The sequence below is a fragment of the Rhipicephalus microplus genome, chromosome 6 (assembly GCF_043290135.1).
Source record: "Rhipicephalus microplus isolate Deutch F79 chromosome 6, USDA_Rmic, whole genome shotgun sequence".
NCBI classification, from domain to species: domain Eukaryota; kingdom Metazoa; phylum Arthropoda; class Arachnida; order Ixodida; family Ixodidae; genus Rhipicephalus; species Rhipicephalus microplus.
This window is the reverse complement of record NC_134705.1, coordinates 116,979,598-117,032,966: the sequence shown is the minus strand read 5'-3', so window position 1 is coordinate 117,032,966 and position 53,369 is coordinate 116,979,598. Positions and strand designations below refer to the sequence as shown.

Here is a 53,369-nt window from a genome sequence, read left to right as displayed (position 1 = left end):
CCGCGGATTATAGTTGAACGAAATGGCGGACTCTTTAGCAGCAGTATCCCTGGGTGGGCCCACCATCCCAGTTTTGCCAGATACGGCTTACGTAACCGCGCTAAGGTTCCGAAATGCTTGCCTGCAATGCGGAAAAGATAATTTGGATAAATTCAAAGATTTCGAGCATTTGAGCTATTGCTGGAATAAACAGTGGTGTGTATCTCGCCAGTTAGAGGTCACTTATACCTGATTGCGCTGTGCAGTTCCACAACTAAATTATTACCTTAATAAAGCTCAGCTTAAGGCGTCACCGCTATGCATTTGGTGCAACGAAATTGAAACAATTGAACATTTCTTTTTATTCTGTCATCGTTATTCTTATCAGAGAAAAAGAATTTTAGTAGCCCCATTACAAAAGCTAGGAATACAAGTAAATTTACCAGTAATTTTATCATTTGGCGGAACTTCATTTGGTTACTGCCACAGGGATGTATGCTCCGCTGTGTATGATTACATCAACGCAACTAAAAGATTACCATGCTAGTGAACCACTACCTTTTCAGATCTTTAGTTTATAATTCGTAGTTATGTCTTTCAAAAACAAAAGATGGTTTGACCGCTTGCTCAGCACACATTTTTGTTTTTTGGTAGTATTATTTTAAGCTTCTTTTTCAGATTGGCTTGATTTTCAGTTTAGTTTCATTTAAGTATCCTGCCGCCCGGTTCTTGGCCCATCCCCCTTTGTGGGTAAGCGCCATCCATCAGAGGTCATCAGCATCAGCATCAGCAAATCGGCACACGTTCGTTCGAAGCAGCCGGAAAGCAAGCTCTCCCGTTCCATCCTTTCTGGTTTTGAAGAGAATCGATAACAGTAAGTCAGAACCAGTACGCATTCCTTAAGGACGACTCGGAAAACTTAGTGCGCAGTCTGAATCTTTTTGCTATTCCCTTTTACGTGGATAAAGCACTGAAGCAGTGGCACGAAGGTAAAGGTACAGTTTTTTCCCCTGAAGATTACACGCCAATGAACCAGCTAAGGGATTCCTTAATACCAAATACTTTATAAATATGCTAGCATTTGAGCACCCACAACTCTCTCGACGAGTTGTCTTGGTTCCAAGCCGCTTAATTTTCTCTTCGATTCATTATCTCGTGCAGTGCTGACCTCATTAGTCTTTGTCTGGCAGGGTAGATTAAAAGGCTCAGGTAGATTTGCAGCTCAGGCTAGCGGCTGCAAAGCTGAAGGGCTTGGGTTCAATTCCCATTGACATGTCACTTTTAGAAGATAACTGTATAGTGGAGCTGACGAGCGCAGCCTCTTTTGCGGGTTGTCGGAGAGATGCCTTATCGAAGAGTTTTATTGCAAATAATTTTCGGAGTTGTCGAAGAATGCCTAATGGTAGAGTGTAGAAAACAGATTGAAGATGAGGAAGGCGAGGAAGAAGAAGTAGCCAGGGTCACGCTCTGCATATTTTTTTTCCTGTTATGTCATTAATAAACCGAAGACGTATCGGTCCTGTGGTCTCTCTGGTCCTTCTGAAACATGGTGCCGCGACCAGGATATTTTTCTTCGAATTTATCCAAATGACGATGAATTGTGGCCGCTAGAAGGAAGCTACTTGGTGTAGTTCCGAAAGTAACCCTTGTCATCCTCCATGTTTTTATCTTCGGGGTTGGCATATCTTCGCTGGGTATTCTTTCCCACCACATGAATCGCAGTGCGTCTCGGTCATTTTCATGTATCTTGATCTGCAAGAATGCTTTTTCAGCGTCGGCTGACATAGCGATCTTGTAATGTCGAAAGTTCATCAGCAAGCTTGTGATGTCGGGGTTTAGGTTTGGCCCCTTTTCCAAGTTGTCATTTAAGGATTCACCTGGGTTCTGGCTTGACGATGCGTCAAAGACGATCCGTATTTTTGTCGTTGTTCGGTCCTTCTTAATTACTGCTTGATGCGGCATGTAGTATACAAATTTGTTCTGTATATCGAATCCAGCATCTTCTTCGACGTTTTCTGCTATTTCTTGCTCAAAGTGCTCTCGAATAGCTTTGTCATAGGCTAGGAGTTCATCTTTATCCTTGCATAATTTTTTGGTCTTTGGATAAGCCTCTTCTCTGCAATGGTGGTGTTGTCGTCCAATGTCACGTTTTCCTTCCATGGTAGCCGCACTTGGTATCTTCCTGCCTTGAACTCCATTGTTTGCCGGACGTAGTCTAGCACATGTTCATTGCTCAACTTTGTTGCTAATTTCTCCTTGATGCCCATGTTTTCCAAGTCCCAGAATCTCTGCAGTTCGTCCGCAGTCGTGTCCGACTTGGCACTGACCTTGAGTACTATAACCGTCGATGATTTCATCGGCACACAATGAAGTCCAGGACCTTGGACCGTCCATCCCAATATTGTTTCTATTGCCATTACGTTTGGATGAATCTCGCAAATGCGACCAGTGACTACAGTCCAGTAATAATCTGCTCCAATTAATATAGAAGTTTCCATATTTTTTCTTTCTTTGTCCGTCTTCTCGTTGTCATCAGCCAAACGAATTCCCATCGATCTTGCTCTTTCGTGTATTGTCAACGCTGGCGAAGGTAGCACGTCACAGGATATAACTTCTATCTCCAGTGCCTCAATCGTGACTGGCTCCGAGATGGGATCCTGCCTCACGCTGACCTCGACGACTTTCATGGCTAGTTCCATCTCTCCTCCTCCAAATGATTCTACAGTAATCCTTTCGGATCTTTTTACCTTGCACGCTAGTTTTCTTGCCAATCTTTTGAGGATGAATGTCCTCTGGCTCCCGTTGTCCAGCAGAATCCGTGCGTAGCACCCGCTGTCTTCTCCCTCCGTCCACGAAAAGGCTGTCTGCAGTAATATGCACTTGTGTTCATCGGACTGCTGTGCGTGCATGTTGCAGGACTTGCTGGTGTCTCACCGGTCAGGTTGCGCGCTTTTACGCACTTGCTCAACATCACCGGTTTGCTGCTGTGCTGACTTTTTTGCAGGCATACGTGGTCGACACATGGATGTTGCGTGCCTTCCCTTGCATGTTTTGCAGCGTACGTTAGCGCGGCATATCTTCGCGGTGTGGTGAGGTCCGGTGCATCTGAAGCACCTTCGTTCCCGTTGCAAGGCTTCTTTCTTCTGTTGCATACTAATGCTTCTTCTGCAATCTTCCGTGTAGTGTCCAGTCATCTCACAGAAGATGCATTTTTTCATCGAGGTGCTTTGAAGCGCAGATGTTCTAGTCCGCCTCATACTGTGCGGTGACTGGGTAACGTCGTATTTTTCCTCTCGAGTTTCCTCTCTGCTGCGTATATATATATGTTTAAAAACTCCATAATTTCTTTCAAACTGCTCGTGCTGTCTCTTGACGCTGAGTCCGGTTCCGTAGTTGCTGGTTTGTTGTCACCTTTCTTTAACTCCTTCATCTTCATCTCAATCCTCATATCCACCGGTAGCGCAGATTTTACAACAGTAGCTATCACTGTGGCGTAACTACCCATTTCCACTCCTAATGACTGCAATGCTCGTGTGTTCACTTACAACTTTTGGAAGAGTTTCTTCAACCCATCTACATCTTTAGGACTCTTCACTGCTTCCAAATTTGCAAGCTCTTTTACGTAGGTCTCTTTTAAATTATCTTTTCGTCCGAAGGTTTCTTTCAAAAGAGTGACTGCATGCTCGTAATTTTGATCAGAAAACCACAAACCTTCTATGAGGGACGCAGCCTCCCCGCTCAGAGACGCCAGAAGGTAATTAAACATTTGATTCTTCGGCATGTTCACTCTGTTATGCACCGATGTCTCGCACTGATGCCAAAACCTTGGCCATGCTGTTTTTAGATGCGGAGCATCTAATACTCGAGGCTTGTAGTGCGGTGCCGTCCGCAAGCTTCCTCCTCCTTCTTCCACCATCTGTGCATTCCTTCCTCCTCTACACACCGCGCGCGCTTCACTCCTCCACCATCTGTGCAACCTTCCTCCTCTACACACCCAAGGAGGATTAAAAAAATTGCTGGAGTGGAAATGATTGCGCAGATGTGAAGCCGTCCCTCCGGCAAGATGGCGGCTTTGGCGGCCATCTTACTAGGGGCATGCTAAAGTGTCACCGTTCAGCGATCGAAAACGAAGCGTTTCCCTCACACGCCCAACGAGTTTAATGCAACCAACATTTTTGGGGCCTCATAGTGCTCCAAGTGCATCTTAAAGTCACTAGTTTTCCGTAGTGAGCCTCTAATTGGAGGCAAAGTTCTTTGAAGATTCAGTCATCCATATTTGTTTCTGAGTGTTATTTCGTCAGGAACAACCATTCTTTAATATAGAACTACCGTAGTATTTACATAACGTATCAAAGCCACTTGATCTTCAAGCGGGCACTATCAGAAAAGAGCATGTTTCCGAAATCTTGGCAGTGGCAATAGGTGGCTTCACTTCTGCTGGCAAGGCATCGCAGGAGCTTCCACTTCAGCAACTTTTCTTTAATTCTCCTTGTACACACCGCGTGCCCTTCTCCTCTTCACGAACATTCGCTAGCTGTATAATGTAGCGCGCATGCGCCGTCACGCTTCGAGAACATCGGCAGCTGACGCGCGCGCATGCGCCGTCGCGCTTCGAGAACATCGGCAGCTGACGCGCGCGCATGCGCCGTTGCGCTTCTCCCCCTTCTCGAACATTCGACAGCTGACAGTGCATGCGCCGTCGCGCTGTATATATACTCAAGGTCGGCGCTCGCTCGCTCAGTTGCCGCTCGTCGGTTGGTTTTTACGGCGCGTCGACGTCCAAGGTCGCGGTGAAATGAATTCCAACGAATCCACAAACACAATGATCGACGTCCCTTCGACCAGCGCCGCCCTTTCGCATACGTGTTTACGTGTTCACTCATTTAACACCCTCTCCTACAACCACGTTAACCAATTTAGCCATCGACGCAAGTAAGTTGCAGTTTAACACCCCATTTCACAACCACCTTAACCAATTTAGCCATCGTCCCAAGTAAGTCGCACTTTAACACCCCGTTAACCGATTATATGCTCTACATCCTCCTCAGTGTTCCCCCGAGGGAAGCTGCGGGCAAATTTTTTCCCCATCAAACTTGATCATCTCAAGACGTGGCAACTTAACAAGCTCTTGCGTCTCCGAGATTTGGTTAGTACCTTGCACTGAACTCGCCTGTTCTGTGACTATTCTCGTTGTCAGTTGCGTCGCTTGTTCTAACTCGCGTAATCGCTCCTCTATTTCTGTCGTTGCAGCGCCGATCTTGATCTCATAATGCAAAACTCTTTCAAATTCTGCCTCCGCGTCGTCTTCTTCAATGAACGGTTCTATCTGTTCGTTAACTTCTCTTAGCGTTTGTGACACGCTCTTAATCTGGTTCAGAAGCGTCATAAGTTGCGCTCGATCGGCGTCTTCTTCTATCTTCTTATAGATTTCGCTCGTAAGTGTCGTCACATTTGCTCGAAGCGTCTTCCGCTTCTTCGATAGGACCTCTTTATTCATGCCTAAAACGTGCTGAAAGAGCTCTTGCCTTTTTATGCGCGTCTCCAACGGTCGTCGGTCATGGTCCGTCTCTCGACGGTTCTTCCTTGAGCCAGACGCCGCTTCTTCGTTCTTCAACCCGTTGTTACGAATGGGGTTGAAGTCTGTGCGTCTGTCTTAAGATCATCCTGGTCATTAAATTTGTGTGGGGCCGTCTATGTCTTCGAGTGGCGACGTCATTTTAGCGTTCGTCAGCTTTCAGAGCAGCACTTTCAAAGGTGGCGAAACAAATTTATGAAACGAAACTTTTGGATAGCAGAAAGTTTCCGTATGTTGACTGGCATCCATACTAGCTTCACACAGTGTGGCTCCTTTATAGCCTACTCACTTCATTGGACTTTGGTGTTGTTTTGAAGTGTCTGATTTTATGTAATTCTACGGAAGAATATTTTGGAAGAACGACATTAGTGACCTGTCCGACTTCTTCAGGTGTAATGCAAAAAAACAAGATAAAATACGAAATAACAAAACTACAAGAAATATTATACTGGCAGAGATAGTGCGCACATGTAGGACATCAAAAACTCTTTTTAAATGAGGCGTGCCGAACGTGTAGGTAAAGGTCTGTAAAGGCTATGCAGGTTTGTAATTGGTTATCCGACAGCATACGCTGAAATAATCACCCGAAACGTCAAACTTTTTTGACTTTTACAGTATGCAGTTTTTTCATTGTTATGAATTTCGCAGAGTGTCACAGATCTCGCGATGCGTTATTTATTATTTTTACTGCATTTCACAACCACAACGAAGTTGTGATTATATTTTCAACTCTCCTGAATGTTTTTGTCCGTATCCCGCATAAAAAGTAGTAATTTTTAATGAAACTAGACCCCAGTGAAGGTGAATATAAAAGAATTACTCAATGAGGTAATCACAGCTAGATCGCTCATCGAGTCACTCAATCAACTAGAGAAATCGATATCAAGCGAAAAAAGGAGTAGGCAAGATACCCCTCCAAGTGTGTAAGCACAACAAATAGGTTCGGCTTGCTATCGAAGATAGTTGTCTCATTTCGCCTATAAACGCAGTTGTGGGTTAGTACTTGTGTGTGTTGCCGACTATTTGTCTGTTTGCGATGTAGCATGAAAGTATACCACTCGTGTTACGTCACAATAACACTCTTAAAGAAATCAGTATTACCTACGTCACCACGCGTTTGCCTTTGGACAGTGTCTCCGTCACATGTGAAAATTATCACCTCTTTCTAAACTCTGAGTCGCAGTAACGTGAATGTCCGTCAAACCGAACACAGTGTACGAAGAGCGATCGGTTGTCGTAGCAAAGCGCCGTCATAAACAAGTCCCGCATTCAACTATCACTCAAGAAATGTCTGTAATAGATGGCTTACAGACTTATTGCGAGGTATGCCCAAATAATATTAAAGCAATAGAGAAAAAAAGTGTTCTTCCGCCTTCACTGTTTCACTAACTTCTATACAATGGTGAGGAATGCATGGCCGAGGCAGCAAACCATATTGGCTGTGGAGATCATCCCGTGAGTCGCCATACCACTCACTTTTCAACGGTACCTTTGTTGCGCCTTTGGGTGAAGGTCCGAGACAAATCTCAGTCTAGTCTATGTAACCATGTCACGATATCTTGCTCTTTTTTCCAGGAATGGCTGACCAGTCGGAAATGTCCTCCATGTCTTCGGTAGAATCATCTGAGATGTCAGGCATGTCAGGTATGTCGGGCGCACATCGTCTTCTTCTTACAACACTACCACGTGCAGGAATCGAACATAAAATCTCACAATGTCACCGATATCATGGTTTTGGTTTAGGTGATGTTGCAGGAAAATAAAAAAATATCAGAATATGCTGTTTAAAAAAAAAGACATTGTTTGAACCACGGAGGCTGTGCCCATACTTCAGCCGTAGCTGCAGTAGCAACCTGAAGTGTTTATTGGGCCTACAAGGAAGAATTATTCATTGCACATTGGTAGGTTATGCAGATCACTCAGCTAAAAGTTCATGATCAAACGAAAGTGCTGTAAATGTGAAGTAGAAGGTTTACGCCGACTGCAGTACACCAGCTTAGGATACAGTACACCTGTGGTAAAAAAGGTCATCAGGCTAAAACTATTCTTTTAACAGTGGAGCTGCTCTAGCTAGGGCCTGACGACAGATGAGCGTCTGCGTCCGCGTCCCACTACAGCTCCCAGATGCACATACAGGGGGCGTAACTGACTGGGTTGCGTACTAAGCGGTAGACGAGCAGAGGAAAGTGGCAAAAACGGAACTCAAACTTCATCTCGATGCGAACTCAAGCGTGAACAGCCTTTAGTCACAGTGCCAGGTACAGCTTTAGTCACAGTGCCAGGGTGGGTGTGCCAGGTACAGCCGAAATTGCAAGTGAAATACATAAAAAACCACAGCGGCATTGTTTTTGCACATTTGACGCCGAGTCTTATGGGTTAAGTTGTTTATCAAAATGAAACTGTTTGAGGCTTTAACAATTTACTCTCACAGTCGCAAAATTGCGTATCGTTAAGTACGACAGCAAAATAGACATGTTTTTCAACTGGCAGACGTTTTTTTTTCATTGAATACACAATGTAGAAATGAATTCGAGCTATAAGGAAATACTTCCATTCCTATGGCAATCGTAAGCTGTAGGCTCATGGTTCACGTGTATTCACTGAAATGTTCTATCAATTCAGCTGAGCACTGGTGTGCCCCCCGCCGTGGTGGTCTAGTGGCTAAAGTACTCGAATGGTGACCCGAAGGTGGCGAGATCGAATTCCACCTGCGGCGGCTGCATTTTTAGATGCGGAATCATCTTATACTCGTGCCTTGTAGTGCGCCGTCCGCGCCGTCCGCACCGCTTCTCGAACATTCGACAGCTGACGCGCGCGCATGCGCCGTCGCGCCGTCGCCCACTCTTCCACCATCTGTGCATCCCTTCCTCCTCTACACACCGCGCGCGCTTCACTCCTCCACCATCTGTGCACCCTTCCTCCTCTACACACCGCGTTCGACATCTACAATTCTCCTGATTCTCCAGTGGACGTGCATGTGGCGTCGCGCTTCGAGAACATTCAACAGCTGACAGTGCATGCGCCGTCGCGCTGTATATATACTCAAGGTCGGCGCTCGCTCGCTCAGTTGCCGCTCGTCGGTTGGTTTGTACGGCGCGTCGGCGTCCAAGGTCGCGGTGAAATGAATTCCAACGAATCCACAATTACAATGATCGACGTCCCTTCGACCAGCGCCGCCCTTTCGCATACGTGTGTACGTGTTCACTCATTTAACTCCCCCTCCTACAACCACGTTAACCAATTTAGCCATCGACCCAAGTAAGTCGCAATTTAACACCCCATTTCACAACCACGTTAACCAATTTAGCCATCGACCCAAGCAAGTCGCACTTTAACACCCCGTTAACCAATTACATGCTCCGCATCCTCCTCAGTGTTCCCCCGAGGGCAGCGGCGGGCAATTTTTTTTATGGAGGCGAAAATGCTATAGGACCGTGTGCTCAGCTTTGGGTGCACTTCAAGGAACCCCAGGTGGTCGAAATTTCTGGAGTCCTCCTCTACGGCGTCTCTCATAGTCATATGGGAGTTCGGGGAGGATAAACCCCACTTACCAATCAATCAATCAATCAATCAACTGGGGCGCTTTGATTCGCGTCGCTAAATATGCCGCGCAGTTTGATCACCCTTCACAGATCACGGTTAAACTACGTTGTCGTAGTAATTGAAAACAGAAATCTTAACTTGGTAGCAAGTGTTTCAATATGGTTGATTGGGCGAGTTGAAGATTCATTTTTGTTTCACATGCGAGCGTGATACGTAGACAAGGACAAAAAATACACGGACTTATCATACTCATATTTTAAACTGAAATTAGTGGAATAGTATCTATTTGAATATTACAGTCAGCCACGTTTGTCAGATATGTGGACGCTTAAGATGCACATTGCATAAAACTAGCGCATCATACGGCTGAAGTCAGATTAAAATGGAGAAATATACATTCGATTAGCTGCAAACTGCGCCATTATATTTCAGTGTGTGGTACTGTTTATGTAATAACAGCGCTAATACACAGTATTCACAAACTGGACAAGAAGTGACCGTATCCTTGTGCGAGAGACATCATTGTATCCCAAGAATGTGCCGAATATACGAAATTCGACACTAAAGTTCTAGAGAAAAAGTTTTATGTGAGTGGGACTGTTCGAAAACATTGCCGGAAATTTTAAAGTTCATAATTAAAATAGAAAATGTACATAATTATCTCGTTAATTCAGACTCATTTGTGATGTATTTCTTCATTTAACCGAATTCAAGGACCCGCTCCAGTTACATGCGACAAATATCAGCTGAGAGTGAGCATTTCTGAAAAGGTTAAAAAGTGTTTGCAAATTTCTACCGAAGCACTCCACCTCGAACAACTCATTGGACGTGGTACGGCCTTAATTGAAGCCATTATTCACACATAACTTGAGTCACCCATAAGTCACCCATAATTGATATTGATATATCCCCCATAAGTCACCCGTAAGTGATATAAATGAAGTATGGGTGACCACAACGCTTTATTGACCATTAGCTCTGTTCGTGGTCTATCCCTTAGAAACAGCACACAGAAACGGCAAAATTAAGTCACACACCTAAAGAAAAGTGCTGTGTCGAAAAGGGTTATAGAGATTCGCTATTGTTATTCATTCGTTGTACTCATGGCATTAGGCGACAGTTGCACAATAATAGAAACTGTGCTCAACACACACGGTATTGTGCTTAAGCAGATATCTTCATTGGGAATAATTGACTGCCCATCTATGTAGTAGGGCACACCAAGTTGACACATTTGGTGAATGTGACATAAAGGTTTTCTGCACTATACACTGTCGAAGTCGAAATCTGGCGTCAAAAATATCTTGAGTTCTAACCATGCACGCACCGACTGAATATCACTTATTTATCATCACATGTGAGCCTCAATGTTAATTCAACTGGAACGGCTGTGCTGTGAAAGTCTAATGAAATGAATAGAAATCAAAGCCATGGAAGCGATCGGCACGTTATTAGTCTTTGAAGTGTATAATGGTAATCTTGAAATAAATGTGAAGAAATAGAAGCGGACGAAAATGCCACCGTCCACTGGTAGGGATCGATCCTGCAATCTTTTAGAGCTTGATGCTGAGCTCCCACTTTGTAGGAAAGACCGCATGCTACGTAACGCCAACTGACAAAAGATATTATTCCACACTAACCTTTACGGCGAAAAAAAACACTAGCTCGTGATTACATGTACATGATTACTTGTGCTACGTATAACTGCCGCAAGACAGTGGAATACAATAAACGACATTAGATCGACAATTGGTGAAGTAATTGACATGCTTGACACCACAACCTTTCTTCACAAGACCTGCCTTCATTCTGCTTTGTAATTCAATACTAGAGCACATTTGCTGCAGTTTTCCACGTGCGGAAAACACAACGTCGAGGTTGAATTTTTTCGCACAATTTTTATCTTATGCGAAAACTCGTGCACATATCGGACTACCGCAAACTTATGTCGTTTATCTGCCTCCTTTAAGGGGCATCCCTTCCCTTTCTTCATACGCAGTACCTTCTGAGCGGCGAAAATGAGGACATTGGACGGAAAGCCTGCCTGTCGCAACCTAGTTATTTGATTAGAAAATACACGGGCCATTTTGTAAAAACATTATTTCGTTACAGCGGAATTGAGAATTAAGGTTGTGGTGTCAAGCATGTCGATTCCTTCATCAATTATCGATCTAATGTCGTTTATTGTATTCCACTGTCTAGCGGCAGTTTATACATTGGGCAGACTATGCGCTGCTTGATTATTCGCTCGCGAGAACTCTACAAGGCGCTGAAATCAGCCCCGGGTTTACATTTGTCCGCCCATTGCAAAAAGTGTGGCTGCGTACCTGAATTTTCGCGCACATCTGTCTTATGCAGCCATCATGACATGCAAACTAGAAAGATTGCGGAAGCCTTTTTAATTAAAAAGATATTGATAGTTGTGTCAGTTCACCGTCTATATAACTGATAGATTGTGAAATATCGTTTCTGGACGACACCTGATCATGTTGGAACCATCTCACCAGTTGTTTCCCTGTCTCATCTTTCTGGTGTATAATTTCTTCTCTGAATAAATTGAGTTTCAGTCTGCGCTTGTTTGTCTCTTCTCTTGTGTCCCGTTGGTTTGTGCTTCTAATTATTTCATTATGAACTTGTACCAACTAGCCCGCCTGTCAACCCGACTGCATTATCAGAAAGTTGCACGTTGGATACCTGTAGGTGCAAAGTTGATTTTCATCCAGTTTAATTTCTTGACATGTACACATTTAATACTGCAATACATTTAGAGTACTATATAACGTCCCCGATACATTTCTTGGCGCCATTGGCGATTGGTTGTTCAGTAAACTTTTATCTAACAAAAAAATGGACTCTTGAAAGGCGCTCACAGAAAACTACTGCAATGATCTACTACACTGCGTTGAGAAAAAAAAATCAGCAGAAGCAAACAGACACACTCACGTTGGGCGATATAGCTAAATCACAATGAAGTTTTTTTCAGAGCTGTCAACCTTTCTGTATGTACAGAACTATACGCGTAAGCACATTGTGCGGGAAAATGAAATAAAAGATTGCCACTACTCAATACCATTCAAAATTATGACCGGTTGATCGGAAATGTTTGTTGATGCTTTTGCTTTGGAGTTGACTCAAAAAATAGGAGTGCATAATTACAATGAATATTGCGGGAGTACTTTATGAGCTAGGTAATATGAGCAAATACAATTTTGGGTTTACCTGAACTGTTATCAAGACCGTATGGTTGGAGCTAGGGACAGTGAAAGCTTATGTTGACGTTAACCATTGTAAAGGAGCAAAATTATAGTGGGGCATATGCTTTGCTGTGGCATGTTTAGCAACGTTCTGTCTCATGGTTGATTCCTCACTCGCTGTTCGTTTTTTTATTTACTACGATGTCGACTGCTTAACTCTTGGTGTATCAGAGACTTTAAGAGTTTTTCAAAAGTACATAAACAAAATTTAAATGCGAAACGAAAACTATTATCCAAGCAGACGGCAACTGGATCGTATAACCTTGTATGCAGCAAAAGGTAGTCGCAGTGAGCCGGTACTAACGACGCTTTTTTTTTTTCGTTTTCACAGACACGAGTACGACAGATAAGCAAGGAGCCGGTAGGTTCATACATCTCGAATATCATATGATATCATATTACCGGATTACGCTATACTTCCCTATCGTAAGTGTTGTTGATGGATACATGAACGTAACTATAAATAACTCTGCATCTCATACCTCAACTGAAAATCATAAAAATGACCCTAATAAAACACATTCTTGCCAGTTACATGCTATAGTTTTCCTTGCATCGTCCCATGTTCCCGTCGTCTTTTACAAGTGCTGGTCGCAAAACAGTACAGACGTCACCTGAGCTTCGATACAACAAAAAAAGCGGGTCATACCTTCTGCGCTGCCACACCCGTTGGCGCTCTGTAGTCGATTGGGCTACTGTCACAACTGGCAACAATAATGATTGCCTCAGAGATAGGTCGCGTTATAGGTGTTTTTTTAATTCATTGGTACAGGATGAAATAGGAGATACGAAAAAGGAAGCACACACGGACAACGCTGTGTGGTTTTTTGCCTTCCGTCTCCAATTTGCCGCTGCGCAGATAATTCGAAGTGAAACAAGATCTGGCTCTCTGAATCGTTATCATGTGGTCGGGGTCTGCCTTGCAGGAAATTAACTAGACCACCTATGATAGGAACAGCCTCATTTACTTCTTCGCGGAGTCTTCATCGATTGAAGTTCAGAAGTTCGTGGCCACATGGTCAGGCGCAATATCAAGGCGTGGCCGGATAAGCCTGTCTGTGAATCGCGACCATCGAAACGCTCATATGGGCAAAGCCAGCTGTCACACCAAAAAAACGCTTGGCACCAAAATCACTAAAAAAGCTAACGCAATCGAGTGCGTGATCAAGGCGCTGCGAAGGTGTTACAAAGAGCGGCAGTGGTTGCAGCTTGGCCACATGACACCCTGACAGCCTAAAATATTCAGCGAACAGGCAGTGCCTTTGCACACTCCGACAATGCTTGCAGTTCAATAGAACTTTATGAGGGAGCGTCATTTATTTCTCAAATATGGGTTAATTTAGGCCTGCATGAACCATAAATTGACGGCGACGCAGTGAGCAGTGGAAAAAACATTAAGGTGTAACATTAAGGGACAAGAAGAGAGCAGTGCGTATAATGTAACAAACGGGTGTTAATGACATGATAGTCGGAATTTACAAAAAAATGTTCATGACCAGCGCAGGTAGCGTGAAGGCAAAATAACCGCTGGTATTGAGCATTATAGACTGGATTCCAAGAAAATGCAAGCGTGTGAGCGGGAGACACAGTTAGGTGGACAGATGAGACTAGGAAGTTTGCGGGTATAAAGTTGTAGCAGCAAGCACAGGACCGAGTGGATTGATGGAATGCAAGAGAAGCCTTTGTTCTGTAGTGGGCGCAGCCTGGCTGATGATGATGATGATGATGATTGAGAACGCATTCATGAAGCAGACTTGCTGTAATTCTTCCATGTTCAGCCGATTAGCGGTGCTATTTGTTTAGTCGTGCCGGCAGTCCGCGTTCGCACTTCAGCCTTGTAGTTTTATCTCTTGTAGATTTATGAGGCTATAGGTTATTCCCGTAGCTTTTGTTTGTGCTTGGAGTCTCTGAAACCTGTGCTGTCAATTCCAGTCTGCATCAATGGAGTAATTGTGTCTTTCTTGAGAACCTGCCTATACAGTTTGCAGAAAATGAAGAATCGAACAGCACTACCTCTGAAATACGCGCAGTGGTGGAGAAGCCACTTTTTAATACTAAAGTGAAGAGGTCCTGCCACACATTCTAGGCATGGTCAAAAAGCGCCACCAATCGGCAGTTGAGGCTCCCGAGAACACGCGAGCCAAATGATATTGCGCAGTATGTGGCCTGGACTTGCGATAAGTTCTCAAAGAAAGCTAAAAAAATGCTTTCTCTTTTCTCGAGAAAAGGCGCTACAGGCTTGAAAATAGCTGCGTCACAAGCCCTTTTCCCGCAATTGGTTGGCTTGGGCATGACGCGCATAGGAGTTACTGGGGCCGCTGCGAGAGGTCATGGCCTGTCAGCGCGTACCCGCGTGATCACACTGAAAAGCCGTGATTTGAAGATACAAAACAGACAGAAAAAGTGCTCAATGTCAAGAGGCGCGTGAGATACACTTTTCCCCAGTTCCATCTTTTCCTGATAATCTCCCAGTGCTCTCTTCGGGACGAGAGAGGAGAGAATGTAACTGCAGCGTGTGACAAATATTTGTAACTCCGCTCGTACTGGACGAAATCTAGAAACATTTGGGGCACTCAATCTGCCAGGCGATAAGCTCCTTTATTGTACAAATTTTATGGCTGCTTAAAAAACTGCTGCAGGGCCCCTTTTCTAAGCGTTTATTGACGTTGGTTTTGAGAACATGTCGGATTCCACGTTTTTGCTTTGTTTGATGCGTGCTGCTAGTCGATGTAATATTCCAAAATGTTGATTGACTCCAAAGTTTATAAATTCATCTTCTACACACTGCACAAATCTGTGGTTTATTGCTAATATGCTACGACTTTTACGAACTGTAGGCTATCCCGAAAAGAGAGATCACACCGTTACGATACCCATATTGGTGTTCTGCTGTGTCTATAGATTGTCATTCACTGCAACTTCTACTCTTTTACAGCCCAAAGGTAAGTGTAGCACCCTTCTCTTAATTTTGGTTTTTCGCCATTAAGCAGGTTTTTTTATTTGAAGAACTGGGGAGGGGGATAAAGTTGTTTTCCAATGCTACCACGTGGGAGTGGGGTGATGGTACAGAAGTTGATCAATAAATTTTATAAGATAAGTGTCAACCTGTGAAATTATCATGATGATGTGCTGGTACAGTACGCACGGATTGAAAAGCGACATCATTTTTGTTTGTATGAGAATTGTTATGAGTAATCACTCGAAATCACCACTTCGGGTCGGTGTAAGTCTTTCTAGTGAAGGTAACGTTGGTTGCGCTGATAGCGCACGAAGTGTGCTTGTACAGTTTCAGCACGAGAGGCATGTAATATTCTGTGGACATGGCTTTAGGTGAATTTTCCTTACACTAATGTAAAAAATTGTTCCTCAATTGAAAAATATTGAATTTAGGACCATGTATTTATAATATAGACTACATTTCTCCCACTATCATCGAGTACGTCGGAATATGCCATTCTTTTTTGCAGAGACCATCGGCGATATTGGTTCGCCATTTGCTGTGTTTTGCTTCTCATCCTACTCCTCGGGATGGTGCTTCTGTCCTCTTCCGACAGCTCGACTGGTGAGCAAGCCATTGTCTTCTTTACGAAGTGGTGCCGATTGTTATTTTCAGGCTCAACACGGTGCTCCCGAGAGTTGTTTTGTTTGACTAATTCGCGAGGAAATATTTTCTGGCCACATTTGCAGTAGGTCGTGTTTTCAACCTTGCATTTAAAGATTTGCATTTGTTTCCAGTGGGGGGCACCCCTAAGAGACCTTACAAATGTAGTGCTTGATTGTTTGCCACTACGTTTCTAATTGGAAAAATATTATATCGAAACAACAGGCGCATTCCCGCCATCGCTGTAGTGTTTTGTATAAAAACCGGATTGATAACATGGCCTCGCACGTCGTATTTTCTATGCGTGAGTAAAAACACACGACAGGATGCCTGCGAATACTGTTCAAGCAGATATGAAACACGCTGGGAGCTTCTGTGAAGTAATTTGTCCTTGGAAAAAAAAGGCAAAGGGTGGACGGAGAACACGTGCTATTGGCAGACAATGCGCACCATGACCGAGCGGTTATAGTCGGTCACGTATCTTAACATACGCGTGGTATACTAATCTTTATAAAGTCATGTTGGGAGATACGGTGGTAGTAGGGTATGACTATAGTGCATTTTATAGTTCGGCTTTGTGACGGCGACTGCAGAAGAATCGAACAATGCAGCAGTCGTACCTTGCTTGCATCCTATATCCCACTACCTGCTGAAGATAGGCAGCAGAGCCGACATGCCGGTCGCGTTTTTTGCACCTGAGTGTCTTCAGGATCTAAGTGGCTGAGTAAATAGGAAAAACAAATAATGGGCTAGAGACTGCGTCTACCGTCTGTGGGGCTTCATTCACGCTGCCCTACAGACGTTTTACACAATGCACGCGCAATGTGGTCTGTTCTATAACTTGTCTTGAGGTCGAACGCATATCGGACAGACTGGCAGGTGCTTAAAGAAAAGTCTCAAGAGCACTATTAGAACGCCCAACAGATCCTTTAGGGTTACATTGCTGTGCTTGTAGCTGCGTTACACGCCTCGAAGGTATGATAGTGCGGATCCTCTCATCAGACAAGATCACTATAATCGGTTGCAACTTTAGAACAGCACTTCCTCCTCAAAGGCCGATGCACGCAAGCCTGCTCCATTGAGCATGTTCTACAGACTTGCGTCATGGGACGGACGGCTGTTGTTACCACCTGCAGAGAATGTTGCAGAGAGCAAGAGTGGGGCTATTCCCTTAGTCGCTGAGGTGGTCGGCTGCCGCGCTTCTGTCGTCTCGACTTGCCCGACTTCTTAAATGGTATAGATTAGGCAAGAAAGCGGTAAACATAGAAAAACAGGAAGAAGCCACTACCACTGACCAAGAAAGAAAACCAGTTTCTCGATCTGTAGTTAGATAAGTAAGCGTTTGCAATAATTGGATGAAAATAGCAAGAAATTGTTGAACAGTTTTTTTATTTTCGTGTATATGATATATGCTTCATGAAGTGCGTCAAATGATCAGCTGCTAGCGCTAGAGTGTGTACCCATTCCGTTCCCGTCTTGCGCCCTTATAAATGCGAGTACATATTTAAGTTGGGCTATGCCAGGCATTCGCGGTGTCCGTGCGCCGGAAGGTGTTAGCTCTTCGCTCTCTTCGTTTTCCCATAGCAACAACTGCGGACGTGTGTGCCCCTAGAAACCGAACAATGTGATGCGAGAGAATGTATAAGGGCGTAGGTGCAGTGCTTTGCCGCTCCTTCTTTCGCCGTTCGCTCTCTCCCTTGCCTGCGCCCCACTCTCCCGTGCGGTCGCGCCTTACTCTATACTGTTCGCTGGCTGGGTGCCTCTCAAGAACATCCGGAAACGCGCGAACACGCCATTCAGAAACGCCAACGCCGAGTCGAGAATGCTGGCGCCCAACTTTCCCGCCCACTAGCTCCTCACTCTCGACGGATGGCTGGCTGGGTCTCTCTCAAGACGATGGCAGAAGTCGGTGAAGATAATGACGCTAATGCTACACTCTCTCGGTGCAAGAAATGCATTCGCATTTCCTCACGATTCCCTTCGAACAGGTAGGCTCATTTTTCTTTTCGTTTCAACGCTTTATACTTCGCGTGGGTGAGTCATTTTTCTCTAGATTTTCGTTTCATTGAAGACACTAGGAATTTGTATGACGACTGTATAAATCCCTTTGCTCTTTGTTCTTTGCTTAAGAAACGACCGACGATAACGGCGGAGGGAACGATGACAAGTCTCACTACGTTGTAAATCCATCTGGCGGCGGAAAAACCCCTCCTGTGAGTAACAGTCACCCTTGCGTTGGCCGCAAGCTTAGCTCGTAAAACACTAGTGGTGCTAACAATGAAGAAAGCGTATAGCCGACTGGCCTCATTGTTTATATTTTCTTCTTTTTTGATTTATCTCCGTTTTTTTATTTTTTGCATGTTTATTTGTACTTATTTCTGTTGTATCTATTTTTTTGTCACTTGGTTTACATGTCTTTGTTTTTGTTGGCTTTCCGTCTTTCGTGCGCTCTCTGTTTCTACATATTTCTCTCTCCTTTCTCCATCTCGTGTGTCGATTATCTATCTCCCTCTCTTTTATTCATTTCCATTTCTTCTGCTTGTTTTTATGTTGAGCTTTACTCTGTGCTCTTCTTCTTTCCCTCTTCGTTGCCCTCACATGTAAAGGGTACAGCCACATCAATCCATCTATCAATCGGTTTATAGCGCGAGAACAGAACGACAACAAAGAGACAAGAAGGACACGAGTACTTGTGTCCCTCTTGTCTCTTTGTTGTCGTTCTGTTCTTGTGCTATAACTATCGTCATGTCATAACAACTAGCCCAATCTGCCACGCTTCAACTCAGCAACGTTGGCGCGGGAGCGTGAGCTCCCCGCTAGCGCATGTCGCCTCGATAAGCAGACGCTTTTAACCCTGTAATACCCTTGATCAATTTTACCTTCAGGAAAATTGCGAGCAAACGCTGAACGTTTTCATTCTTCTTGTGCTGTGCATTTTAGAGAAAATATGAGGGGAATTTCGTTTGAGGCATAAATATAATTACCATAAATTGAAATAGTTGCTACTGTATTATATGTAAGTGACTGTACCTTCTTAATAACATGTGAAATTTGCAATAGCTGCTTATTGTGACACCTATGGTAGCTTTTAGTAGCTTTATTAAGGTATTTTATTTAATGTATCAAACATGATACAATTGGCATTATAAGGATTATTAGGCAACGCTCCTTGTTAGCAAGCTTGTTTAAACTCTTCGCTACTTTTCCCAACGCTGATGATTCTCTAGAAAATTGGTTTCATGATTGCGGTGTCGTCGACAACAATGGCGCGTCTTCTCAGTTTGAAATTATTCCTGTCTAATCACCGTTAGGCTCATCGCGTCGAAATTAACGCAGTAACTGAATGGCAGTTGCATTGTTTTCTGCCAATGATAATGGCAAATTAATGCAACTATCACTCAGCTAATCGTTGTAGTCGTGTGCAATTCTGCCGTTTTTTTTAACATTATGGGCAGGGGCAAACAGAAGGACTCGAAACGACAGCCAGGCTGCCCCTGGCAGGAGGAAAAAAAAAGAGCCACGGTTGGGGCGTGACAACCAAGCCTCGTTTTTTACTGCATCTACAATGATGTCACCTTGCGCCAATAATGAACACTGCGCTCAAAGTGCACATGTCTGCACCCCCCAAAAAACAAACAAACAAACAAACAAACAAACAAACAAAGCTTGGGGCCCTACGAGCGCGCCAGAATCGGGCGCTGTTTAAACATACTGAACAATAGGGCCAGTGCTGATGAAAACATTGTCACCCAAACAGAAGAACGCTCTCACACTTCAACTCACTCACATGCCCCCACACTGACTGTGGAAGACGCCGTACGGTCAGACGCCCGTGTCCCATTGATAATGAAGACCTAGGGCTACCTTTCTGGGGCACGGTAGCACTTGACAATATCGGCTCTAGCGAGTACATGCTTGCTGGATGGAGGATGCTTACACACAGAACACGACACTATACAGTTTCATCATCCCGCTAGGATGACGAGTGGAAGCCGGCCCAGGATTTCTGATTGTTCTGCGATGTCGAGTGCGTTCATCGCTCATGTTTCAGCAAACGCTGCTGAGGACACTGATCACAAGAAAAAAACGCCGAAAGGGCACCAGGTAATGAGAAGCACATGCGATCATAAACTGCCAAATAATACAAAGGGAGGCACCATGATAAACGCGATGACGCAGTGTGACATCTTGAAGCAAGGGGAAAATTTCATATACAGATCCCCTTAGACGGCATCCACAGGAATGTGTGCATGAATTTTGTTTACCGTGGACACACGCCATGCATATGTGCTTACAAGGTTTGGTGCCAGTTGGCACCATGCATTTCCTGTTTCGTTTCAGCTGTAGCTTCTTCGAGCGTCCATGGTGTGCTATAGATGGGCTCCGCCCACACAGCGCAAGCGCGTACGAGAAAATGCGTCAGTATGCACCACGAAATACGTCAATGCGCGAGCAGTGTTTGAGGCACTGTAGATCAATTTTTGAGTCATCCCTGTCTCTCTGACCAAGCGCGAGATGTGGGGACTTTGGCACTCGAAACTATATAGATGACTCGAAGCTTCACGGCGTGCAGAGCCGTGGCGCTTCTACAAAGGTTGATCCATCGAAGACGACTTCTGGAGGAGGCCAGAAGCCTGGGGGGAAGACGACTTCTGGGGGAGGTCACAAGCCTGGCGGGAAGACGACCTCGAGGCATGCTCCAACCCACGGCGGAAAGACCATAAGACCCGGACCTATCGTGACAAAGCCAGGCACACCGGAGCCCGGTCACCATACCAGTGTTGCCCCCAGAGGACCGACCCATAAACCTACGACTACTACTCCACCTCCAATCATCGGTTTGTATCTTTCCGGACATTGTACAGCAAGCAGTGTTTTCTGACGCTGTGGGGACGAGTATACAAATGAGCATACACGCGTCCTCGAAAAAACAATGATACATCTTTAGACGGTCTAAAATATATTTAAACAATCTATAGTTTGTCTAAATCAACTTTTGTAAGGACAGAGGCAAAAAAAAAGTGGACACCCGAGAACTTTTTCATAACAAGCTGTGAAAGGGCGCTTTTTATGTACCTATGTTTTTGCGTCTTTCTGTCTTATACCGCCGAAGAAATATCAAAGCATCCTCCTGTAGCATTTGGAGGCGAATGAACTACGTATTCACTAGTAGGTGATGGGCTCTGGTGTTATGCGCATTGTAGTTTCTGTACACACTTGTTCCCGAGCTTGTTGTCTCTCTCTTGCCTCTCATTCGTAATTCAGGTGCACTGTATAAAATTGAAGATGTTCTCGTGAGTATTCTCATATCTCTCGCATTTCATATTCCTCTATTTTGTTTGCACTGTATTTAACTGTTCGCCACGAACAACGTTTAATTTAATCCCGATGGACAAGCCTGCTTTCTATAATGTTCGAGGGCCCTCCACCACCCCGCGTTGAAAGACGAGGAGGTGGTTTTCTCCTTTCTTTCGCTATTGTTCACACAAGCAATGCATCCTCCTCACCCCTTACTTCTTAAAAGCAAATGAACAATGTCATCAATATGCGCTATAGCCTATCAGGTTTTAAAGCTTCTCGGCTAGGTGCTGTTGACACCGCTTGCGCAGTTTTAAACAAACCAAATGAAGTGTTAATTGATTCATCCATCGCGCACAATATTCGTGCGAGGCAAGGAAGAACGGATGAATGACTGCTTGGCGAAATAGTGCAGGAGACAAATGACACTTTATATTTCACGTATATGGACCAATCGAGAGCATGTACGCTATAAACGTCACGGCAACTGCTGTCTGCGTCACAGAAGTGCACAAGAAGGACAATATATATCAGGAGAGAATATTGCGCTTGCTTATTTTTTGTATTCGCCCAGCCGGGTGAGTGGTCCTTTAACGGAGCCCTCAACACTGCTTCAACTAGCCATAGAATAGATTTGCTACAGACACTCGTGAATTCACTGCTGTAAAATGTTTTCGAATCCACCCCCAACAAGCGGAGTTCTATTTATCGCATGCTGCAATTGCATTCTCTCTTCTCTCGCCCCAATGAAAGCGCTGGAAGCTAAGCAGGGAGGGATGGCATGGAGAAATCAGGCATGTCGCGCACGCCTCACGACTATGAGCACTTTTTCCTTTTTTTTCTTTGAATACGCGGCTTTTCAGTGCGATGGCAGGCGTGTGTGTGAACAAGTCGCGGCCTCCCGCGGCGATCTCTGTAACGACCGAGCGCGCCATGTTTAATTCAGCCAATTGCTCAACCAACGGCTGTGACGCGTGAATAATGAGCATCTTCCGTCATTTGTAAAGAGAAGAGAAAGCAATTCTTTGAATTTGAGAATTCAAAAGGAGTTCCAGGTTGCATGCTCCACTATATTACGCTGATGTGTATTCTGGTAGCCTTCACGCCTTCAGGTATTAGAGAAAGATTATTGGTCAGCTGCCAGTTTGTGATATAATTACTTGCTACGTGACGCCCACTGGCTGAGAAAGTGCGTTCTACACTCGCCGTCGTGGCTACTAGAGGCACTGGAATTTTTCAGGATTGAATAGATATATAAGGCCCATGATGTGGATGGGGTATACCTGCCACTGTGGCTCAGGTGGTAGAGCGTTACAAATTACTTGCCAGTGCACGGAAGTTTTCCTTCTGCTTTTATTTCTGCGGTTTAGATTACATTTACTAGATGTAACATTCCGTATACTTTATTTACACCATTGTCTATTAGTTCTTGCTAATGTTGAGTTTGACAGACACGATTCCTAAAATTTCCCCTTCTTTCCTTTAACACGAAAAGGTTTACTTGAAACACGGGTCTGTGTGTTCACGGAGGTTGATGTTGCTGAGATATCTCTGCCATGTTGGCAAGCCGCTTTCGCTAGAGATACGTCAAATGTTGGGACCAGCAGACTTTTACTCTCACGGGCTGTTTTATCATGACACATTTTTGAGGTGCACAGGCCTTCATTGTTGAGCTTTGAGGTGATCTGGCCCCCACTTTCAATCACACGACTATTTTGTTTTGGTGCACATTTGCACATTTCAACTAATAGATATTTCCGAATTGTTCTTGTAGAAGTAGTGACACGAATTTTGGTCCATTGTTTTAAATGAAAAGCTGAGTGCCGAGAACTCTAGAAAGAGTATCGTTACACTTACAACACATACATACGTACATGCTTACACACATACATACATACATACATACATACATACATACATACATACATACATACATACATACATACATACATACATACATACATACATACATACATACATACATACATACAAAAAACTTTAATAAAACAATGCATTGAATATATTCTGACTACTCTTAACCTAAACCATCGATTATGATTTTGGTAAGGATGCGGCGGCTTTGAACTGACATGTAACAGAAGTCTGACGTCATTAGAATACTGCAATTCACCACACACTAGCAATAGTTGTCATGTTGCTGTCAGTCACAGGTGATTCACCTAAGCAACGATGAGTTAATTGCCATCCGGAGACACTGGCAGCAATTTCTGCGATTCGGGCGTCATGCAGGGCGCAGACTTCGAAGCGCAGTGAACTGTCCTTACTTGCGATAATGTACGTTGAGGTAGGGCATGGTTTCAGATGTTTACAGGAGAAACCTTTGGAGTAAATGTTTGATACGTGTTGTCCCTCTCAGTGGTGCGGAGGAGAGTGTTGATAGTGCACACAATGGAAATAAAACTGCCCTTCTTGGGATAGCTCCAAACCATGTTAGTACTTGTTTAATGTGATGTCTGATGGTCCACGCATCTTGTAAACCTGAGGGTATTTCCGTTGATGTGAGCTAAAGTTGCACGTAGTAGAAGCCTTTGAGCTTCCAAAGACGGGCACGGACATACATGTTCCCCAAAGCCGTCAGTGCACTAGGTGGTATCAACCAGAACGTTTTCATGCATGTCAAAGCATGTCAGTTCTCTTCTATTGCGATGTCTCATTGCCTGCGCATCTTGTCAACTGTGAGGGCATTTCCGGTGAAGTAAGCTAAAGTTGCATGCTGTTCAAGTCTTGATCTTCCAAAGAGGGGCACTAACATCCATGTTCCCCAAAGCCGTCAGTGCGCTTGACGGTATCGGCTATAAAACGCTTGCTTGCTTGCTTCTATGAATATGCATGGGCGAATACTACACGAAGACACAGATGTAGGGAGGCTAGTCGGCCAGGTGTAGGGAGGCCAGTTGTCACAATATTTGAGGTGGTAACCTTATGTGGAATGTACGAATAGAACAGATGTCAGCGGTATAGACTTTTTACTAGTGATTTCTGCACTGAAATCTGTTCTTTTGTTGCTGCACGTATTTCTTTCAAAAATGTGCAAGAAATTCGCTCCAGATATTGTTGACAAGATTTACCGGGCATGGAGCGCCTAAAAAAAAAAACGGCAGGAACGTAGTTAACAGGGCTCATTCATATGAATGTATTGTCGTCAAGTCGTGAAAAACAAACAAAACCACAAACCTGATGAAACACAGCAACTCGAGCAACCACTCACATTCAATTGAAGCGTTAGTTTCACAAAGAAGCACTTATGAAGAAATACCCGAAATCACGTAGAGCACGTGCAAAAAAATTTTTTACGCTATTCCTACAATGAATCCCCTAAATTTCTACACATAACTAAGCCTCGCCCTCGCATGTTTGCCAGAAAAGCACTCGCCATTCAATGGAAATGAAAGACCAAAATGTGTAATGTGAACGAAATTGCATAAATATACATATTGGTGCCTGCAGAAGTGAGTGACTCCTGTTTTGCCATCTTGTGCAGCGACAAAGATGCCCCTCGTGTGCACAGTGAGCAGCGTGGGCAGCGCACAAATCCTGCTGCCTCAGTTGCATGTGTGCTCTTACGTCTTCTTCACGCACGTCATGTCGAGGAACAAACGCCTGTACGCCTCGGATGGCAGTGGGGCATTTCAGGACTTCGTTCGCGCCATAGAAGCGTCTGGTGGCTACACTGGTGGAATCTCCTTTGACATGCGGTAAGTGAGCATAAGACGTTCGGAAAATACCTTAATGAACCCCCCAAAAGTACCATCGACAGCATGAAGACAAAGTATTCATGATTAAAAAGAAGCAGGACAGCGGAAAAAGCTATGGACCAACACTCAGACATATGATAACGCTGTTTGTCTGCGCTCGCTTGTTTCTGTTTGATAGTCCATCGTTTTTTGCACTGTTATATTTTTTGATCATAGAAAACCAACTGGCCTGATTTAACGCACTCGACATGTAATTCAACACATAATTTTTTTTTAAAGTGTTTCTGTTCTGACGTGATCGCGCATGGTGATCTATATGACAAGAACACCTGTAGATTATATCGCCAAATGTAGTTCGTCACGTACCATGGCGTAATGCGATGATGTTATTGCTTGACGTGGTTCCTTGGTCAAAAGTAGGCTCATCATGGAGGCAGTGCGAGAAGCTGCCCGGCGAGGTGCAGGTAGCTTGCTGGGCCATCGATTCAAGAGGCAATGCAAAACGCCGATGAGCACCGAAAGCCTTCGGAGGAGAAAGGGGCAGGATAAAATGGTTTTCCCCCTCTAGTATTTTCAGGCGTATGTATGAGGAACATTGAGTCTTCCTTAACATGGCTCTCGTACGACTGTTATATGTCACAATGACACAATATAGGCCCCCTTTTTTTATTCGTTTTCAAAATCAAAAGTTGGTGCGACGCAAAATGTTCGATAAAGACTAGCGGTGCCTTGAACATTTCATTCGATGCCTTAATCAACCGCGCAACTTTACAGAGAAAAACTTACAGGCACACACCAACTTTTCATGCATGAGAAATGGCTTAGGCCTTCTTTTTCGCAATAGGCGGCCATAAATACGAAAGTTGGTAAATAGGCGCGGCGTTTTGAGTAGTGCAGTTATGCTTCAGGAGCACAATGAGCTGCACTCTGTATGGTGATAAGCCACAGTGAGTCCATTTAGAGTTTGCAAATTTTCATATGCATATAAAGTGGAAATTCAAGCGGAACCTCTTTGTGCCCAGGTACGGCATCAACGAAAAAACTGGGGCAGCCTTACTGCCTATTGCCTTGGAGGAGGCCCGCACTGAACTGCTCGAACTGTACAACAAGAGCAACATCAAACACTACGGCATCCTCAATTGCATCACAATGCCAGGTGTTATGAGCTATCTCGTGGCGGTTCTGCCCAGCACGTTTTCGGTGAGAAGTATAGTCATGCCTCTCGACACGCACAAGGACAATCGTTTCTTACTTGTTTCCGCTGTTTTTGACAGGTTTCTGATATTTATTTTCCTGTGTGTGCAGTGTACCAAATCACTAGTGGTAATTAACAATACTTGTGCCTAATTGGCTATGGTAAAATCTATCTTAATGTAGCAAGTGGCAATATATTATTCTTATTTCATCAAAAGCATATTCTTGAGTTTTCAAAGAAGAAACACCTTAAAGTGTCGTCATTATTATTTTCATAATAATTCTTCGCCTATCCTAGGTCTACTGCAGGCTGAACGCCTCTGCCAACGATCTCTAATTTACTATATGTAGAGCAAACTACATACATTTACACCAGCGAATTTATCAATTCACCTCTTTGAACAGGGTAATGAATGATAAAAAAACACACTCACTGCCAGAACGAGCCTTTATACGCTGTTTTGTCCGAGTCCATTGCGGTGGATGAGCGATTACGGCACTAGGCTGCAGACAGGATGGCCGTGAGGTCGATCCCAGTCGTAGCGGTCTTGTTTCGATGAAAGCAAAATGCTACAGGCGTGTAGGCGTGTATTCAAGTGTACATTACATAATCATAGATAGCCATGACTTCCGGAGCCATTTAATACGGTGTCTTTATTATTCATATCCTTGTTATGGTATTCAAAACTTCAAGACCTATAAAACTTGGCGTCTAAAAACTTGTACAGCGGAACAAGCAAAACGAATGATGCCTAGTTTTGAAATCTTTCACGAAGTTTCATTACAGTTCTAATTCACGAATCGTGGTACGCTGTTCTTTTAAACTGAACACGGCGTATACTGAAAGGCCTCCGAATTCCTTCGGGTGTTTTTCAATTGTTGATTACTTGCTCAGCGCGAGTAAATAGGAGCTAAAATTTGTAGTATAGTGGTGCCGCCGTAAAAAAACAACTTCTTGAAAGAATTTCCTTTTCAAATAAACGAGACGTGCAACTTGCACCAGCTCATATATGAAGCCATTTAAAGTTCTTCAAATGAAAACAGAGAAGCAGGGTAATTGAATGATTTACGTATAAGCAGCCTTTCTACCACAGTGGATTATGAAACTCAAATTCAACTCAGAATAAGGCACTTTGTCTCTTAAGCAACAAAACACCACGAACAATGAGGTGCTTGCATTATGGCAGTGTAATGAAGAAGAAGTAGATCGGTGCAAGGACAGCAACATCGAGTGCGCAGCAGAGGCTAAAGTGCTACTGCACTGTGCACAGTACTGCAAACTATAGCTCAACAGATCTAGTGAAATGAATCATTTTATTACAGTAACGCTATAATTACAAGATTTACCACCCGTAAAAAATAATGTTGTTAGGATTTCAAGTATGTATACTTGTGTACTGCTGCGTCAGTTCGTTTACCATAATCCACACTGCCATGAACTACAAAAATGAGCTATTTTTATTAGGAAACAAAGTAGTCAAATCTATAAAGCTTCGGTTGCTACCTACGGCAAGTTGATTTTTCTTCCTCCGCAATCCTTTCCCAATTACAGTTCAACAGTTAAAGCATCCATATACTTTGGCATAAACGTCTCTTGCCCTCTCTTTCTTGTGATTTGGTTAGGTGGCATTGACATTCACAGTTTATGATGTCGCATAACCTACTGCTTTCTTCACAACGTCCATGCCAGAGCTGGACATGGAAATGACTCGTGCGCCGTGCGTCTTTTTTACATTTGCAGAAAATGAGATCGCTGCAGAGAGGCGACCCGAACAGTGTGATTGTCCTGGCCTTTGGCGCATTCCAAGTCAACGTCTCTTCTGACTGGACAATGTATTATCGGCGGTACTTCCAGGAAATTGGAAAGTGAGGACATCACGCACGTTTGTTTAGAGGTGTTCGATTTGCAGAATTACGTTCCGCAAAACGATGTGCTATAGTTTTTCAGTGTACAGTCAAAAATCCTAATAACGAAATTATCGCCCTTCGCAAGTCATTTTGTTAATGAAATTGGTCATTCCGTAGAATCAAGACGGAAACTTTTTTTGTCCTTCTAAATGCAGAACTTTAATCAACCGTCATTGTTTAAAGCTATGAAGCACCGGACCAGACAAGAACAAACCCATACAAATCACACCACATCCAACCCGCCTGTAGTGATTTATTTATGCTGATATACTTAAGACAGGAAGCAGGCGCAGGGAAGCCCTAGTTACCGACGCTAGCTTGCTTTATTCATGAGTTTTAATTCTCTTTGGCTAAGCGCTATCGACCAATGCTATTTCTTATTAGCTGAGCGCTTCCACACACGCCTACTGCAGCCGTTAAATTAGTACAAACTTCAATGACCTCCCCTTTCGTCTTGTTAAAATTAACACGTACCATATATGCTTATTCAAACACTGCACACTTCTGTGTACCTGCTGCCATGAAAGTTGTGCAGATTTACCCAAGCAGTCACTTGTTTCTTTTTTTCAGTGACGAATTTTATTGAGGGAACAGGAGTTTGTAGTACACGGAGGGGTGGCTGGTAGGTCACTGAGAGCATGATCACTCAATGTGCCACTACAACGCGGCATGCTTTGGGAAAGCAGATGGGGGGGGGGGGGGGGGAGGGGTGATGAGTGAAATATACCCTGGGATGAAAACTTTCAAAGCCCCGGCATTGTTTGCAGGACAGCAGAAATGTACGCATATAATTGGCCAATCAGATGTTAGCCATTATTTTAATGCACAGATATGTAGTACAATTGTCGAATGACGCATACAGCTTAAGCATCGGCGTACTCTTCCTAGCCGTCATCCTCGATACCGTACAAATGGCGCATATACGGCCAGCCTCAGCGGCGTCGAACTACACCTGGTTGCTACCATTGCCTCCGCACTCCTATAGGCTGAAACAAAAACTTAAGAAAAGTGAAATAAATGTGGCGCTTCAAGTCGTCCCTCTCGTTCCGTACCTACTACGCTTTTTAGGCGAGAGCAGTTCACTTGGTTGATCTCCTCTACTCTCGGCGGCGTGAAAGTGCTCTACCTCGCTCTGCCACTATGTGACGGTGGTAGAGCGAGGGTGGTCTGAACGAGTACATATACTCCAGCTGGAGCCCCAAAATATGCTGACACACTCTGGCAAACGCGTTTTTGAGTGATCCTGCCCTCTCAACGAAAATCTCCGTACAATTGTAACTTACCGACCTCGAAAAGCGAAAGCGGCGTCAGGGCCCAGTCCGCAAGCAAGGATCGAAATCGGCCTGCTTCGGAAATGCAGGTCAGGTGAATGCAGGTCAGTCACGTAAATCCCTGACAGTCTGCCGATATGCCAGGATGCGGAAAAATCAAGGGATGCTTTTGCGAGTAGATGGATCGAGAAAGTTGCAAACAGACCATCAGGGTAGTGAGGTCACCGTAGCCTCTAGCATTATGTGGTGCGTACGAACGCTATTGATCTGCAGTCCGGTGTTCCCTTCATGTACACGGCGTGCAGCATGGTCAAAGTAAAAGCATTACAGTGGCAAGGATGCCCAGACGTTTTTAATGCGACAACGTTACAGCGTCGACTCGGAGAAAAACCGTTCTCTCTTTAAATTAAGAAGAATTCACTTTCGAGGCTGTTTCAAGAAAGCACTTCGTTTAGGTGGGTTTGCTGACCACATTTTTTCACTAATGCTTACTGATGAGACCATAAGATCCCACGGATATTTATCGGGGAATGACATTTTCTGGGTTCGATGGAAAACTTTGTAAATTAAGCTTGGCTATATCTAGTTCTAGCTTTCAATCCGGTAAGACTTCTCTTTGGAGTTTAATTGAGCTTGGAAATTCACCCAGGTTTAGAGTCGCAACCATCCTTTTTCCTTTTTTGCCTTCTATGTCTGTACATGGTCGTCCTTTATGAAAGGGAACACGCGAACGCGTGGCCGGCACTCTGCGGAGGCTGCCTACAGCACCATCAACCGACAAGTGAAGAAAGCACGTTCGCTTTTGGCGTCCTCTATTGCCAAGCAATGTAACGAGTCATGGCCAGTAGACAAGCGCTGCTAGATTACGTTCCCTTCCTCCGCGCGTAGTGAGTGATATCGGGCGATTACTGCTGCTTGCGCCGTAGCCGAGCACAGCGTTTGATATTTGATACGATGGCAGTGGACTACGCTAGGCGTGAGCAGAGAGCAAGTGCAATCTCGCAGCACTTGTCTACCCGCCATCACTCGCTATAATTATGTTTAGGGGCGAAACAGAGAAGTTTATTGCAAACTGGTAACGACATTTCAGGTGAGTACAACCGTCTGGTGTAACAAAATCACTTGAAAAAACTACTTTTGGCGGCACCCGTTCGTCCCTCGTGGCCGTAGTAGTAGTGTGTAACAAGTATAAATTTTGACCTCCAAGGTGGTGACGGTGAGAAATTTCTTCTGTGCGTTGTTTAACAATAAAAGATAGTGCTCAATGTACATGCCAATGGCTGCTAAAGGGGAATGAGAGACAGGAGAATCCGGCTTTTAGTTAACGCGCACGCTGCGAATTTTTTGTTGTTCAACAACGCATAGAAGACACGAAAGGTTTGCAACGTTATACTCGCTAGGCGTAACCTGCTAGGTTTCAGAAAGGTTTAACGAGCGTCGGGCCACAGTGCCATGAATACAGTGAACTAGTATATACCATTACCTTGAGGTGGTTAAAGGTGGGAAGTAGACACGAAGCGCAAGCCGTGAGAAAGTGTGCGTGTGCCTCCTCTCGTTGAGTCCTTGGAATGTCCGCTGGATGGCGGTGCTTCTATACGAGGAATATATGATGAAAAGATGCGAAATTGTTGTACTTGGAGTGTTGAATAGGTGGACGAATGGACACAGAGACAGATGGAGGATGGACGCACGGATGTCTGCACGGACGAATGGACGCATGGACGAGCGCAGGCGCGGATGCATGGAAGAAAGCAGTGACGGACGCACGGATGAACGTGCGGGCGCATGAACAGACGCACGCACGGACGGGTGGATGGACGCACGGGCGGCCACACAGACGCACGCATAGATGGACGGAAGCAAGAACGAACAAACGGACGGATGCTTCGTCCCACTATCCATCATTCTCTCCGTGGATATGCTGTTATTTTTTTCCAACAGATGACGCTGAAAAGGAACGTGTTTTAGATGCGGAGCATCTTATACTCGCACCTTGTAGTGCGCCGTCCGCACCGCTTCTCGAACATTCGACAGCTGACGCGCGCGCATGCGCCGTCGCGTTGTCGCCCACTCTTCCACCATCTGTGCATCCCTTCCTCCTCTACACACCGCGCGCGCTTCACTCCTCCACCATCTGTGCACCCTTCCTCCTCTACACACCGCGTTCGACATCTACAATTCTCCTGATTCTCCAGTGGACGCGCATGTGGCGTCGCGCTTCGAGAACATTTAACAGCTGACAGTGCATGCACCGTTGTGCTGTATATATACTCAAGGTCGGCGCTCGCTCGCTCAGTTGCCGCTCGTCGGTTGGTTTGTACGGCGCGGCGACGTCCAAGGTCGCGGTGAAATGAATTCCAACGAATCCACAAACACAATGATCGACGTCCCTTCGACCAGCGCCGCCCTTTCGCATACGTGTGTACGTGTTCACTCATTTAACACCCCCTCCTACAACCACGTTAACCAATTTAGCCATCGACCCAAGTAAGTCGCAATTTAACACCCCATTTCACAACCACGTTAACCAATTTAGCCATCGACCCAAGTAAGTCGCACTTTAACACCCCGTTAACCAATTATATGGTCCGCATCCTCCTCAGTGTTCCCCCGAGGGAAGCTGCGGGCAATTTTTCTTTTGCTGTCGGTATATTGTGCTGTAGGCAGCCACTGCAGAGCGCAGGCTAACGCGTTCGCGTGTTCTCTTTCATAAAAAACGACAGTGTACAACTGTTTGTCTTGCCAAAAAAAAAAGAATTATTTAGACAGCGAATTTTTTTAAACAGTGTTTTTCAGCAGCGATTTGAATTCAATCAAAGAATAATAAGAAATTCGGCATGATTCAATTTGAGCTTATTGATTTAAGTTCGCTTTTTTTATGTTAGCGATGAGCTGTTGATTCTCTTGAACTTACTGCTGTTCGCAGGACAGGTAGAGGCATCCTACACCGAGGTTTTTCCGCATGTTACTTATGTCATCCGGAAATAGATGTAGTGAAAAGCTGTCTGTACGTAGGACCCCTTATTCTTTCATTAATTGATCATCATGTACGAAACTTCAAGTCAACGCTGTGCCATGCCTTCTTACAGCGCCTGATGTTCTCATTTAATTCAGAAAAAGTAGCAGCAAAAGGCGAAATCTTCCAGGGTAGAAAAGCTGTGATTGCTCTGTGGCGTTTGACAATGAATTGAGTGCCGCCTAAAGCATAAATACTACTGTGCACGTAATTAGGAAACGTGCAAGAAGCAGCAATTTACAGGTGTAGCAGATTAAGTGTACTGTTAAGAAGGCAAATGTGGCGTACTGGTATTTCAACAACATATCTAAAACGTTTTGACTACCCCAGACAAAGAGCCTACAATAAATTTAGGAGCATTACGCATACCTGTCAGTGTACCGGTAAACAATCAACTTATTTCTGAAAAAGTTTGATTTTGTTTTTTCTTAGGGTACACTAAAATACATCATGCAAAATTTTAAAATTACCTCGGGCAGAGAACCGTCATAAAACTGTGGTGCGTTAAGCATAACTCCTCTTAACTAAAACAGCATTCCAGTAAACACTAAACTTATGAGACCACAAAGTTTGATTCCGGTTTTGTATTTTTTTTCTTCTCATTTCTGTTACAAAGCTGGAAAGAACGGAATGTGCTTAAATGAGGAGCATGACGAATTGTTATTATTCATTGGTTATTCAGATCTTACTTTTCTGTATTGTAGTTAGAGGATGCTCAGTGTGCTCAGTGCATGTTTTCGATGTGTCGATAGCGGCGTTCTTTGTTCATCTCGTAATCTGTCAAACACGCTCTCTCTCTCTCTCACACACACACACACACACGCACACGCGCACGCGAACGCACACACACACACACACACGCACACGAACACAAACAAACAAACAAACCAACCAACAAACAAACTCAAGCGTTCCTTCCGAGAGCACTTTTAGGTTGACAAATATGCTGTTATTTCTTTCTGCTTTCCTACCATCGCAATGACAAACAGCTACGACGTGGATATCCTGATCGCAGTTACCAGTGAAGAGGGTCAGATAGGAGACAAGGTCTGCTACGCCGCACCGACGAGCGTCTGGAACACTACAAACACGAACTTCTCCTCTATCGTGAGTACCCGCAAAAATTTCTTGCCGCCGATGAATAACAACAAAAAACCCCACGTTTAGCATGTAATCTATCCTACAGAGTCGTATTACGCCTGTGTATTCGGTGAATAATCGCCAAGAATAAATAGTACCTACGGCACACGCACTATCCAGCGCACTTTGAAGATCGCATTGTGCACTTTCAGGATGGGGTATTCATGATCTTTTTTGGTTTTTACTTTTTGAGCGAAGACGAGCAAACGCACACTGGTAGGCGAAACTAGACAAGTGGCAATGGTTTTCCCTCAAGCGCACAATGGTCTATGTGATGAAACACGCAATGCCTCAAACGGTAGATCGAAGAGGCCACGTTTTTCGGTCTCTGCCTATGATTGTCGCTATATTTGTGCTTGAACACTTTTGTAGCTCTGACTTTTTATAAGCTTTTATGTTGCTAGTTTTATTAAGGGGAAAGTAGGCTGGGCTCACCATGTATCCATATTGCCACCATTGATGAATGAGCCAATGTGGCTCATACTCGTTTTGGGGCCGCGAAGAAGAAGAGAACATTTTGGTTGCTCTGGTTTAGGTGAACTCCTGACTGTAGGTCTTGTTTTGCTCGTGATGTTACTGATGGAGGTGCTGGGTAGACCTGAATAAGAGCAACCAAAATGTTCTCTTCTTCTTCGTGGACCCAAAAAGAGTATGAGCCACAGGGGCTCGTTCATCAATGGTGGCAATATGTTCTTATACAAAGTTCAGTACAGCGGAAAAAAAAAATATTTGAGAACAACAATCCTGGCACTCCAATATCTTTTGGTATTCGTGGATAATACGGTTCCCAGGTGATCTCCAATTATTCTTCTTTTGTGCGAGTACCTTCCTTACACACATTCTAACGAGTTCTGCCGCCAACGCGGGTTCCAGTTCCAAGGGTACTTTCAGCTTGGACATTATCGCCTTCGCAGGAGAGGCATTCCAAGCTGCTCCTCGACTCGCAGCATTACCCGAGAAGCAGTCTGTACGTGGGCCTTTCGTTCGAGATGGGGGTCAATCTGTACCAGCTGTCGCATAATGATACTGCAGTAGAGGATGCTCCATTTGCTCCGTGTGATCAGTACACGCAAGTCGCATATGAGCAGGTAAGTGTAAAGAGCCTGCTTGACACGGTCGAGCCGCTGATGGCATATGAAAGCGCTGTAATAGTAAAGTGATCCCCACATATGTTATAGTTTGACCAGTTCGCATGACGTATGCTCAGTCATATATCGCTATGATATAGAACGCAGCAGTGTAAACTGGCCCGGTTTAGTGGAGTCCCTTTTCGAGGCTTTCACGTAGCGTGTGAGCAGGACCAGGCCTGCTTTAGGAGGAGGCACTTTCGTGAAATTGAAAGGGTTGAGCTGTGCCCGTATAGTTTATTGAAACAGGGAGCAAGTGTACCAATACTATGCCGTGGAAATCTTGCCATACATAAAATGAATATCGGAATTTGCACGTTTCGATACTGTCTGTTATGTTGTCAGTACAGTGAAGCCACGCTGTATAAATGCCAGCGTAGTATTTGTCGTGCAGTGAAGATTGATAATGGCGCTATCTATCGGCTACGCTGAAATAGCTCAGCGAAATTTCGTAATGCCAAGCAACTTCCTCAAAAAAGAACCGCCATCGTGAGCCCGCTCGTATCGAGATGCCACACCGAAAATTAACACCCACTTCTGAAAAAGAAAACTTCTGCCGACAGACAATAACATTTTTCGACGCCGCACCGTGTTGAATTTCGTACAGGACAAGGTCGTTCTTTTTTTTCAATGCGAAATTCTTTACGATTTCTTTTGAAGCTTAGTGCTGAAATCGAGTAGGCGACGTCCGTTCATTTCACATATTAATGTAGAGTTTGATTGACAAGAAGCAAAACTAATTATTGCCAACAACGTGGACATAAATGTCGAATAAAAGCGCATCATGGGCTCCTCCTTAGACAGCGTAGGCACTTTGTTTCTTGTTATCATCATGTTTTGACACGCTGGATTTTCCGCAGCCCTATGCGTTTTTTTTTTCGCTTGAACGATGTTGCACAGAACGCCAAAAAAGTTGCGCGTTTCCGATTGGCGTTAAACGCATCGTCACTGCCTAAATTGGCGTTGGCTAATGCCACAGAAACAGTGATTAGATATCCCTGTACCTGTACACGCAGGTCTGCGATCCACACGTGAGACTGAAAACTCTTAACAACGTCGTTGAATCGGGAGTCATCTCTAACTATGTCTTCTTCTACGACAGCTGGGATACCATAAAAAAGAAGGTGAGTCTGCGAACATATGCAGACGTTTTTGGATCATGCGCTGATGGATCTTTTTTTATGCTGCTTAATTTAGATATTTCAAGATGAAGATTACTAAGTCAGTAATATGGTGACTTTGTTTTTTGAGATATTTTTCGAAAACTGAAATGTATACATGCAGCTAAGAAGATGAAAGAGCAAACTCGAAAAAAATTGGTTATCTGAATGTTCACTAATAAATCCAACTATTTAAATTAACACCGGAAAATCATTGTGTTGCAAAAAAGATTCTGCTTTTTTAACGCTATGTTCGCATGTAGAAGAGTTTCAAGTATGCCACAAAAGATTGTGATAATTTTTTCGCAACGCAAACCACCTTTTTGCACAGTAGTGGCTCTAATGCAATAGTTACCGGTGACATGGCAGCTGCGGATGCGGCACATAAACTTTGAGAAATTACAGGAAGTGTCACAGTCATCTTAAACATGCTCTAGACAAATAAAATAAATGGGTATAAATATGTTTTCTGCCAATAATATCTCATATGAGGAAATTTGCTAACACTGGATCACTGCAACTGCTGGATTATACTCCACGCATGAAATTCTCTATTTAAAAATTGGACGCTGCTAAACCAGGATACTTGAGTCATCGCTTCAAGGATGAAATGACAAGATCATGTTATGCGTCCGCTTGTGACAAAAGCGGTAATGACCTTTGAAAACACTGCTCTCGAGATTTGGACAAAGGCTGCATTTGCTGAACAGAATATATACTTCCGAAAAGGCAATATGGCGACAGAAAAGCAGCCTAAGAACAAGCGCACTTTTTAGTAGTTTGTATACTTTCGTACTAAGGAAGTTTGAAATTAAACTGGTGTCAGTATTGTCTTAATTATTAGACCAAGCCTGATAGCAGCGAGGGCTTAGATATAGACCATTTTATTAATGTGTTTGTGGGCCGCCATAGTGGCTTGTTAACCTAAGTGTTTTGTATGTTGAACACCTCAACGAACATTGTTAGAATAGGCGCATACGCACAGAAACAGTTGGGTTCGTGCATATGATGTTTCATGGGCTTATTAATTCCCGTCGCGATGTGCAAAAACACGAAAACATGGGCTTAAGAGCCCAAAATGGTCGCGCCCATTTGCCTTGCGGAAAATAGCCTGAACAAGGCTCGCAGTCCAGGCAGCGTCTGGGCATGTAACTCATAAGAAAGAATCGTTCATTCATTCATTTTTCATTTCATTTCACTTTTTTTCCAATTCCAACATGATAGATCAAAAAACTGTTTGGACCCATAGCCAAATGCTAAAATAGGGTCCAATGATGCGATACAAGATGGCACAGTATCGAAACGATAGCACAAGGCAACAATAGTGGGTACGTCCCAATGAATAAAGGGGAAGAGGACGCACGCTGTCGCCTTGCTTTCAGGGTCCCTGTTGTTTACACTCCTTTCGATCCCTACAGTATTTGCGATGAAGGCGAAAATGCTCGAGACCCGGGAACTATGGGGACCTTATATAAAACAGCTGGTGACCGAAATTTCCAGGTCCCAGCACTGTACGCAGCCTCTTAGAATAATTTTTGGGTGACATTGACAGCCAGCAATTCCATTACAATATATATGCTTTTGTGTTGGCTCATTGTCAAGGTAGTTCATTTCACGACAGACGTTCCCTGCAGTAGAGTGTAGTGGTGGTAGAATAATATATGACGGTATTTTACTCCAGTAATATTTCCAGTGATCGCGATCACTCTATATAGTATATAATGAGAGCTCTGTTTATATATTTATTCATTCTACTTTCAGCAAGGATATGTTTACTGTTTATTTTATTTAAAGTACGCATTTTTGTATTATGATTGCATTATAGCGAGATGTGTTTACATTTTCGCGTTATCTACTCACCATTATTTCTGACACTGGAACCCGTGTAGAATAATATGTACTGTTAACTTTCCGCTTATATTGTACACTGATGTGCTCGTTTTGCTTTGCTCCCGATGTGGCTCCACTTTTGTAGTCAGGCAATTACTCAGCCTTACACGGCAATTTTGTATCAAATGTAGGTTTCAATAAACGAAGTGTTACTTACCTAAACCTTACTAACATAAAAATGGTTGATTACATGTTGACTGCTTCTGTTGCGACTTCTTGTGACAGGTTGATGCTGTGTTGAGCCTAAAATTGCCACCAAAGATCGCCTGGCTCTTGTACAACACTCACTTCTCTATGACTCCCGGAACGTGCATTTCGAGCTTCGACAGGGAGCGGAAGCTGCGGGACTACCTGGCCAGCAAATAATAAACATTAACCGCGGAAGTCCCCTTAATGCCACGTATCAGTATAAGGTTTACGATGAATGTGCTTTTGGTGCTGTGTAAGTGATGTGTGAGCGCCGCGTTCATAGCCCCTAGATATTTCCCCTTTACCTAAGTAAGCACCAACAACGGCATTTTCTCTCAGCCCTCTCTCACACACAGCCAGCCTCTGCCACAATTATTTGTCTAACTATGTCTAAGTACATTAGCGACGCATACTTAAGTAAATGAGATGTGCCTTTCTCCTCCGGTGAGCAGACGAATCGTTTCACCAGGTGCTGCCAAAGGCTTAAGACGACCATGATTGCCGAAAATGAGCGTTAGGCAATGAGATTCTTCTGAGGTTCCTCGATGGTTGTCAGTACAAAAGAAAGAACAGGGAAAAATGTAGGCACTTTAGTGGCGTCTTATTTCGTGGCAGCTGCATTTCATGAAACCCCTTTTGGAGGGTGGCATCGATTAATCGCATCTTTCGTCTTCTCTCTGGCGCTCGTCAGAGTTTCAGTCAACTGGCAGGCGCACTTCCAGGCCACCGACCCGCGTCCATAGTCAGCGTCGAGAATCTAAAAGAATTGAATGCTAAAAATAGATAACTTCAGTGGTTTATGTATAGAACTCTTTTTTTTCTTTTTGTGTGTTTATTAAGTTTATTTAAGGTTCTTTTTTTAGAAATATAACAACTTTAAATTATTTCCTATATTACCTAATTAATCCGACCCTCCCTTTCAACAAGTGAAATAATTTAAAAAGCAAGGCACCGTCCCATTCTTGGCCTATTCCCCTAGGCGGGCTGCGCCAAGGTGTTGAGGAACCAACCAACCAACCAACACCCAAAGTTTGAGCTTCACTCAGCGGCACAGTAATGCGTTTTGGGTTCGCATCGTGTGTATCTTGTGTTGGTTCAAGCTTATCGAGCGATACATTTTCCGAAGGTTACGAAATAAAGCATCGATGTTAAATATTGTATTAGGAGCGCTCTTATCGATTGCGTGGCTTCTCAGGAAGATATGAAGCGGTATACAACGTTTACCGTTGAGAAAAATAAAGAATGGCGAATCGTCAACAAAGAGCTTTCTCTTTATGAACACACGCGGCCGCCATTGCTCGTCAGAATTGATCCTCGAGACACCTTCAGATCTTAAGCCTGTTCGGGAGCAGACAGACTCACAAAGTGAAGGAGAATCGTGAGTATCAGAGGTCACTGTGCTTCCGCAGGTTTACCCCAATATTCTTAAGCTATGCAGAGAAGCGTTGGTATCAACTGGCGCTTCAGATATGTAGAGTTTAGGTAATAAAACCGTTCCAGATGCGGAACTGTTAGCCTGAATATATGGTGGGGCACAACACATCCTCTTCGTATGTCGGTGTTCAAGTATATTTTGAGCAGTGTGAGGTTTGTATTTTTTATCACTCTGTGCTGAGCTGGTGGAATCTTGAGCCGATGGTCACGCCAGCTCATTATCTAAGATACCCTCTACATCTTGGCACCAGGTAATGGCTTGTTTTTTGTAACAGATTGTCGCTGAATATTCTCGGGATGGCATTCGCTTGTCTACCACGTACACACAATCTATAGACCTCTAGCAATTCACAGGACTACCGTGGAGCTGTTTTAGACTTCGTTATTTCTATTGGCTAGAGCAGTAGCCGCGGATGCCACCTTTTTGGTACAGGTTGTTTCAAGCAGAGTCGCGACAGTTTCAATGGCATGCGGCAAATTACCATGACGGCTGCCTTACTTGATTCGGCAGCCTTGTGGTAGACTGCCTCACTACGTTAGCCAAAGTATTTTCAAAGCTGTCGAACTCTTAGCTCGTCTTCTCGTTAGGTGGTACAATTTGCCGAGGGGTTTCGTAATGTGGCAGATCGTTGCGTCGTTGTTACCTCGTCGTCGTAGAAATGTCCCCCGGCCCAGTTTGTTCAATAACACTTAAGCAAACTGGGCATAGTGAACATACATGCATTAAGACATTGCTGCTGGGTTTTGAGACGCATCTCTCACTAATAACACTACCTTTTCACTCACCTTACACGACTAGCAAAAAAATTTGCTTCATACATTCCGACATGTTAAATACAGAAATAATAGGAGAAGGAGAAGGTAGGGTTCACAAACACTCTGTGATCAAATTAACACAAAATTCAAAGAATATTTGAACAGAAAAAATATTCACAAACTTCAAAATATTGATGACCTCCAAAATTTACTAAGGAACATGTTATGAATAACAATAAAAGGATCAAGACAATCTATAGTTAACAAATGCTATACTACCAAATTAAAAACGGTCGAACAACAAATGTATAAAAGTAAGAAATGCTAGTTAGGAAAAATGGAGTGATAATAGATAATATACTTTTTTATAGCTATTTGGTGTTGCAATGAGTATTGCTTTTTGTTTGTGTTCAGTGATTTGTGTTTGCGGCGATGATAATACGTCGGATATTCTATGTTGATCAAATTTGTACTCGCTCTCTTATTTTAACGCGATAGCGTTAAACAGGTAGCTATGCAAAAGTTCCGGCGTAGATATCGGTGTCGTTAGTTGTGAGTGAAAAAGATACATTGCGTGACCGAAAAATCAAGAATGATTCAAATAAAATTATTAAAATATATGGGTTAGAGGGGGAACACGGGTCTTTGCGTGGAAAGCGGGTGTTATACCACACAGCCATGCCTCTGCTTGTGAAAGACCCTACTGCATTTTTAAGGTCACGTAGTTGGTGCAAGCAAGTTCGAAAAGGTTTCATACACCAAGTGTTTGAGGTACGCACTAGAGACAGAATATCACTATCGCTTTCAACTCTTCAAGTGTCCTCCAATTTTTCTGCATGTGTTTATGTAAACTTTTGGCCAATTTAATTTTTTTTGCCAGTGCCTCTGAGTGGGCGTTTGTTGTTACAGGCACAACGACCCAGTCAGGTGCCACCATATATAGTCCTCTTTCCTAAGTGTGACCTCGCCTATACTTGAATAAAATAATTAAGTTGAATTTTGTTGAAATAGACCTGATAGAGTGACCAAAGCGAAGGAGCTTTTCTGTGCGCACTTTCGTCAGGGATAGCCGATCCTTCTGCCACAGAAGCGTCGCTGCCGCAAGCTCTTCTAAAGTGTTGTTCCCACCATGCACTTCTCCTTTTTCATTTGTTGCTTTGAGCTTTATACCTAGGACAATGAAGTTTCTTAGGAAAACGTGTAGAGGCGAAACTGGCTTTGTGAGCTCCGCTACGCTGGTTGTTGTTGTTGTTGTTGTTCTCCTATCTTTAGTGGCGCATACCCACTGTGGGGGATTGGCCAAGAATCGAGTGGCTTTAAAATTTACTGTTCAGATTTAGAATGATGGAGGTATAACAGAAAGATTACCGATAGCCTATAGGCAAGTGTGGTGCTTAATGTAATGCATAGAAATATTTACATAAACAAATTTATTCTTAGAATAGAGCATTAGTCTGATTTTATACGTATATAATTAGGTGAACATGTTAAGATAATGAAACTGGTTAATTAGTCGACCTATTAGTTTCATCAATATAGTCCCGGACGGCCGCGCATACTGTGCCATTACAGAAACCAGAAATGGAAGCTCCAAAAGACAAAATGACAGGCAGAGATAAGTCCATACCAATGCCACGCAAAGGTATTTCTAATAGGGTTTTTCGTAATGTGTTAAACCGCCTGCAGGTCAAAAAGAAATGTTCTATTGTTTCCAGTTCATCACAGAATGCACACAGTGGCGAAGGTGCCTGAGCAGACCTGTGTTTATAGAAATTTAGATTTGGTACCCGGCAACGCAGCCTTGTGATAGCTACTTCTTGTTTTCGAGTGCGGCAAAAGTCTCTTCGCCAGGGATATAATAAATGGCGATATTCTGTAGAGTTTGTTAGTGCTGAACCTTTAAAGACTTGCATAAGCGTACGTCTGCGGAATCGAGCAGCAGTCACATAAGCGGATGATGGACAGAGCGGTAGAATTGGTTCGCTGATTGACGACTTAGCTAAGGAATCTGCTATTTCATTAAGAAACAAACCTTTATGTCCAGGCACCCAAACTAATCGCACTTTTCTTAAATGCGCAGGTACTAATGCACGGAACGCCTTTGTTACGTGATTATCAGCACCAACAGAAAGTGCCGCACAAAGAGATAGGGAATCTGTTATTATGACAGCTGATGTAATTGCTGTATCTAACTTGCGTAAGGCGAGCACTACTGCCAGAAACTCAGCCACAAAAACGGGTATGAAATCGGGTAGTCGAAGGGAATAAATCCAATTTAAAATAGGGCTGAAAATACCAACCCCTGACTTTTCGTCGTATTGCGATGCGTCTGTAGCAATAATAACGTTCGTTGTAATACAGCGTAGGTGATCTTGGAGTAAACCATCCAAAATATTATGGGGAAGTAATTTGGCATTATTAGGAAAAATGTCGTCGAATTGAATTTCTAACGGGGCTGAATTATAACGACTCGGCATGATGTCGCATATACGTACGTTTAGAGGCTCCAGTAAATTTTGCACAAATATAATTTGTGGCGTGTGAAATCGCGGCCATCTGGCAGCAAAAAATGATTCCGGGGTGGAAATAAAGGCTGTTTCTGAATGTCGTAATGGTGATTCATAAATTCTTAAGAATGTCTGAACAGTCAGAAGGCGAATTCAACAAGAAAGCGGAGGGACCCTCGATTCGAGATATAACACATTGTTGGCGACTGTTTTGGGAAGGCCAAGGCATAAGCGTAAAGCTTCTCTTTCCAGAAGAATTAGGGGCCGCAACTTGTAAGCTGGAACTCCAGAGAAAAGCACACAACCAAATTCCAAAATGGGACGAACATACATGCGATATATCATTAATAATGTGTCTCTTCTCATACCTATGCGGTAGTTACTTAGCCTACGTAATATGTCAATGGCCCGCACACCTTTTCCGGCGATATATTCGATATGAGATCGCCAGTTGAGCGATGTGTGATAAATTACTCCAAGGTATTTAACAGATTCCACCTGTGGTATATCCTCATGATGGTAAGACAGAGAGATGTTCACAGGGTATTGCAGCGGGAAAACAAGGAGGGCACATTTACTTGGATTAAGTAAAAAGCTGTTGCCATCGAGCCAGCTCTCCAATATATTAAGGTAAGTCTGCAGCCGTTCATATAACGTCTGAATGTTATCTGCCATTGCCAAAAATGCGATATCGTCTGCATAAACATAAGTTGTTATATCCTGTTTACGTGGGATGGTGCTCATTAGTAAATTAAATAGCACCGGGGAAAGCACCGAGCCTTGCGGTACTCCCCTCGTTTGGGTATGAGTAGATGATGAAAACCCATCTTTAAAACAATAAAATTTCCTGTCTGCGAGAAAATTGTGAACCCACGCTACTATGTATGATGGAAAATCAAGGTATTCTAATCGATCTATCAAAATACAGTGCTCCACTATATCATATGCTTTAGCGATGTCTAAGGTAACTAAAGCAGCATATTTTTTATGTAGCCGAGCTAATTGAAGCCTACTTTCTAAGTCAACGTGGGCATCCCAAATTGAACAACCAGCCCTGAACCCAATTTGACAGGGACTTAGAATAGACCTCATGGTAATAAGTTCATTAATTCGTATATTGATGATTCTCTCAACCAATTTCACTAAGTTTGATGTCAGTGCGATCGGCCTTATGTTATTCAACGTGTATGCATCATTTTCATTTTTTAGCAACAATACAATTTTGGCAAGTTTCCATTCTGGAGGTATCCATGCATTCCCCAAAGAGTAATTCACTAGTTCTAGCAAAAGATTAGGCGATTCCTGGAGTAAACATTTCAACATAGAGTTCGTAATCCCATCTGGTCCGGGAGCCGTCCTCGGTATGCATAATACTGTCTGATTCAATTCAGCTAAAGAAACTTTTGGAAATTCATGCAAGTTTACCAGAACGGACTGAATAGCCGAAAAATTCGCAGTGAAGCGGCGTTCTAAACCTTGCGCTATGTCTTCTAGAGAAGTGTTCATTTCTACCGGCGTCAAGACACATGACTGCAACGTTAAAGGTGCTGGTAGTACTTTTCTTGTCCGAAGATAAGCGAACAAAGCACGCTTATTCTTTGATTTAGAAAGATAATCAAAATGTCTACTCTCGTATTCTTCTTTCGCGCGGTTCACTGTACGCTTAAATACGCCACCAAGGAATTGATAGTCTTTCCAGTTTGTTGGGCTCTAATTAAGAAGAAGTTTTTTCCAAGCGGCTTTTCGTCTTCTATAATCGCGCGTACACTCATCGTTCCACCAACGAGAGGAGGATCGTTTATTGGATGGAATAGAAAATTCAGAATTTTTTCTAGATCCCTCCAGCATTGAACCTATCGTAGATGCAATCTCCTTAGTACTGGCATTTCCAAGCTTGGAAATGGCAGAACGGAGGCAGCCTTGAAATTTGCTTTGGTTGATGTATGTGCGTTTTGGCTGATCTAAAGTTATTGTTGCACAAGTAATGTCAAAAACTACAGGAAGATGGTCACTGTTAGTTGCCGAATCCAGAACAGCCCATGACAAAATCTTGATTGCATTGGAGCAAAACGTTAAATCCAATACTGAGCTAGTTTGACCTCGGACAAATGTTACATGACCTTTATTCAGACAGGAGAGGTTGTGATCAATAGTCCATTCCCACAGTCGCCTACCACAAGAATCTGTCCTTATACCCCAAGACAAATGGTGTGAATTAAAGTCTCCTGTGAGTACAATTTCCTTTCTACATGCTACCAAAACGCTGTCAAGATAACGCGTGCTTTGCACACCGGAGGGGAAGTAGCAATTTACGATTGAAAAAGGGTGGTATCCGGGGAGACACAAGTCTAATGCTAATAATTCGCAATCGAAGTAACATTCTGAAAGAAATTTTCGCTTTATGGCATAATTTACTTGATACAAGGATCATTAAACCACCACCACGTGATGGGCGATCTAATCGAAAAGAACGAAAACCTGCAAGATGGAAATTTTTATCTGGTGTAAGCCAAGTTTCTTGGAGAATTATAATATCAAGATTAAAATTAGTGCAAAAGTAATGTAAGTCGGTTGAGGCTGAGAATATAGAACGGCAGTTCCACTGCAGCACCCTCAACTGACCTATGGTGTTGAGCGTACCGCAGAGGCGCATGTCGCGCCCTTGTTAGCATCTTCACGCGAAATAGCTGATTCATTCCGTTTAGATTTGGACTTGAGATCGGTGAAGATAGGGGATCTGGTACGTTTATTAGTTCGTATATCGAGTTCCATATCTGTATCACTACTTGTACTCGGCCGAGGCGAATGTCGGTCCAAGTGCACCTGTGTTCCTGGCTGCTTAGCCTTGCCTGCAGATGCAGAAAGTTCGTCCATCACTACATTGCGTAGCTGTGTGGCGTCACTAGTAATGTGTAATACTGCAGGTTCTGTACCAGTCTGTACTGTTTGTCCAATCTGGCTTGAAAGAATTTGCACTAAACAGTCGGAAAGGTTAGATATTAGTTTATCCATTGCCTTACTCACTGCCTTTTCCACAGCAGTTTCAATAGCCTGCGATAGGGTTGAGTCCATACTGGAAGTGCAGCGCGCTGTTATACCAGAGTATCCAAAAGCCCTGTCTCCAACTATGTCAATGGCTTCCCTTCGTGAACAGCGGCGGCGGTCAATAACTTCCAGGATTTGAACCTCCCGGGAACGAGCGGAACAGTCAGAGTTGTCGGCGCAGTGACTGCCCCCACAGAGACAACACTTTTCCACTGTTGCAGTACAATTGCTTGAAGGATGACTCTCTCCACAGGTGCGACAACGAACGTTAGATTTACATCCTCCCGCACTGTGGCCGAATCTCCAGCAGTTCTTGCACTGAATCGGACGAGAAGCGAGGGGTTCTACTCGGAAGATCAGTGGCCATAATTTTATTTCTGATGGGCATTTTGTGCCCACAAATGTCGCGATAACAGATTCGGTTGGTACCCTCTCGTTGTCGACTAGGCGATTACACCGGTAAATTGAAATTACGCCTGCTCCAGAGAGCCTGTCTAGGGTCTCAGCTGGACTCAGCTTGGAGTCGACTCCCCGTACAAGGCCTTTGGTACATGCAAGGTGAGGCGGAATAAAAGCACTCACCGGGGTAGCAGCAAAGGAGGTGCATTTGAGAAGATCCTGCACGCAGGTCTGATCCGGCGACCTACACACGATACCTCCTCGCCCAAATGGGCGCACATCTGTGATGGTCTGGAAATGATTTGATGTTGTCTTGAGTTCCTTTTGAACCACCTGAGGGTTTGAAAGTCTGATGAAGCCTCCATTTGTAGGTACCAGTGCTACGGGAATGCTGTCGATACCACTGCGGAAAAAGGAGTCTAGTGGTAATTCATTAGACGGCAAGGACGCTGACCAGGCGGATCGCGCCTGGCCAGGAGAAGTAGTCGACATGAGCACTAGAGGTATGGTTAGACTCAGAAACAAACTAGAGTCGCACTCTAAGACAGAAATTTAAAACCACTCAATCCTCAGCCAAGAACACCCCAGTAGGTTGAGCGCGGCACCAGCTACTGCAGGAACGGTCATGGTTCCAGATGCGGGCGTCGAGTCGATGGTTCTTCTTCTACGCTGGTGAACGGTCGGATCTGTCGGATTCAAACTTGGCTTGGATTGCCATTCTCCGCGAGGAACCCGAACGCGTACTTTCAAAAGGCCCACCGGGCCCTTATTGGCTGTAAGTGATCACGTGTTCTACGCGTGTTTCCAGTATTCACGTTGTTTTTCAAGCTAGTTGGTGGCGCCTATAAACGCCACAGTAAGGACGCCAAAAAGTTTGGCTTTTCAAACAAGTGTCGATCAGACGGGTTGTGTTCTTACGCAACTGTGTCGTTCATTTGGGCTGCCGGCCGGCACTTACGACTTCAAATGCTACCTACGTTTTAATTTAAGTAGTTGTTTCATTTCCATAACTCGTGCTGCGGTCTTCTGTTCCAGGCGCAAGGCACCTTAGTCGTCATCTTAATAGATTAAGGTGTCCCAGATTAAGGCGTATCAGATTGTTACTGCTTGACGAAAACAGATCACGTGGACTCATTGTTGGCGTCCCTGAGTTTGCTTTCCAGTTTCGTCGAGGTGGTCACCTACGAGAATGGCATGCCTGGAAGTGCGTAGATGAGTCAAATTTTAGTGAAGGTGAATGAAATGCTGATGCCATAGCTTCCTTGGCTTGATTATTTGTTGATTTTTTTAGGCGTGCAACTAAGCGACATATGAATCCATTAAGTCTGTTGACCTTTATAGGTGCGCCTACGAATTAAGTGTGGAGGAGGTAATCGCTGGTCTGAAGAAGAAAATTGTATTCTGATTACTTCCTTCAAAGTGTGCTACAGCAGTATAGGCGTCGCAAACTACCAATTTCAGCATAGGTACCACTGAAAAGAGGCGGCTAATTGCATTGTGAGCGTTGCGTCCACTGTTTTGTTTTAATCGGTGCATCTGTAAAAGTACACAATATAAAATGGTCCTTTCAGTGACAAGTTTTCCACTATCCTCAATGTCATTGCCAGGAATATTAATGTTCAAGCTTTTAGTACCTTTGTTATTATAAGATATATTTTCAAAAACACCACCCCAACCAATTTTCCGCATCTCTCACGAAAAAGTTGCGTTTCGTTTTTTAACTCAAAACGGGGAATTCCTTTCCAGTTGAACTTTTTGGAGTACGTTTAAACAGCGAAAATAATAAGATATGGTACGCCTGTGAGAAACACGCAGCACAGTTACAGCCGAAACTTGAGGAACAACATGTGGAAGTTTGCCGTGAACGCTCATGGGATGGAATACTACAAGTACAGGCAAGCAAGATATCCAATGCCGTAATTAATCATATTTTAGTGAAGTATGGTAGTACCCACTGTGTTATTACTCGTGAGGCTGCGGAGAAGCGAGGCACCCGCTAGACAACTGCAACGCGTCATATGCGTTTGTTTTTGTTGTTGTTCACCTATTGATAGTGGCGCATACCCACTATGGGGGATCGGCCAAGAATCGAGTGGGTTTAAAAATTACTGTTCAGATTTGGAATAATGGAGGTAAAAGAGAAAGATTACTGATAGCCTAGTAAAGTGTGGTGCTTAACGCAATGCATACAAATATTTACATAAACAAATTTATTCTTAGAATAGAGCAATAACTTGATTTTATACGTATACAATTATGTGGACATGTTAGGCTAATAGAACTGGTTAATTAGTCAACCTTTTAGTTTCATCAATATAGTTCCGGACGGCCGCGCATACTGTCGCATTAGAGAAACCAGAAATGGAAGCTCCAAAAGACAAAATGACAGGCAGAGATAAGTCCATACCAATGCCACGCAAAGGTATTTCTAATAGGGTTTTTCGTAATGTGTTAAACCGCCTGCAGGTCAAAAAGAAATGTTCTATTGTTTCCAGTTCATCACAGAATGCACACAGTGGCGAAGGTGCCTGAGCAGACCTGTGTTTATAGAAATTTAGATTTGGTACCCGGCAGCGCAGCATTGTGATAGCTACTTCTTGTTTACGAGTGCGGCAAAAGTCTCTTCACCTGGGATATAATAAATGGCGATATTCTTTAGAGTTTGTTAGTGCTGAACCTTTAAAGACTTCCATGAGCGTAAGTCTGCGGAATCGAGCAGCTGTCACATAAGCGATGATGGACAGTGCGGTAGAATCGGTTCGCTGACCGACGACTTAGCTATGGAATCGGCTATTTCATTTAGAAATAAACCTTTATGTCTAGGCACCCAAACTAATCGTAATTTTCTCAAATGCGCAAGCACTAGTGCATGTAACGTCTTTGTTACTTGATTATCAGCACTAACAGAAAGTGCCGCACAGAGAGATAGGGAATCTGTTATTATGACAGCTGATGTAATTGCTGTATCTAACTTGTGTAAGGCAAGCACTACTGCCAGAAATTCAGCCATAAAAACGGGTATGAAATCGGGTAGTTGAAGGGAATATATTCAATCCGAAGTCGGGCTGAAAATACCAACCCCTGGTTTTTCATCATATTGCGATGCGTCTGTAGCAATAATAACGTTCGTTGAAATATTGCGCAGGTGATCTTGTAGTAAACCATCCAAAATATTATAGGAAAGTTATTCGGCATTATTGGGAAAAATGTCGTCAGATGGGATTTCCACCGGGGCTGTTATGCCTGCGAGTCCACAGCGAACGGCCGTGCCTCTGAAAAAGGCAATCTGTGTCAAGGCCAGCCCGCCTGACGCGAACAACTCAACGGCGTCAACAAGCGGACGGCGCCTTTCTGTCGTGCACGTGCAGTGAGTCATCCCAGCAAGCGATCCCGTCGAGTAAACAACGGGCGTCTTCATGTCTGGGGGTCTGACGCAGCCCAGCGGCGACCCCATTGGAGGAATCTGCCCTGACGACCAGCGGCGCTTCTGATTGGACATTTTGGTTGGACCCGGTGCATATAAAAGAAGCCCTGCGGCGCGTCGCGATCGGCGGTCCTAGGTGAAAGGGGGTCCTAGGTGAAAGCTGACATGTGTGTCAGAGCGGACCTCTTTGAGAGCAGACCTATGTGTTAGAGAGGAGAGCTCGGCTCTTCGAGTCTCTGTCGGCCCCAGTGCCGAATTTGTAACGCCTCTGTATATATGCTGTACATAAACCTTGTTTAACTCACCGTCGTCTCGTCCGCTCGTCTATCAGCTCTGCGCAGAAGCAGTCGCGAGCTGAGAAACCTACGCTACCAAAACGGCTGGTGACCTTCCCGGCGGAGTTCGAAGCAGTGGCGCCTTCGGGACCGTGTTGGCGTCGCCGTCTTTCGCAACAGTGGTGGCAGCGGTGGGATTTCGAGGCGCCCTTCGTAACGTCGTCGGAGGTGCACTTCGAAACAGTGGTTGGCAGCTGCGGGATCGGCCGGCGTCCGCGACATCGATGCGATCAGTGCCTGATGTTTTCCCCTCAGTTCACCAGACTACTCCAGCTCAGGTTGTAGTAGTTTAGAGAAGGGCTGCGTGAAGCATCAAAGTGAGCTTTGATAGTTTCAAGCTAAGTCGAAGTGCTTTGAAACCAAAGTTAATGCGGAGGGGGTAAACACGGGAGTGTGAAAAATTGCTTGCGCGTCTAGCTAGTTGACTTATAGTGGGTGCGGCAAGTAAATTGTTAACAGGGGCAAACAGCAAGAGGATAGTGTGAACGATGGAGAACCTTAAAGTGAAGGAACTCATCGAAATTTGTGAGGAACTCGGCATTACTTTGGGCCGTGCGAAACGAAAACAAGCGATCCTTGAGATCATGAAGGATGAGGGAGTGTCGGCTGAGGAAGTCGATGAGGCCTGGGTGGATATCAAAGCACGCCGCGAGGAGGCTGAAAGGCGCGAAGCTCGCGAAGAAGCTGAAAGGCGAGAACGCCGCGAGGAAGCCGAGAGACAGGAGCGCCTCGAGTTGAAACGGATAGAATTGGCAATACTGCAGTGTTCGCAGGCGCCTAGCGTAGCTTCTCCGAATATTCAGGTCAGCGGTTTTAGAATTCGGGACCAACTGCCACCGTTCGTAGTAGGCGAGGACATGGCGAAGTATCTCGTCAAGTTTGAACACGTCTGTGAGCGAAACGCTTTGGAGCGGTCTCTTTGGGTGCGGAACCTGTTAGCTCTTCTTCCCGGCGAAGTGTCCGACGCGATAACTTGCTTGTCGAGGGAAGCGTTTGAGAGCTATGACGAGGTTAAGGAAGTGCTCTTGAGACGTTATAAGTTGTCGCCTGAGGCTTTCAGGCAAAGGTTCCGGTATGCTAAAAGGGGGAATGAGTCACTTGTTGACTTCGCGTTTCGTCTTAAAGCTGATTTAATTGAATGGCTCAAGGGCGAAGGTGTTTATGACGACCGCGATAAAGTGGTGGAATGCGTTGCATTGGAGCAATTCTACCGCTGCATCGAGGAGGATGTCAAACTTTGGCTGCAGGACAAACTTGGTGAAGTACACCTAAACAAGGCAGCAGAGTTAGCTGAGGAGTATTATACTCGCCGAAAGTTGCACAGCAGGGCAGTGCGCGTTGAAAAGGATGAGAGAAAAGAGGGCTTTTCAAAGAAACCTGATCAACGGAGACCCGCTCCGCACCGTAATTTCAAGAAGGACACGTCTCTTACGAAGGACAGTGTAGGGGAAGGGCAAACAGAAGCGGAAAAATCAAGTGAGGTTTCTAAACAACGCACTGATACCACACGGGCATTTGCATCACGGAAGCCGCTAATCTGCTACAACTGCAAAAAGAAAGGGTATATCGCGAGAAACTGTCAGGAAAAGCTTGCCTTCGCAACAATCCAAGAATCAGAAAAAAACATGCGGTTGTTGGAGCCGTATCTCCAAGAAATTAGGGTGAATGAGAAAACGTGCCGAGCACTTAGAGACTCAGCGGCAACCATGGACGTTGTCCATCCTTCATTGGTGTCTCCGGATGACTTCACAGGAGAATGCGCGTGGATCAGGCAAGTTGCCGAGGAGCAGAGTGTTCGCTTACCAATCGCCACGGTTGTCATTAAAGGCCCGTTCGGTAAGCTTCGCACCGAAGCAGCTGTGTCTGCCGCGCTGAATGATCGCTTTCCTTATCTTTTCTCCAACAACTCAGAGCAGCTTCTCAAAGAGCAGGGCAAATCGTTCTTCCCCAACTTAGCGTGCATGGCCCTCACGCGATCGCAAGCGCGGAAGCTTTCGCGGAAGCTTGACCTTGTTCAATGCGGTGAACTCTCAGGTGACCTTGTCGGCGGGTCGACGGAACCCCAGAAAGGAAATTTTCCGCGTGAGTCATGTGAGCAGTCACGCGAGCGGCCCGTCGCCGAAGCGATCAGCGCGGTATGCGTAGGGGGAGACGACATGGCGCCATTGAGTCAGAGCGAGAGGGTTGCAACGCTCTCGCCTGTAGCGGAAAGTTGGAGCGAGCTGTCGAGGGATGATCGAGAGACGCCCATTCAAGAGCAGCGCGAGGACCTCTCGATTAAAGCGCAAGTGGAAAGCCACATGAAAGTTGCACAAGTGTTGTCGAAAGAGTGCAACGACAAATCGGTGAGGAAGCGCGCTTTTGAAGTAGGAAGTCAGGTAATGCTGCTGCAGCCGTCCAAAAGGAACAAGCTTGAGGTTGATTGGGAAGGGCCTGCCAATGTAATATCGGAGCTTCCCGATACGAATTATGAAGTGAAATTAGGAAGGCGGCAGAACAAAATTTACAACTTGATGAAACCCAACGTTCAACATCAAGCAGTCGTAAATCAGCGGTTGAATGCTTCAGAGGAAGAGGGAGCAGAAATTTGGAGTTCTAGTGATGTAATCGAAAGGTTATCGGAGGTTATCTTGGAGAAGTTGAACCTAAAGCCTAGGTCAAGTGAAGTTCAGAAGGAGGACCTGAAAAGGATTGTTTCCGAGCGTGGAGACGTGTTTTCGGACCGTCCCGGAAACACGACGGTGATCGAACACGATATCGAGCTAACGGGTGAGGAGTCAATCCGTAGCAAGCCGTATCGTTGTTCCCCTGTGCAACGTCGCAAGTGTGAGCCGCTCTTGGTGCCGCATAGGTATCGTCGCCTAAAAGTGGCCGGTTACTGAGATGGAGCATGTTGCTTCACAGCGCAACTTTGACGTACGCTACAAAAAAAAAAGGGAAAGCCTAACGCTAATGCAGGTGCATTGAGCAGTGCATTCTAGCTAGTACCTTCTGAACCTTTCGGTGTCTCGCTGGCTATTCGGGGCAAAATTTTGACCTCATCACGACCTAGGCTGAGCGCTCTCGTCCAGAGTGAGTTCAAGGAGCCAACCTTATGTTGTATTCTAATTCGTTACGTTGTTGTACGTGGGAAAAAAAATTGAGTTGTCATTTTAAGAGTCTCGTGTCCCACTTGTGTCTCTTGATGTAGAGGGAATGAAATTCCGATACACTTAGATAGGAATATGTTGTACTATACTTTGTCTGGTGTTCTGTCGGGTGACCGAGGGCACTTGCGCGTGTCGTGTGTTGTCTGTTGTCGAACCGTTCTTGCCAAGTTGCAGAACCATCGACAAGTGCTGAAACCGAAGATGGTCAGAAGAGACGAGCGAAGCTGGTCAACAAGTTGTGGTGACAAGCCAGTGGAGCTGGGGTCCGTCCTGAAGAATGGGATGTGTTCCCGGAACAGAGTCTGGAGCTGCATTCTCCCCATGGCCCTGGAGGCGAACCTGGAGGGACCTGGTGAACGAGCCCGCCTGTCATCCGAGCCCCATGGAAGCAGCTCGTTTTTTCGGCGCATTGTCTGGCGACGGGGGTGCTGTTATGCCTGCGAGTCCACAGCGAACGGC

The 53,369-nt window shown here is 44.4% G+C and overlaps 1 protein-coding gene across 1 annotated transcript; it reads left to right on the top strand.

The window, feature by feature from the left end:
* The first annotated feature begins 15,822 nt into the window (after nt 1–15,822).
* Nucleotides 15,823–38,066, top strand: LOC142765994 (uncharacterized). Its single transcript, XM_075867804.1, has 10 exons — nt 15,823–15,913; nt 18,083–18,165; nt 20,526–20,790; nt 24,753–24,966; nt 25,989–26,166; nt 27,902–28,026; nt 33,345–33,462; nt 34,410–34,583; nt 35,639–35,746; nt 37,898–38,066. The coding sequence occupies exons 1-10, from the start codon at nt 15,880–15,882 to the stop codon at nt 38,036–38,038; spliced, it is 1,440 nt and encodes a 479-aa protein (XP_075723919.1). The 5' UTR covers nt 15,823–15,879; the 3' UTR covers nt 38,039–38,066.
* The last annotated feature ends 15,303 nt before the right edge of the window (nt 38,067–53,369 follow it).

Excerpts from the sequence above, each read along its gene's own strand:
- LOC142765994 (XM_075867804.1), top strand. The coding sequence starts at position 15,880 with ATGGTGCTTCTGTCCTCTTCCGACAGCTCGACTG. Across the intron at positions 15,914-18,082 it reads CTCTTCCGACAGCTCGACTG|AAACGACCGACGATAACGGC; the intron begins GTGAGCAAGCCA and ends TCTTTGCTTAAG. Across the intron at positions 26,167-27,901 it reads TTCTGCCCAGCACGTTTTCG|AAAATGAGATCGCTGCAGAG; the intron begins GTGAGAAGTATA and ends TTACATTTGCAG.